General features: G+C 42.7%; 1 protein-coding gene across 1 annotated transcript; it reads right to left on the bottom strand.

The window, feature by feature from the left end:
- Positions 1 to 7,968: 7,968 nt before the first annotated feature.
- Positions 7,969 to 51,814, bottom strand: LOC112250856 (fibroblast growth factor 10). Its single transcript, XM_024421343.2, has 3 exons — positions 50,743 to 51,814; positions 12,209 to 12,312; positions 7,969 to 9,825 (listed from the first exon to the last, which is right to left on the bottom strand). The coding sequence occupies exons 1-3, from the start codon at positions 51,098 to 51,100 to the stop codon at positions 9,631 to 9,633; spliced, it is 657 nt and encodes a 218-aa protein (XP_024277111.1). The 5' UTR covers positions 51,101 to 51,814; the 3' UTR covers positions 7,969 to 9,630.
- Between the last annotated feature and the right edge of the window lie 9,134 nt (positions 51,815 to 60,948).

Raw genomic sequence — 60,948 nt, 5'->3', positions numbered from 1 at the left:
TAAGTTAGTTTGCACAGGATATTCCCTTAATGTCAGAATTAAATAAGTTCGTTTTTATGAAGTTCATAGCATATTTGTTTTAGGTTGAACATAATATTCCATTGATCTTCATGCAAAATACCTTGTCTTGGACATCCTCAGAACATTTCAAGGACATCTTATATTTAAGTTTTTCCTAATATTGCCACAACATTTAAATACATCCCCTTTATCTTTCTCTCCGGATTTAATGGCAAATCTCATTTGAGGACTGTATTGTAGGTGATGTAGGGACACATAGAATTTTAATTTCAACAGCATTTGATCTTACAAACACACGTTGAGTATCTGAACATTCTTTATTTCGTAGGACATTTGAACTACATTAACTCATACAAACACAACCATATTTTTTACACTTCATATATTGACAATCGGCACAGGCGGAGTTTGAACCTGCAATGTTTGGTACCTTGAGACAGGTATTTTATCGTCTGTGCCACCAGGGAAACTCTCATACATCCTATTTCTTTCAATATATAGCCATGGAAGTATGGTCAATCAGGAATTCCACGCTTCTTTTTTAGTCTTCTTAGCCATAACTAACCCAGGGACATACTGGTAACTGGGTTATTCACCATCACTTAACCCATCCCCTTTATATGCTGCATAGAGAGAATGGGTGCCGAAGGGGATGGCTGCCGTTTTACGGGCTCCTGCTATTTTGTGTGGTTTTTCACGTTGTTTATAACTTATTTTGTACATACTGTTTCTGCCACCGTGTTTTATGACCGAAATAGCTTCTGGGTATCAGAACAGTGATTACTCACCTCGAACTGGACAAAGATTTTTTCTTTAACAAGTTGGAGGCGAAGGATAAGGCCCAAATCCCTGTCATACGCATTAAGAGGAGACGCCGATACAGGGGACGCAGATCCGGGTGCCTTGTGAGATTTAGTTGGCGAATTGGTAACCCACTTACACCATCTGTCCTATTGGCCAACGTGCAATCATTGGAGAATAAACTGGATGAGCTCCGTTCGAGACTATCCTACCAATGGGACATTAAAAACTGTAATATCATATGTTTCACAGAGTCGTGGCTGAACGACAACATGGATAATATACAGTTGATTGGGTTTTCCGTGCATCGGCAAGACAGAACAGCTACCTCTGATAAGACGAGGGGTGTTGGTATGTGTCTAGGTAGTGTACCGCATGATTAGCTGTAGACCACATTATTTACCAAGAGTGTTTTCATCTATATTTTTCGTAGCTGTCTATTTACCACCACAAATCGATGATGGCAATAAGACCACAACGAATGAGCTGTATAAGGTAATAAGCAAACAAGAAAATGCTCATCCAGAAGTGGTGCTCCTAGTGGCCGGGGACTAACCTTTACAGGATCGGTGTTTCCCCCTGCGGGATGGTTGAGCTAACGTGCGCTGAAGTGATTAGCATGACGTTGTAAGTAACGAGAACATTTCCCAGGACATAGACATGTCTTTAATGCAGGAAAACGTTTTACCTCATTTCTACCAGCATGTCAGATGTGCAACCAGAGGAAAAAAACCTCTATATCACCTTTACTCCACACTCTACAAAGCTCTCTCTCACCCTCTATTTGGCAGATCTGACCATCATTTTATCCTCCTGATTCCTGCTTACAAGCAAAAACTAAAGTAGAAAGTACCAGTGATTTGCTCAATAAGGAAGTTGTCATATGACACAGATGATAAGCTACAGGACTGTTTTTCTAGCACAGACTGGAATATGTTCCGGGATTCATCCGATGGCATTGAGGAGTATACCACATCAGTCACCGGCTTCATCAATAAGTGCGTTGATGATGTTGTCCCCACAGTGACTGTACGTACATACCCCAACCAGAATCCATGGATTACAGGCAACATCCGCACTGAGCTAAAGGGTAGAGCAGCCGCTTTCAAGGAGCAAGACACTAACCCGGACACTTATAAGAAATCTCATTATGCCTTCTGACTAACCATCAAACAGGCAAAGCATCAATATAGGACTAAGATTGAATCCTACTACAACGGCTCTGACGCTCGTCGGATGTGGCAGGGCTTGCAAACTTATTACGGACTAAAAAGGGAAGCACAGCCGCGAGCTGCCCAGTGACACGAGCCTACCAGATGAGCTAAATGACTTCTATGTGTGCTTCGAGGCAAGCAAAACTGAAGCATGAGCCCCAGCTGTTCTGGACGAGTGTGTGATCACACTCTCCATAGCTGATGTGAGTAAGACCTTTAAACAGGTTAACATTCACAAGGCCGCAGGGACAGACGGATTACCAGGACGTGTACAGCGAGCATGTGCTGACCAACTGGCAAGTGTTTTCACTGACATTTTCAACCTGTCCCTGACCGAGTCTGTAATACCTACATGTTTCAAGCAGACCACCATAGTTCCTGTGCCCAAGAATGCCAAGGTAACCTACCTAAATGACTACCGACCTGTACACTCATATCTGTAGCCATGAAGTGCTTTGAAAGGCTAGTCATGGCTCACATCAACACCATCATCCCAGAAACCCTAGACCCACTCCAATTCACATACCGCACCAACAGATCGACAGATGATGCAATCTCTGTTGCACTCCACACTGTTCTCTTTGCTACCGCACGGCATACAGTACCAGAGCGCCAAGTCTAGGTCCAAAAGGCTCATTAACAGCTTCTACCCCCAAGCCATAAGACGCTGCCATAATCAAATGGCTACCCGGGGGGCTCGCGGGTGGCGCAGTGGTCCAAGGCACTGCATCGCAGTGCTAGCTGTGTCACCAGCCAGCCAGCCGTGACCGGGAGGCTAATGGGGCGACGCACAATTGGCCTATCGTCATCCGGGCTAGGGAGGGCTTGGCCGGTACGGATATCCTTGTCTCATTGCGCACTAGCGACTCCTGTGGCGGGCCGGGCACAGTGCACGCTGACCAGGACGCTAGGTGCACGGTGCTTCCTCCGACACATTGGTACAGCTGGCTTCCGGGTTGGATGCGCGCTGTGTTAAGAAGCAGTGCAGCTTGGTTGGGTTGTGTTTCGGAGGACGCATGACTCTCAACCTTCGTCTCTCCTGAGCCTGTACGGGAGTTGTAGTGATGAGACAAGGCAGTAACTACTAACATTTGGATACTACGAAATTGGGGAGAAAAAAGGTGTGTAAAAATAATTTTTAATTTACAAAATGGCTACGCAGACTATTTGCTTTGATGCTGCTGCTACTTGCTGTTTATTATCTATACATAGTCACTTTACCCCTACATGACATGTACTTATTACCGCAATTACTTCAACTAACCACACATTGACTTGGTACCGGTACCCCCTGTCTATAGCCTCGTTATTGTTATTTTATTGTGTTACTTTAAAAAAAACTTTAGTTTATTTAGTAAATATTTTCTTAACTTTTCTTTTTCTTAAAACTGCATTGTTGGTTAACGGCTTGAAAGTAAGCATTTCACGGTAAGGTTGTATTCATTATCTCAGCCAATCGTGGCTAGGTTCCTGTATTTTTCCATGGCTAAACCGACTAGGCTAGTAGTTTAACAATATTATTCATATTTACAGATGACACACACGTTTGCTATTAAGGTACATCAAAGTTCACATGTTCCAGAAGGAATTTCTGCTCAAAAACTAATTTTAATAATTTAAAAAAATGCCTCTTCTGTGAAGTTGTGACCTAACTTCTTGAAATGAGTCACATATTTACAAGGTATCCAAGAGTACGAGTGCTGATCTAGGATCCCTTTTGCCTTTCAGATCATGAAAAATAAGCCATATCAAGAGTCTCAAGTTAGGAATTACATCGGGTGCATTTTTTTTTTTAAACGGTCAATTCTCACACAATGTTTTATTTTTTACAGTCTAAATTCTGCATTTGACTGGATTTAGTAGAGTATATCTAAGCCTCAATGTCATAGTTTTTCCCTCCCTAAATAAATATGGTTAAAGAATATGTAGGGTTGAACCTGCAATTTTCAGATCTGCATTCAGATCACTAAGCCTCTGCACAACCAGGGGATAGCTGTGGCCTTGTGGTTATTTAAAAAAATGTTTTTATATGTCAATAAGGACACAGAACGAATTATTTTTAAAAATCCCAACCTCTTCATGCACTGTATTTTTAGAATTTCCTTTCTTTATCATGTGTTGAACATCTTATGAAATGTGATTTTGAAATTGAGAAAAGGTACAATTGTTTTCCTATTTTGTTTTAAGGTTCTGAGTCTGTTCTGACTCAGTATGAAAATGCATGCACTCACTACTGTAAGTCGTTCTGGATGAGAGTGTCTGCTAAATGACTAATGTAAATGTAAAATGTACTTAAGAAGCATATGAATACACAAGAGTACAAGTTATTTCAAGGAAGCTCTATCCAACTAAAATCACATTTCACAAGACATTCAACACGTGATAAAGAAAGAAAATAATCAAATACAATGTTGCAAGTATGCAGCATATTAAAGGATTCAATTAAATGTATACCATTTATTTTTATCGTCAATTCTTCACAAGGTCCAACCAAAACTTGACTTCCACTTTTAACCCAATCGCTCTGAATCAGAAAAGTGTTGGGGGCTGACACACTGGGCACCGTTGTTTAATGTGGGTTAACTGCCTTGTGCAAGAGAAGATGGACAGATTTTTCATCTTGTCGACTCAGGGTTTCAAATGAGCAACATTTCAGTTACTGGCCCAATGCTTTAATGACTAGGCCACCTGCCTCTATGAAAAGGATGGGAACATTTTAATAACTCAGAAATGGTTCTTTGTCCTTATTGACCATATTTGACTGGGGGGATAACACAAGGCTGCAGCTGTCCCCTGCTGTTGCAGAGGTTTAATGAGCTGTCTGCAGAGCTGACGATTGCATGTTTTTGTTGGGGAGGGGTTACAGGTAGAATATCCATTTCAATTATATATTCAGTTTGTATCAAATGTACAGTGCCATGCGTAAGTATTCGCCCCCCTTGAACTTTGCGAACTTTTGCCACATTTCAGGCTTCAAACATAAAGATATAAAACTGTATTTTTTTGTGAAGAATCAACAACAAGTGGGACACAATCATGAAGTGGAAAGACATTTATTGGATATTTCAAACTTTTTTAACAAATCAAAAACTGAAAAATTGGGCGTGCAAAATTATTCAGCCCCCTTAAGTTAATACTTTGTAGCGCCACCTTTTGCTGCGATTACAGCTGTAAGTCGCTTGGGGTATGTCTCTATCAGTTTTGCACATCGAGAGACTGAAAATTTTTCCCATTCCTCCTTGCAAAACAGCTCGAGCTCAGTGAGGTTGGATGGAGAGCATTTGTGAACAGCAGTTTTCAGTTCTTTCCACAGATTCTCGATTGGATTCAGGTCTGGACTTTGACTTGGCCATTCTAACACCTGGATATGTTTATTTTTGAACCATTCCATTGTAGATTTTGCTTTATGTTTTGGATCATTGTCTTGTTGGAAGACAAATCTCCGTCCCAGTTTCAGGTCTTTTGCAGACTCCATCAGGTTTTCTTCCAGAATGGTCCTGTATCTGGTTCCATCCATCTTCCCATCAATTTTAACCATCTTCCCTGTCCCTGCTGAAGAAAAGCAGGCCCAAACCATGATGCTGCCACCACCATGTTTGACATTGGGGATGGTGTGTTCAGGGTGATGAGCTGTGTTGCTTTTACGCCAAACATAACATTTTGCATTGTTGCCAAAAAATTTCAATTTTGGTTTCATCTGACCAGAGCACCTTCTTCCACATGTTTGGTGTGTCTCCCAGGTGGCTTGTGGCAAACTTTAAACAACACTTTTTATGGATTTCTTTAAGAAATGGCTTTCTTCTTGCCACTCTTCCATAAAGGCCAGATTTGTGCAATATACGACTTATTGTTGTCCTATGGATAGAGTCTCCCACCTCAGCTGTAGATCTCTGCAGTTCATCCAGAGTGATCATGGGCCTCTTGGCTGCATCCCTGATCAGTCTTCTCCTTGTATGAGCTGAAAGTTTAGAGGGACGGCCAGGTCTTGGTAGATTTGCAGTGGTCTGATACTCCTTCCATTTCAATATTATCGCTTGCACAGTGCTCCTTGGGATGTTTAAAGCTTGGGAAATCTTTTTGTATCCAAATCCGGCTTTAAACTTCTTCACAACAGTATCTCGGACCTGCCTGGTGTGTTCCTTGTTCTTCATGATGCTCTCTGCGCTTTTAACGGACCTCTGAGACTATCACAGTGCAGGTGCATTTATACGGAGACTTGATTACACACAGGTGGATTGTATTTATCATCATTAGTCATTTAGGTCAACATTGGATCATTCAGAGATCCTCACTGAACTTCTGGAGAGAGTTTGCTGCACTGAAAGTAAAGGGGCTGAATAATTTTGCACGCCCAATTTTTCAGTTTTTGATTTGTTAAAAAAGTTTGAAATATCCAATAAATGTCGTTCCACTTCATGATTGTGTCCCACTTGTTGTTGATTCTTCACAAAAAAATACGGTTTTATATCTTTATGTTTGAAGCCTGAAATATGGCAAAAGGTCGCAAAGTTCAAGGGGGCCGAATACTTTCGCAAGGCACTACCTGTGGGCTGCTACTCAAAAGAAAAGTAAGAAATACATAGAGTTTAAGTAATAATAAATTCAGTATAAACAGGAAAAGAAAACAAAAAAGAAAGTGGGCCTCCACCCCTGACCTCCCATCCCATCCCATTCCCCCACCCCCCACTTCCATAAACCATGTTTCCCATCCCTTCCATCCCACTAGCAACTAACGTTGCTTGTCAGTCACCCCCCAGACCCTCCTGCCCCGCCTCCCGCCGACCAGAGAAAACCCTCCCCATACCATTTTTGAAAAACAACGGTGGAATTGAGGCTCAGGTATACTCTACTAAAAGAGAGGATATCTTTATTTCTTCAAGATTCATAAAGAACTCAGAAAGGTTGTTCCTTCAACATTCCTGCAACATCAAAGGAATGTGTTGTGCAGCCTAATACACATATTGTCTGAATGTTAGCACAACTAGACCGTTTTTGTGTTTCGGGAACATATCTACAGTATTACCACAACCTAATAAAACATTCTGGGATCAGTTAAAGAACAGGCGAAATGTGTTCTGAGGACATTGTTGTAACATCAGTGGAATGTTATTGGAACCCTAAAATAAACATTGTAGAATCTTCCACACAACTAGACAGATTTTGTGTTTCGGGAACATATCTTTTGTGACGTTCACACAATTTTCTCACTAGACTGTTCCCACAACCTGATGGAACATTCTGGACATTTTTACAGAACAGACATAATTTGTTCTGGGAATGTTCTTGTAACATCAGGCAAATGTTTTATACAAACATTTCATAATCTTCACCTCGACTGGACAGTTTACGTGTTATGAGAATATAACAGAACCAATTTTGGTTTGCTGGGAAGACCCTACAGATTTGGCATGTGGCACTTTAAAGAATCAATATGTGTCACCGCCGAAACGTCCCCCACTAAGACACAGGAAACCTTTAGCCAAGTCTTCAACTCAAAAGATGTAAAACTGTAAGGGTATTGGAAACAAAAGAGCTCACACACTCAAAGTCTCCTTAGACCCTCACACCAACATCTAATTGTTTGGCAGGCCTTTAGATCGAACGGCAGAGCAACATAAAGCTATGTGACTAGACATGTTTCCCTTCAAAGAAATGTCACATTGACAGTCTGAAAGGTTAGCCTCCCCCCCCCCCCAATAGAGGCCATTCATCCCCATCTTTCCAATCTGCAGGGTGAAAAGATTCAATGGCCTCCCATGCTACCAGGCCTTCATTGTGATTAAAGACCCATGATAGCCCATTGAAGAGCTCATCGGCAGAAGTATTTTACAAGTCAGGGGAGGTCCACTACAGCATTGAATGTTCATGTTGTTATGATGATAATGCAGATTATGTAACTCTGATGGAGATAAGTGACTCTTTGAAAATGGTGTAACTTATGTGCATTTTATTGAAGTTCACCAGGCTGAACATGAATCAAGGCACTCGCTTATGTTGTTATGATGACAGTGTTCAATTGACAGACCAGTATTGTCTGCTTAATAGCTGACTGATAGTTGAAACGGTGTTCTGGTAGAAACTGTCATTGCTGACCGCTCAGTAGATGATGATAGTGATGTTAGGAGGTGCCATATTACAGTAACACGTAGTATAGACTCAAATATGGAATGGAATACAGTTAGGATTTTCAGACTAGACACAAAATGGAGGCAATAACATCAACTTCAAATGTTATACGGTACAAAAAGGCTTAAATATATTAAAAGTTCTATTTGCAACAGGTTTTTGAAAATGGTAACAAGACCTGACAAGACGATGCAATAACCAGTTACCATACGTTAGAAATGAATGGGTAGTCTTAGCACTGTGAAGAAGTGTACATACAGCCTCAAATGCTCAACGTGTTTCAAACGGAGTACCGTATGCATTTAACTACTGGACTCTGGAACTGACCTATCAGAGATAATGTCATGAGTCTCACTTTCAAAGATTGACCCCTGAGCTAGTGGTGTAGGATTATTGAATGAGAGAAGGAGGCTGAAGCACACCCCACTGGGCACAGATGTCATTTCAGCATCTAGTTTGGATTTATATTTGGTTGAGTCACCATGTCATTGAATTTCGGTAAACATTTAGGTGGAAAATGGCAAAATTCCCTCATGTTGATGACTTTTTGCAAATCCAATCAGTTTTCACGTTGATTCAACGTCATCACACTGAATTATTTTGTTGAAATGATGTGGTAACAATGTTGTTTCAACTAGTTTTTGCCCAGTGGGACTTCTGCAGAGCTCACACACTCATTTCAGAAACCCAAAAGAACCGATAGCCAGATGTCGTCAGTTTATGTTTTTTTCTTATAGCAGACATCCATGGGTATGAACGTTCAGTCCAAATGTTTTCGTCAACAAGGAATTCTGTCCCCTCTGAAGTCCAGTCAAGTGCAAGAGCCCTTTTATTGTAAAGGACATTCAGTATCTTAAGAGAGTCCTCTCTCAAATGCTTTAGTTACTTGCTCAGATGAACATATTTGACAACCTAAATCAATGTTCAAATCTGTTCACTGTTTGTCAGGCTTCTTTCACCAGTTGTTTGCTTTAATAGCATATTGTAAGGTCACTCAAGGAAAAGCATTGTCTCCTGTAGAGTCACAAATGAAGGGATGGGAGGGAGGCAATATATAGACAATTCTCGTACCCTTTAAAGGGGGGGCATGTTTCAATTACACACTTTTGCAGACGACGGTGGTGTCAAAATTACTCCTGAACACAGAAGAGCGTCATCAATGTCATCCCTCAGCTTGATAACCAATCATAATAATAATAGACATGCTGTATTTACACAATATTAGCAGCTTTACTTCTGGACCTTGCACTAAAAAAGGAATAACTTAAACGCACTGTATTATGCCCCCACTGCGATCTCGACAAACAAAATTGTGTATAAAACCCCAACAAATGTACATATATGGGAGAGGGGATGTATAGAATAATAATAACATCATCAATAGTTATCTTGATAACAACAATACTAGTAGGATGGACTGGGACTGTGGTGGGCTGGTTGCAAAGCAGAGCAGAGCCTTGTTGTCCAGCTATGAGGGCAGCATGGGGAGGAAGTGGGTGGAGGGGTGTCTCCTCCGAGCTTTGTGGCCTCGCCGGGGCTTCCCCCTACCGTTCAGAGACACAAACATCTGCCTGCCGCCGTGTTTCCAGCGCAGGGAGGCGTACGTGTTGTAGCCATTCTCCTCGATGCGCTCCTTGAACTTACAATTAGGGTTGTACTTCATCTGCAAGTGAGAGAGAGAGAGAAACAGAGAGAGAAACAGAGAGAGAAACAGAGAGATAGAGAAACAGAGAAACAGAGAAACAGAGAGAGAGAGAAACGGAGAGAGAGAGAAACAGAGAGAGAGAGAAACGGAGAGAGAGAGAAACAGAGAGAGAGAGAGAGAAACAGAGAGAGAAACAGAGAGAGAAACAGAGAGATAGAGAAACAGAGAGAGAGAGAAACAGAGAGAGAAACAGAGAGAGAAACAGAGAGAGAAACAGAGAGATAGAGAAACAGAGAGAGAGAGAAACAGAGAGAGAAACAGAGAGAGAAACAGAGAGATAGAGAAACAGAGAGAGAGAAAACAGAGAGAGAAACAGAGAGAGAGAAAACAGAGAGAGAAACAGAGAGAGAAACAGAGAGAGAAACAGAGAGATAGAGAAACAGAGAGAGAGAGAAACAGAGAGAGAAACAGAGAGAGAAACAGAGAGATAGAGAAACAGAGAGAGAGAAAACAGAGAGATAGAGAAACAGAGAGAGAGAAAACAGAGAGAGAAACAGAGAGAGAAGAGAGAGAAACAGAGAGAGAAACAGAGAGAGAGAAAACAGAGAGAGAGAGAACAGAGAGAGAGACAGAGAGACAGAGAGAGAAACAGAGAGAGAAAACAGAGAGAGAGAAACAGAGAGAGAGAGAAACAGAGAGAAAACAGAGAGAGAAACAGAGAAACAGAGAAACAGAGAGAGAGAGAAACAGAGAGAGAAAACAGAGAGAGAGAAACAGAGAGAGAGAAACAGAGAGAACAGAGAGAGAAACAGAGAGAAACAGAGAGAGAGAGAAAGAGAGAGAGAGAGAGAAACAGAGAGAGAGAGAAACAGAGAGAGAGAGAGAAACAGAGAGAGAGAAACAGAGAGAGAGAGAAACAGAGAGAGAAACAGAGAGAGAGAGAAACAGAGAGAGAGAGAAACGGAGAGAGAGAGAAACAGAGAGAGAAACAGAGAGAGAGAGAGAAACAGAGAGAGGGGAGAGGCAGGTGTTTATTATGACTAGAGGGACTAACTAACAGCAGCAGTATGGACATACCTCTGAGCTAGGGACAAAGCTCTATGTCTGTTATTGCACTCAAATGTTCAATATGCTGCTGTGTTGTTATGGAGCCTTTTGTTGTGTGTTCAGAGTGAATGGCCAATCACAGTGAATGGCAAAAATATATATAAGTAGGTGACTGTTATGGTTGGACCATGGTCAAGAAGATAGTTTGTTACTGAAATACCAACATGAAAAAGCATAACAAACCATCAGATTCATGCTTTTTCATGTTGGTTGTTTCTTCCTTTATCTACTTCTGAGGCTAAAAACAGAAGCAGTGATTTGTGTCAATATACATGCACAGCCTAGGCAACAAAGCCCTCTCCACTTTGCCATGGGTGGTTGAGCTTCTTATCTGTAAGTGAGTATGACCTAAAAGATGTGACCGTGACAACCGATTCTAGAGAAATCCCCTCTACAGGCCTCTATCAGTCCGAGATCACAGGGCCCTTATGGAGATAGCATCAGCCTAGCGTGATTCTTCTGCTTAATGATCATTTAGGGAGGATTCAGTGGGAAGTGAATGGAGAGGCTTTGGTAGGCTGATTGAGTTAATCTATGTCCTATTTACACTGGTGGCAGGGTGAAATAACTGTCTGCAAACTTGTCTCATCACAGCTTCACAGTACTGACGGATTGCCAGCTCCAGATTTCTCTCTCTCTCTCTCTGAGCTGTAAAACACTTAGTGCTCTATTCAGTCTGTATCACTGAAACATTACCGATTGCACGATAGAAATGTAAAGGTCATTTCTGGTTGAGACGACATATTCAGCGTTTACCGGGAATGCAGTCTCGGGTGACGCGGAAACATTGCCTTTAAATTTCAATCACACTGTAACACTGAACTTCTGCGATACAGATTGAATAAGCGCCCTTAGACACCACGGCATAGGCAGCCTCATTACATGACAGAGAGAGAGAGAGAAAGAGAGAGAGAGAAAGAGAGGGAGGGAAAGAAAGAAAGAGAGAGCTGGCTGTGTGTGAGCACAACTGCGGGCAGACGGCACTCTAGACCTTCACAAATTCCTATTTTGTCATCTCAGTTCAGCTTCCTTTTCTTGGCCATCTATTTTGACAGTGGATCAAGCCTCACTTCAAGTCATGCATGTGAGCATCACCTGTAGCTATCATCAGGCTTGGCCCGGGTGTATAGCCATGATTGATACTGCAACTCTGGCCTGCTGTGGATTTTCCTAGTGGATACCTCGAAGACTCACTTGAATGGAATGATCCGTGTTTGTAGGAACCATCAGGGTCCCCTAGCTAGAACCTGGCCCCCAGGGTGTCTTGTGAAACAATGTTGCAAGGTGTACCTACCGATCCAAAGAGTGTGCCTTTTTTGGACATTGCTAAGTACAGCCCGGTGCTGACAGATTTGATGGCGACGACTCCCACACTGACAGATCGGATTTCCATTAGACCTGAAAAAGAAGGATCAGGAATCTGTTAGAACAGGGGAGTTTCCCCATCAAAGCCATTCATTACCGATTAGGAAACCAGACGGCCATATGCCGAGTTTATTCCCAAGACGAGAGAAAAATATGCACAATGGTCCATTTAAACAATTTCCTTTGTGAAGAGACATCATCTACGATGCAGTTCCTCAACAATTGGCTCCCTGAGAATGACTAGACTGCAGAGAAATAAATACATTTGAAAATAAGCTGTGTATGTCATACAGAAATATAGTGATATGATTCAAATCCACCATTTCAAACACATATCAAAAACAATATTCAATAGGAAAAAATCTATTTACTCTTAAGACATTGTTTTAAAGTTTTAAAAAAATGATTTGCCATTCAAAAACCTTTTCCCGAGCTCACTGGTGTGCATCCGACCATGGCCTGATGTATCTACACTGAGTATACAAAACATTAAGAACAACTTCCTAATATTGAGTTGCACCCCCTTTTGCCTTCAGAAGATTTGTCGGGGCATGGACTCTACAAGGTGTCGAAAGAGTTCCACAGGGATGCTTGCCCATGTTGACTTCGATGCTTCCCATAGTTGTGTCAAGTTGGCTGATACAGAAACTGTTGAGCATGAAAAACCCAGCAGCATTGCAGTTCTTGACACACTCAAACCGGTATGCCTACTACCATACCTCGTTCAAAGGCACCTAATCTTTTGTCTTGCCCATTCACCCTCTGAATGGCACACATACACAATCAATGTCTCAATTGTCTCAAGGCTTAAAAATCCTTATTTGACCTGTCTCCTCCCTTTCATCTGCACTGATTGAAGTGGATTTAAAAAGTGACATCAATAAGGGATCATAGCTTTCACCTGGATTCCCCTGGTCAGGCTATGCCATGGAAAGAGCAGGTGTTCCTAATGTTTTGTACACTCAGTATACACCATCTCAGTAGACTGACTGCAGCATACATCACAAAGGGCATTATGGGCTGGGTCCCAGCCTGCACAGGGAAGGAGTGCCATCCTCCCAGACCTGACACTGACACTCCACCCGGATGATACCCGGTGTTGTTTACCAGGGAGACACAAAGCAGCGTCTGATGGCCACTTACACCAACCTCTTACCCACTTTTACCATGAAAGATCTGGCAGTGCTGCAGGCTAATTGTTTCCTCTGGGCACAGATTGCAAACAAGTCCCATGTAGCTTGGTCTTAATCTGGTTTTAGTCTACACAAAAGGCCCTTAGCCATTGTCATGACGATAGACACAAATATTTTGGAAATGACCTAAGGGCCTTACCGTGGGGGCCTGAATAGAACCTAATTGCTGGATATGCATTTCCCTTGGATAACTCCTGCTGGCTTTATTTGGACAGTCTCACCTTCAAAGGTACCCTGATGTGGCCTGCTATCTGATCTGAACACACATCCCTCCCAACAGACACCACCAGCCATGGAAACCCAGTTTAGAGGAGAAAAACATGTTGAGAAACATGATGTTTTTTTTTCTCCTCCTATGGGCACCTCTGGATGTTGCTGAAAAAGGAAACAAGGCCAATAAATGGCCTGTTGCCTTTGGACAGGGCCTGTAAACACTGTAACACATCAAGGTGCTGAAGGAGATGTGGACCCCATGCCAGTAGGAAATGAAGCAGGAGCCGTAAACTCGCAAAGCGCCCAGACCAGAGGTGCAGCATTGCTCATGCAGAACAACATGTGCTGAAGGGGGCAGCGAGTGAGTTTCCGAGCAGGGTTCCTGGTTAAAACCCATCCAGCGATGAAAAATAAACGCCCTCCCCAGGGTCCTGAGCAGGTGCTACTCTCCAGCCACTGCAATCTTTCCCCCGTTTATTTATGTAAATCCAGACTTTGTTTGGATAGAAATTAGGAAAAATGTGTACTTGGCAGCAACAGTTGACTTAATATGTTTGGGGATTAAATAATCAGTCTCAGATCAGAATTCAAACTGCTATACTGGATTTTCTAGTTCCCACCTGCCTGTATCTGGATAGATCATACAATGGTATTGTATGATAATAGTAGAAAGGAGTAATGGTCTTAGGGACAGGGGAAATTCTTATTCAGGGGAAATCCTTATCATCCCACTTATTGGGATAGTTAAACCACATTACAAAAGTACACATTGGTTTCCTTACCCTGTAAGCAGTCTATGGACAAGGTATGATAGCAATTTATTCTTTGGTTTAGTTTCCCTGTCACTGTTTTCACATGTTTATGTTAAGCATTTAAGCATTTGTACCAATATTAGCATTTGTCGCGCTGTTTTTATTACGGTGCGCGAAATGTGCCAATACATCAGTACAATCTACAGTACTTTTTCAGTTTTTCAAAATGCCAGCGTGTTGAATCAAATGTTGGGGTCATGTATACCCTGCTAATGACCATACAAAAAAAGAGTAACGAAGAACAATGTACAGCGGTAAGCGCATGAGGGCCGCCATCTTTACGCACCTCCAGGCATCTATTTTCGGTTGGCGTTAAGACCGCTCTTGCGTCAAACGCACGTTAGTTTTCAGTTTGCAACTAAAAGCTGATTTAGCGGTAACGCAGTAGGTTATGGCATGAATTTTGACAGTGGAAACGCACACTGCCCACACGCACACGTGACGCACACTGCCCATATGCGCATGGAACAAGAGTAGCCTAATGTGCTTTTGGTGCCTGTATACTTCGTATTTAGAAACGAATGCTTTTTTCCCATTTCGTTTTATTTGATTAAAAACCAAGCATAGCCTCAATGAAGGCTTCGATAAAGGGTTTGGCTCCTGAGACCGCTTGGAAATAAATCATCATCATTAAAATATCCAGTTTGAGAGGAGTAAAAAAGAAAGCTGTCAAAGAACACACATCAGCACAGTTTCACATTGCACATCACTCTCTCGTTGAATGACATGTGCCACTCATCCTGACAACCCATTCAACCGTCAAGCAGCACACTGTCCTTAACCATAACAACTTACAGTACCATACATAACACTGACATTTATTTTTTATCTAAGCATTGTAGGCAGGCCCACATTATTTTAGCCATGCAGGTCCCATTTTTGAACGTGCGTTAAACCCCCTCCATGATGTAGGCATTCCCATCATGTAAACAGAGATGAGAACCTCTGTGAATACCGTTGAAACTCGTATTTAGAGATATCTGTAACCTATAAAAATGTCTTGTTTTCCATGTAATTGTATTACATCCGAACGTATTAGAATGATTCACCTTCCTGATTTTTTTTGGTGACAACATTGCGCTTGCAATGCAACCTCTGGAGATGTGTGAATGCGATCGGATCTGTAAAATGGTTCCGATTATTTTCAGAAAACATAGGCCTGGTTGGGAACAGTACAACGGTATAATGGATATTCTCCGTTTCTTTTTATATTAACTGGATCTTTATCCAGTTAATGTGCAAAGTTAGGATGTGCGTAAAACCCTCCATAGTCTGCGTTGGTTTAATATTATACAGTGCCTTCGTAAATTATTCAGACCCCTTGACCTTTTCCACATTTTGTTAAGTTACAGCTTTATTTAAAAAGTTGCTTCAATTGTTTTTTTTCTATCAACAATCTACACACAATACCTCATAATGACAAAGCAAAAACAGGTTTTTAGAAATGTTTGCTAATTTATTCTAAATAAAAAACTGAAATATTACATTTACATAAGTATTCAGACCCATTACTCAGTACTTTGTTGAAGCACCTTTGGCAGCGGAGTCTTCTTGCGTATGACGCAACAAACTTAGCACACCTGTATTTGGGGAGTTTCTCCCATTCTTCTCTGCAGATCCTCTCAAGCTTTGTCAGGTTCCATGGGGAGCATTACTGCACAGCTATTTTTAGGTCTCTCCAGAGATGTTCGATCGGGTTCAAGTCCGGGATCTGGCTAGGCCACTCAAAGACATTCAGAGACTTGTCCCAAAGGATCTGTCTGTACTTTGCTCCATTCATCTTTGCCTCAATCCTGACTAGTCTTCCAGTCCCTGCCGCTAAAAAACATCCCCACAGCATGATGCTGCCACCACCATGCTTCACCGTAGGGATGGTGTCAGGTTTACTCCAGACGTGACGCTTGGCATTCAGGCCAAAGAGTTCAATCTTCATTTCATCAGAACAGAGGGTCTTGTTTCTCATGGTCTGAGAGTGTTTATGTGCCTTTTGGCAAACTCCAAGCAGGCTGTCATGTGCCTTTTACTGAGGAGTGGCTTCCATCTGGCCTCCGTCTGGCCACACTACCATAAATGCCTGATTGGTGGAGTGCTGCAGAGATGGTTGTCCTTCTGAAAGGTTCTCCCATCTCCACAGAGGAACTCTAGAGCTTTGTCAGAGTGACCATCAGGTTCTTGGTTACCTCCATGACCAAGGCCCTTCTCCCCCGATTGCTCAGTTTGGGCAGGTGGCCAGCTCTAGGAAGAGTCTTGGTGGTTCCAAACTTCTTCCTTTTAAGAATGATGGAGGCCACTGTGTTCTTGGGGACATTCAATGCTGCAAACATTTTTTGTTACCCTTCCCCAGATCTGTGCATCAACACAATCCTGTCTCTGAGCTCTAAGTACAATTCCTTCGACCTCATGGCTTGGTTTTTGCTCTGACGTGCACGGTTTCGAATTTGATTAGAATTATTCATTCTCTTTTTAGGCCTTATCAATAGTGATTTTAATCTGGCTTATTGGCAATGTTTGGCATTTCCATGCTCAGCCATAATGCAATTTATTGTTGGCCTAGCCCCTGTGAATGCTATTGAAGACATGCAATTAATTAGAACAATGTGGATGTCACGTCCTGACCTTAGTTCCTTTTTTATGTCTCTATTTTAGTTTGGTCAGGGCGTGAGTCGGGGTGGGCATTCTATGTTTTGTTCTATGTTTTGTATTTCTGGTTTTCGCCTGGTATGGTTCCCAATCAGAGGCAGCTGTCAATCGTTGTCTCTGATTGAGAACCATACTTAGGCAGCCTGTTTTCCCTCTATGGTTTGTGGGTAGTTGTTTTCTGTGTCTGTGTTTTACCATACAGAACTGTTTCGGTTTTCATTTATTTCTCTTGTTCTTTTGTATTCAGTGTTCGGTTATATTTCATTAAAATATGGACACTTACCACGCTGTGCATTGGTCCGATCTTTCCTACTCCTCCTCAGAAGAGGAGGAAAACCGTTACAGTGGACTGTAAAGGGATTCAATTTAACATATTTTGCAAAGATAAGTCTATATTTTCTTATTTCATTTCTGTAAGCCATTTAATAAACTATAGCGGACTAACATTGAAATTGGAGTTGATTCCAAGGCAATACATAAAAGACCATAAATACACAACTTGATAAAACCACATATTTCGCCATGGAGCACGTTCTGATTGGCCAGTGACGGGCCAAGCCTCAACACATCCACAACTTGTTCATTCATCAAAATACAGCCCTTTTGCGCCAAAGCCAGCAAGTGCCCGATAAGTGTGATAATGAAAATAGCAAAAATATTTCCAACACACCCCTGAACCTATAGTGCCACCACCTGCGCTGAGATTTACCATTGTGAGGTTTGTTAAAATAGAGCCCCCGCTATTGATTTTGAAGCTCAACAAAGTTATTTACGGTGCCTTCAAAAAGTATTCATAGCCCTTGACTTATTCCTCATTTGGTTGTGTTACAGCCTGAATTCACCCATATACACACAATACCCCATAATGACAAAGTGATCTTTTTTTGGGTCATTTTTACAAGTATTGAAAATGAAATACAGATGAGAAATACTCATTTACATAAGTACTGACAATTTAGAATCACATTTGGCAATGATTACAGCTATGAGTCTTTCTGGTTAAGTCTCTAAGAGCTTTGCACGCCTGGATTGTATAATAGTTGCCTGTTATTCTTTAAAAATATATTAAAGCTCTGTCAAATTGGTTGTTGATCATTGCTAAACAAGCATTTTCAAGTTTTGCCATAGATTTCCAAGTAGATTTATGTCAAAACTGTAACTTAGCCACTCAGGAACATTCACTGTCTTCTTGGTAAGCAACTCCACTGTAGATTTGGCCTTGGTTTTAGGTTATTGTCCTGCTGAAAGGTGAACCCAACCTGCTCTCCAGTGTCTGGTGGAAATCAGGTTGAACAAGATTTTCCTCTCGGATTTTACCTGTGCTTAGCTCCATTACGTTTCTTATTTATCCTGTAAGACTCCCCAGTTCTTACTGGTTAGAAACATACCCATAACATGATGCAGCCAGCAATATGCTTGAAAATATGGACAGTGGTACTCAGTAATGTGTTGTATCGGATTTTCGCCAAACATAACACTTTGTATTCAGGACAAAAAGTGAATTACTTTGTTACATTTTTTGCAGTATTACTTTAGTGCCTTGTTGTAAACAGGATGCATGTTTTGGATTTTTTTAAATTTTGTGCAGGCTTCCTTCTTTTCACTCTGTCATTTATGTTAGTGTTGTGGAGTAACTACAATGTTGTTGATCCATCCTCAGTTATCTCCTATCACAGCCATTAAACTCTGTAACAGTTTTATAGTTAGAATTGGTTTCATGGTGAAATCCCTGAGCGGTTTCCTTCCTCTCTGGCAACTGGATTAGGAAGGATGCCTGTATCCTTGTAGTAACTGGGTGTATTGATACATCATCCACAGTTTAATTAATAACTTCACCATGGTCAAAGGGATATTCAATGTCTGCTTTTCCCCCCCAACTTCCAATAGTTGCCATTCTTTGAAAGACAAATTCCACATTGACATTATGGGGTATTGTGTGTAGGTCAGTGACAAAAAAAAAAAAAGTTATACATTTTACATTCAGTCTTTAACACAACAAATTGTGGAAAAAGTCAAGAGGTGTGAATAGTTTCTGAAGGCAGTGTATAGATGATTTGAACATGATGCGCTAAAAATGCTAATATCGGTCCCATGACTTGAATGGGATTTGTACCACAAATGCTAAAATCGTAACATGAGGAAACAGTGCTAGGGAAACTAAACCAAAGCATGGATTGCTGTCATACCTTGTCAATAGACTGCTTCAAGGGTAGGGAAACCAATATGTCATTTGGGTGAACTATCCCTTTAAGTGACATTGTGAAACCAACCCCTCATTAAATAAGATAGCCAAAGACAGTGTCAGCATCCCCTTTCTTCCTGTCTATCCTGCCAGCATGGAGCGATACACAGACTCCCAGCTGCTAACACCATTATCCATGCTTACCAGGTTAAGTCATTCACATCATACACACACAGAGAGAGACAGAGAGGGTAAATAAATAGAGGGCCTGTTGAGTCTTTCTTCTCTGACATGTGTGTGGACATAGAGACCCATGTTTCACACAGCTGCAGTGGTGAGGCCAGCCCAGAGCCTTTAAGGGCACGTTAGCACTTTGATGGCAACGTCCCCTTTACGAGCTGTGTTTACAAACACTGGGCGTTTTGGTGGCAGGGAGCGTGCAAGCGACTCATAAACTAATAGGCCCAAGCCGGCTGGTGATTGGAGCTCACCGTGGGTTTATGGGGACTTGTCCAGTCCAATGAAAACCGCTGGTGCCTGAAAGTACTGCTGCCTCTAATTGCCATCATTTGCTGCTCTGAGCTCCAGGCACAGTAGGTGCTACCATATTCCTCACTCAGATATGTAGACTACAGTATGTACTGAAGGCACGGAGTGGTTAAAATGACTTTTCCCCTGAAGTATCAAATGCAGGCGTGTGAGAATTGTTTTGCGCTTGTTTCGATATCAGAGAGAAAAAGACTTCCATCGACACCCATGCTCAAATCGTTTTCACCATTCCTTTTCTCCTGTTATTTCATCCTTACATGGCAGTGTAGCTGCCAGCAGAACCAGCATCTAAGGACATGAGATGGGGATTTGATATTGCTTAGAGAAAGTGCTTGGTCTCTGGACACTTGACCAGGCATCCATAAAGGTCACTTAGATCCATACTGTAACTCTTAGTCACCTTTGAAAAGTCAGGTCATTGTGTTCAAAGCTGGCGGCAGAGCTAGTTTTAACCACCTTTTCTAAACTTACATGTTACATTCCCAAGGTCACTAATACTGGGCTAGCTGCAACAACTACAGCTAAGACTTCTGACTTACTCCAATGTGTGGCTTTATTGACCTAATTTGTACTTGTGAAGCTAATGACCATGAGTACTCACATTACAGTTAGCCTGCATGTAATGTGTGAGAATATGTGTGTCATATTATACAATGAGTGTTTCTGCGTTTTTCAATGCAATATTAACCAATTGTTGCCTGTGGACTTGCAATAAAATAAGAAATGATTCAAGAAAAGGAAGCTATTTGTAATCATGCTGTTAATATTGATTAGGAAGGTCGTTTTTGCTTACTTCTTGCCCTTGGCAGAATCTGCTAACCTTTGACATGTTTTGGCCAGAGCTGTCAATAATCCGAAGCTGCTATTACTAGCAAGTCCTACGCTATACAGGACTAGTCAAGTGTGGACTGACCATTTTTTTAAAGCATAGAAGAAGCCTTTTTCCCAGTGTTCTTTTACTCTTTCTCTTTCCATTCATTCCAGCTTTTGTGGAAGTGAGCCCCTCGTCAGATCATTCAGCCTTTTCTCACGTAAAAAAAACAAAAACGCATTAAGGGAAGCGAGAGACACTCTCACGGGGTTCCTTTTGTCAGACTCATGCTATGGGAGGAGGAGGGAGTGGGTACAGGTTGTAGGTACTGGTAATAAGAAGGGGGGGGGGGTCATAAAACTATGTCGACTCCAATTCGCCCCTCCGTCCCCCAATAAGTCTTTGTTACTTACAGTACCTGAGAGGTGGAGGGGAGACAAGATCTTATTAATGACTAAGCTTTTTGTTGGACTTGGAGGGGGGTGGGGGTCGGGACTTTCCCTCCCACCACAATTAAAAAGCAGGGGATAAGGAAGGAGCAGAGTCGAGTGAAAGACCTTCTTTTTGGGTCTTTAATTTCTTGGGTTGCCCCCTTCAGCAGCCCTCCATGGCCCGGTGCTCGACCAGGAGAGAGCCTGGGAATCTGGGCGCTCCCGCTGGGCGCCTGCTCTTGATTGACATACCTTTTCAATTATTTCACAGTTAGCTTGCCTTTTAAATGGAGAGGGCCCTGTTTTTTTCCCTCTGCCCTCCTTTTCAAAACACAAGCTTTTCATGTTGGGTCTTCGCTGCTGGGCCTAATGGCTGTGACCAGCACCTTTGATCTGAGCTGACCCCCTCAGAGGGCTGGGGACTGGGTCCTAGCAAAGGCCTGTGTGTGTGTGTGTCTTTGTGTGTGTGTGTGTGTGTGTGTGTGTGTGTGTGTGTGTGTGTGTGTGTGTGTGTGTGTGTGTGTGTGTGTGTGTGTGTGTGTGTGTGTGTGTGTGTGTGTGTGTGTGTGTGTGTGTGTGTGTGTGTGTGCGTGCGTGCGTGTGTGTGCCTCTGTCCAAGTGATCCCCGGCAGACAACTCTTTATGTAGAATTACTCTGGTATTAAGCAAACAGTTTTTACTTTTATCTCAACTTAGGTCACACGTTTTAAATGAATTCGCAGAATATGATCATCTGTAGATCTCTGCTACAGATATTAGGGTTTTACAGTAGGAAACACATGGAGGATAAGGAAAATCATTCATATTTGCTTCAACTATTATTGTCTGTGACTTATCTGTGTCTGATGAGGGGAGAGACACCTATCAGTCTGTCCTGCTCTGCCTCTCATAACTACTTTCACCTGTACGTTTTATGGACACTCTCTTCTAGAACTACAATAATTGCAGACACTCTGTTTACACACAACTTTCTCCTTGACCTGTAGATAAGATACTGTAAGGCAGAGCAAACGCAGTACTAGTTTCATGACCAACATTTGAAAGGAACGTCTCTTACCAAAATGCATAGGCTTTTATACTCGTGGGTCTCAATAAGATAAAGTCAAAGAATGAGTGAAGAAAATAACACCCTCACAACCCTAACACAGGCAGCTGACCTATCCATCAGTTAGTAGGCCATTCAATAACAAACATCCTCCTCTAACTGGTTTCAGTCCCTGTCCAAGCTGACAGCCTGGTAGCATAACGCCGACCCACATCGCCATGCGGTGAAGAGCAGCCTGACGTTGTGGTGACAGATCAAGGCCAGAAGCATGTCATTGGCAGGTTCATCGCTCTCTCTCAACACAGCTCTGAAGGCATGGAGTTACCGGAGGCAACAAGAGTTCACCTAACAGTGGGTCTCCAAGGTATGTCGACAGGGATCTGTAATGTGAGATCCTCAAAATATTCACACAAAAAAGAGTGGATCATAACTGTTTTTTAAATATTGTACATGGTTGAATTTATTGCCTGGTCGAAATAACACATAATAGACCCCCAATAATGTCAAGGCATTCCAACTGAACGAGTAGCTTTACTTTTATAATATGATTGATAAACATTCCCTATAGCATTGCATTGGTACATAACAGAAGTACATAACATAATGGGAATTTTATAAATTACATGTACAGTATAGTATGGAGAATGGCTATTGGATGGCTGTGGCATTAGTCTTGACAGTGTTACCTCTAGATTGAGCGGCCCATTAGTTTCTAGCGATAGCTGGCTAATAGATGGTGAACGACGTGTCAGGGACCCAGTGCTTTCGGCTAAATTACCAGAATTTACCTGGAAGCTTGATAATTCTATCATGTGCAAATGCTTCATTGATACCGTACATGTTTTTTAATGAATGAAACCTGATCTTCTGTTAACTACCAGTGACAGTGTTGGGACAGAAAGGGATCCCTGCAGGAGACACAGTCTGCTGGGAGGCTAGAAGGGACTGGCTTACCTTCACATAGGAGCTTGTAATTGAGTCAGGGTACATGAACTCACAGTCCACTAAAGGAAAAGACAGCAGAGATATAATATTAAACAGCTTTAAATCTTACACTGTATATTAATACACGACACTTGGTACTTTTCGTGAAGCCCGGTCGCACTTGTCTCAGTGATATACAGTATGTCCACAGTGTAATGGTATGCTGTGACTCTGACATCCTAATTTAAACATTAGCCGCTCAGCTTTCAGCTTTCAAACAGCTTTGATCTCTGGGAAAACAGAGAGAGGTAGATTTAGGTAGACTTTATGTTGTGCCTGTGCCTGATTGGCCCTGTTACATCATGACATGAAAGCAAAGATAGGCATTTTATGTCAGAGCAGGGAGGGAGCAGGCAGCAGGGCTTGTTTGGGTCAGGGTGCTGCATGGTGCTTGTGGCCACATGTCTTTCCCATTAACCTGTGTCTAAGGGGGAGGTCAGGGAAAGACAGGAAGCAGCATTGATCAGGCTCAATCTCAGCGTCTGCTCGCTGAAACCAGAGGACAAAGGCCAGGCAGGGGAGAGGTACAGGGAAGGGCAGGGAGAGGGCAGGGAAATCCCCTTAGAGCCCCATACCATGACCGACGGGGTGGGTGATTGAGAATTACAGCTGGAAGAGAGAGCACCCCCGCTGAAATATCGCCCTCTGAAACAAATTTAGAGGCATGAGAGACCTTGATTAGCCAATTGGGGGAGAATTCTCAAAGCACTATTTCCAATCCTGGAGGGCTCAAACGGTTTGTTCATCAGAGAGCAGAGAGAGAGAGGATAGAATTGGATATCTAGCCCTGAAGATGTTCATGCCAAATCAATGCACCATAACTAATTCCAATACTAGGAGAAACTAAGAAACATACCAACAAAAAAACGTAATATTTCAACCTTCAGAGGTGAAACATGCTTTTGAGTATCGTCACATCACATTCACCTTTCATTTGACTGGTGAATAATCATGTAATTATCTTCAGGGATATTGGTTTAATTTAAAACTCTATTCACACCGGCTTCACGTAGAAAACGAGCAACATTGTATGATGGGGAATTTGTGACCTTTGGTTTTTACACCAGTGTTTTGTTTTTATAACTGCACGTTCCATAACTAATATGGCTGTCAAAAGGTAATGTCAGTTTTATGCTCAAATACATATGGTGTGATGCCCTCACCTGTTTACAGGACTGACTGGTGCTGGACATTTACAGTCTCTTTAACGGCCCTGTGAGTGCCACCCCAGAGCAGTGCTCCAGAGCTGCGGCTCCGTATTGCAGCTGTGGAGCTCACGGCTCAGCGTCAGGGCAGTGGCCTGTGTCTCCGGACATGCCTCATACCTATTAAATCTCACAAGACAAATATGATTTATTCATCCCACCCAAACAGCTATGAGACACATCTCCTTGGAGCAGAGCCGAGTGGCTCCGTCAAGCAGACACACACACACACACACACACACACACACACACACACACACACACACACAGTGTGTATTAAACAGTATACACATACAATAATGTTTTGCCTCTAATCGCTGACTGCTTTTCTTAGTAAATAGATACAAAAAAATTTATTCCTTTATAACCGTTCATTTCCAGACCCAGACAAACTTCGGACCCAGACTTAGATGAGATGAAAGCTGAATATCAGAAAAAAGCCCACACCAACTTGATGAAATCTCAGTCTCTGCAATAACATTACCTGAATATCTCTCAGGTCTACAACATGTTGGAGACATTCAATGCAGCAAAAGTAGCCAAAGTGAAAAGTTTCCAGCCTTTTGGCCTGTGCCTTTTGGTTCTACTCTGTCTTCAAATGAGGTAAGACTGTCTGGGACTCTTGGCTTCCAGCTATTCTAACAAGTAATAAAGATACTCATGGCTAATTTAACTCTGTCATTTCTGGCCGGTTTTGATCATTCCTCAAAGTAATAGATGTTGTTTTTATAAAATGGTTGGATATTTTTTTATAATTATAACCACAGCTAATTCTGCAGGATAAAACAATACAGTCTGGTACATATGCTATGACACACAGCTCCACTACCACACACATGCTAAAACCCCCTGTCTCTCTGAGGACTTACAAGTGTCCTGCATGGTGTTTTTATACAATGTGAGTATCTATACAATACCCTATCTCCTGATGACATGCATGTGTGCAGTACAGTGGACAATAATGTTTATAGCCTATCTATACAACACCCTGCCTGATGACTACAGTAACGTGATTGATAATGTGGTCAGGGTAAGTAACAACACATCAGCCACGCCGATCTTCAACACGGGGGCCCCTCAGGGGTGCGTGCTCAGTCCCCTCCTGTTCAACAATGAAATGACATAACTCTACCCACAGCACCATATTTCGGTTACTGTCCCAACGCTCTAACCCATGCAGTTCACTCATGACTGCATGGCCAGGCACGACTCCAACACCATCATCAAGTTTGCCGAAAACACAACAGTGGCCTGATCACCGACAACGACGAGACAGCCTATAGGGAGGAGGTCAGAGACCTGGCTGAGTGGTGCCAGGACAACAACCTCTCCCTCAACGTGATCAAGACAAAGGAGATGATTGTGGACTACAGGAAAAGGAGGACCGAGCACGCCCCCATTCTCATCGATGGGGCTGCAGTTGAGCAGGTTGAGAGCTTCAAGTTCCTTCGTGTCCACATCACCAACAAACTAACAAGCACACCAAGACAGTCGTGAAGAGGGCACAACAAAACCTATTCCCCTTCAAGGGTCTGAAAAGATTTGGGTGGGTCCTCAGATCCTCAAAAGGTTCTACAGCTGCACAATAGAGAGCATCCTGACTGGTTGCTTCACTGCCTGGTATGGCAACTGCTTGGCCTCCGACCGCATGGCACTACAGAGGGTAGTGTGTACGGCCCAGTACATCACTGGGGCCAAGCTTCCTGCCATCCAGGACCTCTATACCAGGAGGTGTCAGAGGTAGGCCCTAAAAATTGTCAAAGATTTCAGCCACCCTAGTCATAGACTGTTCTCTCTGCTACAGCATGGCAAGCGGTACCGGAGTCTAGGTCCAATAGGCTTCTTAACAGCTTCTACCCCCAAGCCATAAGACTGCTGACATCTAATCAAATGGCTACCCAGACTATTTGCATTGATTTGATTTGACTAGAGCATTATAGAAATATTTGCAGTGAGCTCCAAAAGTATTGGGACAGTGACCATTTTTGTTGTTGTTTTGGCTCTGTACTACAGCACTTTGGATTTGAAATGATACAATAACTATGATGTTAAATTGCATACTGTCATCTCTAATTTGAGGGTATTTTCATCCATATCAGGTGAAGTATTTTGAAATTACAGCTCTTTTTGTACATAGTCCCCCATTTTATATAGAGCCAAAACAACAAAAAATGTCACTGTCCCAATACTTTTGGAGCTCACTGTATATGATGTACAATATCCTGTGTAATGAAGGAAATGGAAATATGGTGAGAGGAATTCTGGATGTACCTGCGTCTGTGTTCCCTTCGCATGCGGACCAGCCCGCCAAACAACAACGGGCGATTGACAGAAAGGAGAACAAGAAGAAAAGAGTTGGCAGAGCTTGCTCCTTCCCTGCCCAGATCTCGCCTGTTGTTCCCACATTCCTAGGGACCTCTTGGGGGATGAGAGCGCCGATGGGCCTGATAACATTATTTGCCTGCTGTCTTTTAATCTATCAGTCCACACTCACTCACTGCCGAGCTATCTGTGTGTGTTGGGATAGACTCACACAGACATGTCCCATACACACTGGACAGCTCCACATAGACCTGTAGTTTAGGGAAGTTCTAGGGAATGTGCAGTGATATTTTATTATGTAACCTTTATTTAACAAGGCAAGTCAGTTAAGAACAAATTCTTATTTACAATGACGGCTTAGGAACAGTGGGTTAACTGCCTTGTTCAGGGACAGAACAGCAGTTTTCTTTTTTTTACCTTGTCTGCTTGGGTATTCGATCTACCAACCTTGTGGTTACTGTCCCAACACTCTAACCACGGTTAGAGCGTTGGGCCAGTAACCGAAATATGGGGCTGTGGGTAGAGTTATGTCATTTCATTGTTGAAATGATCTTTGACTTCAGCATTAGTCCCCTCTATAGAAGAGGGAGACACCTGCTTTACATTTTGCTCTATTGTTGTCCTACGTTTTCAAGAATTGGGCAGCGGAACGTGGCTTTAAATGGCACAGATATTGCACAACGGCATGTGCAAATCCTAGAAAATTCCAGATGACAGTATCCTGATGGGATATCTGTTTATTGTGATTGAGTCTAGCCTATGGCATGCTACATCATAATAAAGTCACGCAAGGTTACTTCAAGTTCCCGTACAGGCACTTGGATCAAGATGACGAAGTAAAGAAGTTAACGTCATATTCATTGTCGATACCTTTCCTTTAATTAGACACTAAGAGTGTCAGTTAAGTGGAAACATAACAACAGTATCGAGAGAAACACACTATGCAACCTTTACTCAACATAGATTTGACACAAAATTCCCAGATGATAATGAAAATTCCAACTGTGATTCTCTTTTCAGAATGCATCTAACCTATGACCCTGGCTCTTTTTATATAGTGTTTTACAGTTATAGGCTATGGTTAAGTTGTTTTATGTGTCATCTTCTAGAGAAACACCCTTTTGACACTGTCATACCCAGTATAGTTTAACAAGCACATGTCACAGGTCATGCAGTATAATGCTAACAGTTGATAAATGATCATTCAATATCAAATTCAATGACATACTACTAGTATGGAAACATAAATTCATCCTTATTCTGGCTATATTTTACTCTAACCCTCTGTGCCAGTGAGTTAGGTGTGCAGAACAGAAAGATGTGCCTGTGTGTGTGAACTGGCTGAGCTCAGGTGAAAGCTGACTCTCACACTCCCTCGGCCCCGGCTGTGAGGGGTGACATTCTCTCACACACAATCCCTCTCTGGTACAGTTTCAGGGCCAGCACAGCACTCTGCCCTGTTTCCCCCTTTATACTGCTTCTGCTGGGAGAAGTGCTCAGGGGATTAGCCACGTCCTTCAAAGGCCATTCAAGTAAATGACAGGTATCCTGTTTCGGCGGTGCTGGGACAGGCCAGATGAGGAGCGCAGAGGCCAAGCAGGAGAGCAGGGGTCAGCTTGGGACAAAAAGACAGGGCCAGCGTGGGCCTCACTCTATCTGGCTCACTCCCTGGCTCCCCAAACTGGGGGCCCTGTGTTTATGAATGGTCCGCTTGATGGGACCGCCGAGACATTGTCTCGCACTGGTAACTTTAGTCCAGCGCATTGTTTTCAGATTGTGGTGTCTTTGTTTTCTTTTGGGCATGGCTTCCCCTGATGGAGAATTTATTCAAATAAAAATGAACACTTCTCTCATCAGACTAGTCAATTAAACAATGTTGCAACTTAGTAACTATGATCATTCACATTGCCATTTGCATTTCAACATAAAAGACTAAGCCGTATGAAATGAAAGGTTTTGTTAAAACTAACTAGGATTTTGGAGGAAAAATGTTTTAGGTAACGAATGGATTCAGGTTATGTCATGTTAATGTTTCCCTCTAATGTGGGGATGTCAGATTCTATCATACTAGTTCGTACCTGGCAGCTGTACTATATCAACTTGGACAGAATCCTTGCCAGACAGTCCTTTCCCTCTGCTAAACATTTTGATAAAATTGCATTTAGATTTTGCAATTCCATCAAAGGCCTACATTTGAATACTTGGGACGGCCACACACCATTGAAGTTTATCAGTCCATCGTTTTATCAGTCTACATCAATCTATTGGACAGTGTGTAAGACATTATGAGACAGATACAGCTGATAACGCTGCATAGATGGCCATAGGGAGTTCCGTATCCTGCCATTTTCTCTGGACAGCACACACACACACTCTGCCCCTCGGCCACCACCGCACACACAAACACACACACACTCTCTCGCTCGCTCTCTCTTTCTCTCTCTCTCTCCATCCTCGCCCCACCCGGTGAACTGCAATCTAGCAGAGCTGCGGAAGTGTTTCATTTACCAATTACCGCTTGCAGATAAAGCACACGTTCCCACAGTCTAGAAGGCCAGGGTCAAATGTGACCAATTAGCCCATCCCCTCCAAGCAGAGATTACCAGATTTATCCACAGTATAACAGGGCAAATCCTTCAGAATCATGACCCACAACTAGTATGGACCAACCCAAAGACACATAGTACAACTCTATAACAGTAAAACAACATTGCAGAAAACAGGCAAACAGTGCACGTAACGTGGGTTGCCTTTCAGGTACTAGGCCTAACTATGCAGATACTGAACAAGAATGTGAACAGATTGTTGATGTTCAGTATCTTTAAAAAAAAGTGTTTTATTTGTTTTTAGGGGGTATATCAGCTGGAATATTGCAGATAGATTGTGGCTTCCATCACTGTAACTGTCTACATCACTTCCAGTCCCCCATATATGTTTTTGCAAATATATATATATATATATACATACATATACATGCATACATGCACATACATACATACACATATAAATAAATAAATACATACATACATACATACATACATACATACATACATACATACATACATACATACATACATACATACATACATACACATACATACACATACATACATACATACATACATACACATACATACACATATAAATACATACATACATACATACATACATACATACATACATACATACATACATACATACATACATACATACATACATACATACATACATACATACATACATACATACATACATACATACATACATACATACATACATACATACACATATACACACATATAAATACATACGTACATACATACATACATACAGTGGGGCAAAAAAGTATTTAGTCAGCCACCAATTGTGCATGTTCTCCCACTTAAAAAGATGAGAGAGGCCTGTAATTTTCATCATAGGTACACTTCAACTATGACAGACAAAATGAGAGAAAAAATTTCATAAAATCACATTGTAGGATTTTTAATGAATTTATTTGCAAATTATAGTGGAAAATAAGTATATGGTCAATAATAAAAGTTTATCTCAATACTTTGTTATATACCCTTTGTTGGCAATGACAGAGGTCAAACGTTTTCTGTCAGTCTTCACAAGGTTTTCACACACTGTTGCTGGTATTCTGGCCCATTCCTCCATGCAGATCTCCTCTAGAGCAGTGGTGTTTTGGGGCTGTTGCTGGGCAACACGGACTTTCAACTCCCTCCAAAGATTTTCTATGGGCTTGAGATCTGGAGACTGGTTAGGCCACTCCAGGACCTTGAAATGCTTCTAATGAAGCCACTCCTTCGTTGCCCGGGCGGTGTGTTTGGGATCATTCTCATGCTGAAAGACCCAGCCACGTTTGATCTTCAATGCCCTTGCTGATGGTAGGCTTTGTTACTTTGGTCCCAGCTCTCTGCAGGTCATTCACTAGGTCCCACCGTGTGGTTCTGGGATTTTTGCTCACCGTTCTTGTGATCATTTTGACCCCACGGGGTGAGATCTTGCGTGGAGCCCCAGATCGAGGGAGATTATCAGTTGTCTTGTATGTCTTCCATTTCCTAATAATTGCTCCCACAGTTGATTTCTTCAAACCAAGCTGCTTACCTATTGCAGATTCAGTCTTCCCAGCCTGGTGCAGGTCTACAATTTGTTTCTGGTGTCCTTTGACAGCTCTTTGGTCTTGGCCACAGTGGAGTTACATACATACATACATACATACATACATACATACATACATACATACATACATACATACATACATACATACATACATACATACATACATACACAAAAAACATACATACATACATACATACATACATACATACATACATACATACATACATACATACATACATACATACATACATACATACATACATACATACATACATACATACATACATACATACATAAAAACATACATACATACATACATACATACATACATACATACATACATACATACATACATACATACATACATACATACATACATACATACATACATACATACATACATACATACATACATATCCACATACATACATACATATCTTTAAAAAATATACATATTTATTTTATTACTGTCTAACCCTACCACTCCTCCTCCAATTGGAGTAAACCAGTGAACAACAACCCTTAGGCCTGTATTTCCAGCTTATACATACTACATACATTTTATGGACACAGTCTATTTTACAATCATTTTATTTGGTTTGTTTTTAACTCTTATCCTTCCTCTACCTTCCACCTCTCCCATATATTTATGATGTCCATCCGGTTTGATTTCTATTTGCCATATCTTTCGAACTGTGCTCTTTTCAAAAATGTTCTTAACCTATATACGTTTTACAGGCACAGTATATTTTACATGAGTTATCTTGTTGTTATTAGTTAACTTCAGCTCCATTCAACCCCTCCCATCTATCTCTTAACATAATCCATATTGGATTTATATTTGCCATATATTTCTCAACTGATGTGATGTTTCACAAAAGTTCTGAACCTTTCTATTCTCATTGTTTCTACAGATTGTAAATTGAAAATATACATGTTCAGTATCTTAATTTGATCACCCTGTTGTTGCAGGACATTTCCTATTGTAGTGTATTCAAAGTTTAGAAAGGCTTCTAAAGTTTGTAATTTTACACTTTCAAATGTCAGACTTGATTTGCCCTAACAAAAAATGGATCACCCTCTACAAAAATGTCCATTGATTATAATACACACAATAATTCAAATGTCCTGTTGCTGCAGGATTATTTTGCTGCTGTGAGAAACTGGTCAAATTAAGATCCTGCATATGTATAACAGCTTGTTGACAAATTATTACAAACATGAGTAATTCAAGATAGGGTATGCAGTAAAATAGGTTAGTATGGGAGACCTCCCACTCTGCCACACAGATAGCTAATACTTTCATCTGTAAACACAACCACAACCTGCTCATAATTGGAATGCAAACATGCATTGATTGACTCTCCATGCTAGCTGTATTATTAACACTGAGTTCCTCAGGCCTGCAAAGTCTAATCTGTGAGTGTGTAATGGAACAGCAATCCCCCCGTCAACTCCCTCCAGCATGAACGATCAGACAACAATTCCTCAATACTGATGAGACCTTAGAGGCATCTTGGCGGTGCACGAGAGGGTGGGGGGGGGGGTGGGGGGCAACTGATGAATTGGAGAGGTGAACGGGGTTAACGAAGCAACGGTCTGGTCGTCTGTCTGTGCCTGTGTGGTACAGAGGGTGCCGCAATCTGACCCGAAACATTGGCTTTTCTTTAATCAGGGAGAGAGAAGGAGGGCAATTCCTCCAAATCATAATCTGTAACGAGTGAGAGGCTATCAAAGGCAGATAGTTACGGGCAGATTTGCCTTGCGCTTTGTGACTCACGGCTTCTGCAGTTTCCTGCACTTTGCTATCAAAAGGGGTTCGGCCGGGATTCGAATCTGAGGTCATTCCCCCAGTGCCACTAAATTGCAGTTGGAGTTGCATCTGCAGCTGGTTTGCTGTCCAGACGCAGGCACCGGCAGTCCTCTCTGACTGGAAACAGAACCAGAGGAAAACAAGGTCTTGTTTATCATTTCCTACCTTCATCTGTGGCGGCCACTTGGAAAAAAAGTGTAACACTAATTCAGGACCAGCCACATCTGAATTTAACCAGAGAATGTCAGATAAAACACTGGAGTTCCAACACTGAGGTACAGTGAGAACGTGGCGCTCATGTTTACACACCTGATTATCATGCTATCAGACTACATGCTATTTCATTAACTCATTTGAAATTCACTTAGCTCCCTTTAGCCTTAATTAACCCTATCGAGCCCAGTGATGACATCTGGCTTCTCTGGGTTTCTTTTGAACCGAGGTGTGTGTGTCTGCGTGTGGTGGGGGATGAGGTTGAGTGAGACGAGGTGTGTGTGTGTCTGCGTGTGGTGGGGGATGAGATTGAATGGCTCGTCAGGTTCAGCTCAGAGAAGTTCCACTGGATGAATATGACACAGAGCAGTCTCCCTGGCCTCAGTTTGCCCCGTATTTACATTATTAAAATGAGACGGGCAGACAGGGAGGTGACAGGCGGCACAAGAGGGAAATCAGGGCCCTGTCAGAACTGTCACTTGCTCCACTGGCCAAAGGGCCCTGACCCCAATCCTATCCACTGCAGGGGAGGAGAGAGAGAGGAGGGGGGAGGGGGCTGGCATCTAGACCCTGTCTGTCTGCTCATCTCAGTCACCACACACACACACACACACACACACACACACACACAATTGTTTTACTATCCTTGTGGGGACCAAACAATTTGATTCCCATTCAAAATCCTTTTTTCCCTAACCCCAACCCTAACTCCTAACCCTAAACCTCTAACCCTAATTCTATTAAAACCAAAAACACACCCACACTCACACACGTCAACCAGCTCATGTTGCAGCCGCTCCAACTGTCACTGGCAAAGATGTGTTGAAAGCCTGCAATTTTAAACACATCGAAATATTCTGTCTTGGAACGCCTGGCTACGGATGGCTGCAGGCTTCATGGGGGGACTTTCATCGCCTGCTCCACACTGTTAGCTGACTCGCATTCTTCATGAGTCATAGTCATTCCAAAATAGATGCTAAATTATCTGATATCTGAAGGCCCCGTCCCATATGAAAGTGATTTTTCACTATACTCCCTCTCTCTCTTTCCCTCTCTCGCTCTCATTCATAATATTTCTGGAAAATAAGCCCTCAGCTGGAACCAGGATGAAGTTGATCATTACTGTAACTGCTCAATGAGAGGGACTGGCTTGTTTTAGATGAAATCCTACTGATCTACTTCCTTACTGCAGCTGTCCGTGGAGAAAGACCACTGACACTACAATACTTTGTGACCACCCTCTGTGCTTTAATGAAGAGCATGACCTCCTGCACACGCACACACACACACACACACACACACGCACACACGCACGCACGCACGCACACACGCACACACACACACACACACACACACACAGAGATCTTAATCTACTACAAGGTGAGGTCTGGATCTGATTACGCATTAGGGGAAGGAAAGGCACATCTTTTTCAGTTTAGAGTCCACTTCATGCTCCTACAATGGCACAAGTATAAACACTGAACATGCATTCTAAAACACACACGTACAAGTTCACAAAGAACTTTGACACGCTACTCAGATCCTGCTCATGTTCAATTAGCTAAATGCTCCCCCTGATACAAAGCAGGTACAGAGAGCGTGTATGTAATGTCCTTTTAGAGGAAGGTGGAGTGCATGGTCTAAACCTGATGGTATGCAGGGACCTGGGGAGTTGACTTTCACATTTGCATTCATTATCCACTTCCAGAAATGGCTAAGGTTACAGTACATCAGATAGAGTCTGTAGACCTGCTCTTTGCTTGACTTTGGACGGGCATACAAAACTACAGTAGGTCAGACTATTCCGCCTATCTGGAATATTGTACTGCACTTGTTTTGTAGATGTGTATGTGTCTGTCTGTCTGTCTGTCTGGCTGGGTGTGGTCTAGTACTATAAAGGGGTCAGGGTTCACTTCTCAGGATGACCCACTAACCACTCACTCCTGTAATCTGTGAAATCACACCCTGTCCTAGAAACGTGCCAGAGAACGTCTCACACAGGAGGACCTTGGATTAGTGCCAACGATTCATACCAACAAACCCAGCACCATTGTATAATAATGAGTCATAGAGATATGGAGTAACGATAAGGCCTAGTAGTAAAACCAAACCAATTTTCCCAATAAATGTCATTCAAATAACCTGTATAGCTGTTATTTCCAGTATATTTCACTGTGACACAATGTGACTTCCCTGTGGAGACGTAATTAGCCAGATATACAATCTATTACACACATAGTAGCAGTCAATGAAGTCTCTCAGTTGCCTGACAGCAGGTCATTATTTACTGCAGCCATGCAGGCATGTTGCTGATGTGAGGGACTTGGGTCCAGAGAGCTTTCCACACAACACTTCTCCTCCCTCCACAGACAGATGAGGCAAGGCAGGTGGGTCTTTCTGGCCGGGCCCCAGACTGAAGTACGCAGGAAATGGAGGGGAGGCGGAGGCCCAGATTTACCTGAGTGTTGAGGCGCGTGGCGTCTTAACCTAGCCCTGTTTTATGGTTGCATATTGCATCCTTTATGACCCAATCTATGGTAATCTGTCTTAACTCCAATGGGTGGGCAAGCTAGCCAACAACCGGCAGGTGTGCCGACTACGCATTCTTAACTGTTATTCCTTTCTGTCTGTTACCGTTTTTTACTCACATCGAGGTTCCCTGTGATTCAAGGGCTCCTCTTTCAGCTTCCTTTTTTTCCCTGGGCCTTTCCAATACAATGATGTCTGGCTCCATCGAACTGGGAGGCGAGACTCTTCATTTGAAAAGGTCAAAACAAAACCATTAAAACTCCGGCAGTTGGCCTGAGGGAGGGACTGCCCTTGTCCTCCACCTTGCAGTGCCTCGCAGTCCCGGGGTTGAGCCTATGTCTCCCTCTCCATCTTATGGAGCGGCCTGATTTAAGCCGAGAACTGAGTGCTGCTGACAATATTTTCTTTGGCAGATGATGATTCCAAACATATGGTGCTGCAGCCTGAGGAAGACTGGCTGACTGGCGGTTCCCAGCTGATCTAATGAATACTTACTTTACACCTTTCACAAAAACCTCTCTAATAACAGTGGTCATTGAGGAAAACACTGAGCTCTATTCCCCTCTAAAAAGTTACTGCTTGGCTCACAGTCTGTGTATAACACTGCAATGCCTACTGTAATGTATTGTAGGTCATTACAATGGTGTATGAGGAGGGTAAATCATTTTGGGGAGCATGGCTTGGACTCTATTAGCAACAGTATATTAGTCTGGGTAGCAGACAGAGCTGAATAACATCACTGGGAAAGGGTTGTTTCTGGCATCAAGAACACTTGGTCCCTTGTCTCACCGTATCTTTAATCTAGATTCAGATTCAGATTGTTTAATTGTCACATGTACAGGGTTGCAGGTGGGATTGCAGTGTACAGTGAAAATCTTGCAGGACTAGTGAAATAAAAAGTGAAAATACAATAGAAACAATACAAATAGAATTACTGTGACAGTGATGAATTTAAAAAATGTCCATTGGGCTGGAGGCAGAGTAAAGACTGTTGAGGGGGTGGTGTGGAATGACTATAGGGGGAGCAGCAGCATGATCATTGAGTGAAATAAAAACAAAAAGTAATAATATACATTTTAACAACATAATATACATATTACCATCTAGGCTATCAAACTCTGTAATTGTTTCAGTTCTCCACAATTAGCTCTCTCCAAAGTATATAGATAATGTGTGAAGCTCTAATTCCCCATGTCATTAAAACAGTCATGCAAATGGATACTCTCCTAACATAATTAGCTCAAGTCTTTGAAAGAGGGTTCCTTATTGGCAATGGTATTGTCTCCTTTTTCTACTCTTTCAAATCCACAGGATGTACAAAGTGGTAAGATGTAAAAAGGAGTGGATTCTTGGAGCCAAAGTCAGACTCAATAAACCCATTGATGAACCCAGTTAAGAACAGAAAGGATCAGACTGTGGTTGTTAGCTGGTATTTGTATTTTTTAAAAGTTGGCCATTCATGATATCAAACTCCGGTGTTAGAAGCCATTGAGGTTAGACTAATTAGAGTACCACACTGCCACACATTTTCCGCAACATTCCCAGGGTGTCTGAGTGTGTGTGTGTGTGTGTGTGTGTGTGTGTGTGTGTGTGTGTGTGTGTGTGTGTGTGTGTGTGTGTGTGTGTGTGTGTGTGCGTGTGTGTGTGTGCGTGTGTGCGTGTGTGTTGTGTTTTATTTAGCTTTTTGCCTCTCAATGCCAGGAACAGCTGGCAAGAGATCGATTTTCATCGTTTCCGACTCAGGCCAGGGCCACAGTCCTTATTCGGAAGGATTAAAGTGGCAGGATTCGTGGAATTTTCCCCTCCTGTTCGCACCATGATTCTCTCTGAAGCCCCTCGGACTCTTTAGAGGAAACATCGCATAAGGTCTAATGAGCAATGGGAAAGCCTCTAGCTCACCTATTAAATGTCCACCACAATACTAAGCAGAGCACAACCCAGCCCTCTCACACCCTCATGAACATGTGTGCCCTCTCCCTATTCAAAACAGCCTGTCCTTACTTTAGCCAGGTGCTTCCCTTCTTAGCTTTTACTCCATGCTGTCGAGGCAGTCACTCTGACTTAGCATTGATGGTGAGTCATGAGGAGGAGTTAGACATAATATTTAAGACATAATATAACTTTCTCAGTTAATGGTTGAGCTTCTTGTCCTTGTTCCAGTATCAGGAACATCATCAATAAGGAAAAATAAGTGACAGACTGAATCACATTTAAATACTCAGGTGTCCACACTACCTGCAAGTGTACACCAACGATAGGTCAGGTTTACTGCAACTTCATTTTAAGGTGTCCTTATTAAAGTATAAATATATATGTAATTACACTGTAACAAGTATTGTAATTAATTGTAATAATGAATAGTTACACTATACTAACAACATGAATGAATTAATGAATGAATGACATTTTTTGAATGAATGAAGGAAATTTTATTTTTGTGTCAAATTGCCAGCTGGCAACCCATCCCTTATGGGATTAATTGAGACATAAACAAACATAACAATAATTCACTATGGTAATTCAATTATAATTCTTCTTCCGGTGTTCTCTGCATTGAGAAATGTTTTTCTCAATTTTTCATGTTTTTAATCAATATGTCCCACTCATACATTTTCATCATGTTGGGCTAAATTATAGAACTCTGGGATGCGACTCGACTCCGGGATGCGACTCGACTCCGGATGCGACTCCGGGATGCGACTCGACTCCGGGATGCGATGCGACTCCGGGATGCGACTCCGGATGCGACTCCGGGATGCGACTCCGGGATGCGACTCCGGGATGCGACTCCGGGATGCGGGGATGCGACTCCGGGATGCGACTCTGGGATGCGACTCCGGGATGCGACTCCGGGATGCGACTCCGGGATGCGATTCCGGGATGCGACTCTGGGATGCTGGCCTTCCAGGCAGAGTTTCTCTGTCCAGTGTCTGTGTTCTTTTGCCCATTTGATTTTTAGATTTTTATTGGCTAGTCTGAGATATGGCTTATTCTATGCAACTCTGCCTACAAGGCCAGCATCCCGGAGACACCTCTACACTGTTGACGTTGAGACTGGTGTTTTGTGGGTACTATTTAATAAAGCTGCTAGTTGAGGACTTGTGAGGTGTTTGTTTCTCAAACTAGACACTCTAATGTAGTTGTCCATTTGCTCAGTTGTGGACTGGGGCCTCCCACTCCTCTTTCTATTCTTGTTGGAACCAGTTTGTGCTGTTCTGTGAAGGAAGTAGTACCCAGCGTTGTACCAGATCTTCAGTTTCTTGGCAATTTCTCGCATGGAATAGCCTTCATTTCTCAGAACATGAATAGACTGCTGATTTTCAGAAGAAAGGACTTTGTTTCTGGCCATTTTGAGCCTGTAATCGAACCCACAAATGCTGATGCTCCAGATAGTCAGCTAGTCTAAAGAAGGCCAGTTTTATTGCTTCTTTAATCAGGACAACAGTTTTCAGCTGTGCTAACATAATTGCAAAAGGGTTTTCTAATGATCAATTAGCCTTTTGAAATGATAAACTTGGATTAGCTAACACAATGTGCCATTGGAACACAGGAGTGATGGTTGCTGATAATAGGCCTCTGTACGCCTATGTAGATATTCCATTAAAAATCAGCCGTTTCCAGCTACAATAGTCATTTACAACATTATCAATGTCTACACTGTATTTCTGATCAATTTGATGTTATTTTTAATGGACAAAAAATGTGCTTTTCTTTCAAAAGCAAGGACATTTAGCAAGGACATTTAGTTAGCTAACCAACAACTGTAACAATGTATTTGAGAGATAACAAGTAGTTATTGTACCAATGTATTTATGTTTTCAATAAACATTGGAAATGACATATAGCTTCCATGTTGTCAACAATCTAAGTCAACCTATCTGTTATGCCCCATGGTTGTGCGCTTGTCATTTCTGTTGGTAAATAATCAACCCGTCTATAGAAATGATAGTGATCATAGATTGGAGAACGGTAGGGCTAGTAGGCTAATTGTAGTGTCTTTGCTAAATTGTCATACAGTCTTCTTCTTTACCACAGATTGCCACAAGGTCTCGAAAGACTCCAGGATGGGAAAATGCTTACAAAAAGAAACAGATGAAGACACAGATGTTGTCAATTTCCATTGTTACTTGTAATGTTAAAGGATAGGTAGCATGAGTTTTTACTCACAACGTAGTGTGGTCAAAGACTTAGTAACTTAGTTGTAGTCACGGTGTGGTCGTTTATTGTCTTAAATCACTGAACACAACAGGTGTTTATTTAATAGAGGCGTATGCATTATAGCTGTATTTCTTTGTTTTCGCCCTGGGAAAGTTCAATCAGTGACGTCATTGGTTGATTGAACCTGCTGTTTGCTGTCTGATCAAAAAATAATGTTTTGTAGCAATTATTCTGGCCTTTGTGTTTCGATGATTGCGTGATCATGCTAGCAGCGAGTAGATATAGTTGTCCTTGTTCAAAAGAGCCATTGGACATGTCTCAACGAGGTTCCTATATGCCAGGACATTGTCGGATATCTAGGTTGTCTCATTTTCCCTGGCTTTGTAAAGACTACAGCCTGACAGGAACCATTAGTACCACTACAAGCCAAGCTCGCTATGTTTAGCTAGCTAGCTAGCTGTGTTTGCTATACCTAAAATGTACTGTAGTCTAATGTTATAGCTACAGTAGATAACTAGTCTAGGTAGCCACAATGCCTCTCAGTAGGATCTGGAGACATGTTTTAAGGATGATAAAGGAGAGAAAATGAATGACTGGCTTGATGACTCATATTAGTCTTGGAATAACTATTCCTATGTGTTGTAGCTAGCTAGCTAGCTAACGTGTGTCTGTGAGATGTATCACATTTAACTTGTTTAGCGTAGGCCGTTTCCAACTTCACTCACTATTTGTAGCTGTATAGTCTTTTTGTTTGTGTTGTAGGTCTTCGCTAGCTTAATGTTCCGTTTGGTAGCTAGCTAGCACTCACTCACATGGCTGGTAGCACAGTCATGGAAAGGGACATGAGGGAAGCTCTTTAATATTAGGTTTTTCTAAGTAGTGAGAACGCTCAGGAGCAGGCAATGTTTATAACTAATCTTTAGACATGTACTTTTCTTAAATGTAGTTTTGTAATTGACTAAAACAAGCAGACAACAATAAACATTTTTTTGAAAAATGTCAAGTTTTAGGTGTGAGTCAATGGGGCAACCTAGGCTGTTTACCCCACAGGCAGGGCCGTGACTTTCTATCTAATACAGGCTGGGACAATAACTATAAAAATAGTTTTTAATTTTTAATTAAAAAAAAAAATTATTTAACTTATTTTCAGATATCTTCAGAACTACCCACAATTCACTGTTGTCAACGTCAGCTGGCTAGCGTTAGCTACTAGCCATGCTAGCATGTAATTACATTCAAAAACGAAGAAGAAAGCATATAAATTCATGTGAAAAACTGCATTTCCTCTTCTCCTGTGCATTTGGTAGTGGTAGTCAAGCTAGCGAGTGAGTTGTAGTAGTTTTCCGTTGTCCACAGCTAATGTTAGTTTTCAATTCAGACCCAATAGCTTTTAAAAAAGTGAAATATACCAAGGAGGTGTGTTATTGCTGGGTGCAGTAATACCCACAAGGAAAGGGGTTTCGACTAATTTGTGTCCCAAAAATGAGAAGCTAGCATTAAAATGGGACCAGTTTGTCTGGTTGAAGCGAGCGGATTGGAGTAAGGGAACAGTGGGCACGTCTACTGTATAAATGCGGTGCTCATTTAATCCCGAAGGACTTTGATGGCTATAACCAGTGGAAGGCAAGATTTGGAATGAGGCACCGACTGAAACCAGGTGCTGTGCCGACATGAATGTGAAGCCTGCAACCTCTGTTTCCTACCGACCTACCGGTACATTGTGAGTGTCAGCAGTGATAGAGATGAACCGCTTAAATTCAATTTGGATTTACCTTACTATATTGCTATTCAATTAACTGACTCTCCCTCGGCCGGTAAAAATGCCTCTCCCTCTTTGGTAGCTAACTCATCTGTCTATCAGTAAGTTCTGTGGGTTCTTACCTGTGCTAGACTAGTTAGTGTTGTTCTCTGGCTTACTACTTAGATATGTCAACCGTGGGGTTGGCTAGCTAGGCTAGTTAGCTGGCTAAGCTAGCTAGCAGGCTAAAATAACTAACTTTAGCTGGCTGGCTTGCTGGTTAAGATAACTGTATATACCAGTAGTTAACATTTTTTGATAACTGATTAGATGGGGTTATGTATTTCCAAAATGTTGGTTTACTTTAATTTAGCTGTAATCTAGGTGCTGATAGCGCCTGTGTCACGTTCTGACCCTAATTCTTGCATTATTTGTTTGTTTTAGTTGGTCAGGACGTGAGTTGGGTGGGCATTCTATGTTCTGTGTTTCTAGGTTGGTTTTCTGTGTTCGGCCTAGTATGGTTCTCAATCAGAGGCGGGTGTCGATAGTTGTCTCTGATTGAGAATCATACTTAGGTAGCCTGGGTTTCACTGTTGTTTTGTGGGTGATTGTTTCCGTGTCTGTGTTTGTTCACCACACGGTACTGTTTCGGTTTTGTTCACATTTATTGTTTTGTGTTCATTAAGTGTTCAGTTTATGTTTTATTAAACGATATGGACACTTACCACGCTGCACATTGGTCCTCCGATCCTTCTCGCTACTCCTCCTCAGAAGAGGAGCAGAAAAACCTGTACAGCCTGGCTGACTCATATAGTGCTAACATAACATAAGCAGGCTATTAGGGCAAACATTGACTGGCTAGCTAGCTAGCAACCTTGCAAGCTGATTTGTAACAATAAATTCAAAAACTATTTGCTTGTAAGTTGGCAAAAAATGTAATTAAAACCAGTAGTTATGAATGCAAATGATTTGGTTTCATTTGAAGTTAAACATTTGACGTTATTTTTGTTGGAGTTTACATGATAGGGAAGAGGCTGGCTTGCCGGGTCCTCCATATAACATCACACCCCACATAACATTTTTCAGCATTACTTCGGCATTATTCAGAATTCTGATGGGTTTTATGTAATAACTCCAAAAATAGAAAAGTGAGGTGTAGCTTTGCTTTGGGACTTTTGATGCATATACTAATGCAAATCCATATGTTACATGTGGTTTAGTTAATCCTATACCTACCATTTGAAAAGGGGGAAAAGACCATCCTGTTATTTCTGAATTAGCTAGCTAGGCTACACACCATACTATAGGCTGTAGATTTGAGTCACCACTATTAAAATCGTTATTGTATGTTATTGAGTTGGCTTATATCTTTGTTTATTCTAATTAATCAAATGATTAATTCAACAATATAAATCCTCATTATTTTGTAAGCAATGTAAGGTATTTTTAAATGTTGCAATTAAGTTGACTAAATTAGATGCTCATATTTAGTTTGTTTTCACTGGGTAATGAGTAGTAAATAAGTATATGGTAATTGTTCATGGGTAACTATGTACATAGGTGACGTACTATGTAGGTTCACAATAATTACAATTACAATAAGTAGCCCTAAAGATACACCTCATTTTAACTAGCTAAATCTTGTTTAATTACATTGTAATTATTCAGATAGTACATGTACTCTGTGGTGTACTAGTGGGTTTATCCTCCCACTTGGACGGCAAGGAGGTTCAGGTTGTCATAATGGGCAACAACACATTAATTATAAGTCATTTTTGAAATTACAATCTGGGATGACATTTGTATGGTAGACCCCAGTCAGTGAGGTTGACCTATATCTGATCTGTTTTTGTCAACTCAACCAAATTCACCCAGATTATACACTTTTGGGGTGCAGCTGCTAGTGACAACATTGAGTGGAGAATTTGTTGAACAGTGCGTATTCATGGGTAGGTAATTAGAGCCTATTGAGCCACCAACCTTTCCAACCTTGGACACCTAGCGCTTCTGTCCACGAGAGATTCAAATTTTGTGACAGTTGGTACTGAATCAGATGCAGCTGAGCAGAAACGAAACAAATGGTGGACACGTGCCCATTTGTATCAAGCATGGTAACGAGCATTTGTTGTTACACCTGTAATTAGACTGCAATTACCACCAGTTACATGTTGTTATTACAGAGTCATTACATTTAACTACAATACTTGTTACAGTGTAATCACACATGTAATAGGAAATAATAGGTAATAGGAACCCTTAAAACAAACTGTTAGCAAGTTCTACCTACAATAAACAGAAATAAACTCGTATTTTAGGGACTAAACAATAAATATCATAACGTGGACATTGCTGAGGCCAATTTGTAAGGTCTTTACAAGCAGCTAGTTGCCTGTAAAATAATTTATCCTACCCAATTCAAGTTCAACCTAGTCCTTCTCTGGCCAGTGAGTGACAGTTTCCCCTCTCTCAAATGGGTTTAAATCTTTTCCACAACATATTCTAGAGGGGTGGAAGATTTTCTTCCTATGGGCCCAGTCCAAGTCAAATACTCATGAACTCATTGCAAAGGAAAGTCGCACATCAAACAGCAAGATGTTGCAAAGCTAAGCTGAAGGGAAATGTGGTAAACAGGACACACCTCCTCCCAGTGTAAACTGCACAGATGAAGAACGTTAAAACAGCAAACTGACACATAGCGAAGCAGACATATTTTAATGTGACTTCTCTGATTATACTTGTCACATTACCTTATTTCCTCAGGTTAAACGCGGTGTCATAGCCTGGAGGCTGCTCAACTGTTTGATGCCCTTAGCCACACACACCCTTCATTTCAACAGTGTGTCCTTTTCAAGTGAGATGTGAACATGGCTCATACATTGGCATGCCTGCCAACTATATTTCATGCTGACCTGACATGAGAAAAAAGGGAAAAGTATGAAAACGAGGTTGGCCAAGCATAATTATCCAATATGTATTTTGAACTGGACTAAGGCTGGCTGAGGAACATCAAACATTGTGTTGTGATTTTATTGGTCTCCCTACTCAGTGATTGGCTGTTGGGGTTTATCGTGTGGAGGTCGGTCTGACCTCGACAGCTGTTGTGCTCTGCTTAATTCGTAAGTTATGACCCATGACCTTGGACAGGATATGATTCGTGCCGACTTTCAGAGCTTTTGTAAATACATTGATTTGTTTTTCTTTTCGATCATTGTACCTCCACCATTGGCTAAAAAGAAAAACATGTTGAACCCCAATCAGTCAAAAAGAAAACTCTCTCCTCTCATTATTATTTCAACAAGCTATTTTTAGCCCCTTGGTGACACACAAATGAAGGCCTACTTTAGCCCGTGTGGTTTTTGCAAGCTATCTTCCATTGGTTTGCCAGGCACTTTATCATGGCTGATGGATATTTAGGTGAGTTGATGAACAAATACTTTAAAGAGCTGTAGGGATTTGGTCTGACTGCAACAATGACGCGTTTCAGGTATTGATATCTGACCTGTGTGTTCAAAAATCAGCAGGACAGAACAGGATGCTTTTTCAGACAGAACTGCACCTTGGAGTGGATTAGCAAAATTATGCAATTGATATCTGGCCACAAATCGTGTCCAGACCAATACAAGAAGTGTTACATTTCAATATACCACAGATCATTTAGTCATTCAGTATAATATTCCACTGAACTCTAAGAACATCACTGTAGAGTGGTGGTATCATATTGTATCTAAACACAAATATGAGAACACGAATCAGCATCTATCTGGGTCTCATACAGATTTTGGACTATCACTCCTTTGCTCACCTTTTGGTCTCAGACTGTGCTACCTGCTCTCTTCAACCCCACCTTCCCTCTCTCTGTCTCAGTTCCTTCCCTCTCTCTGTCTCAGTCCCTTCCATCTCTGTCTCAGTCCCTTCCGTCTCTCTGTCTCAGTCCCTTCCATCTCTGTTTCAGTTCCTTCCATCTCTGTCTCAGTCCCTTCCATCTCTCTGTCTCAGTCCCTTCCGTCTCTCTGTCTCAGTCCCTTCCGTCTCTCTGTCTCAGTCCCTTCCATCTCTGTCTCAGTTCCTTCCATCTCTCTGTCTCAGTCCCTTCCATCTCTCTGTCTCAGTCCCTTCCGTCTCTCTGTCTCAGTCCCTTCCGTCTCTCTGTCTCAGTCCCTTCCATCTCTCTGTCTCAGTTCCTTCCATCTCTCTGTCTCAGTCCCTTCCATCTCTCTGTCTCAGTCCCTTCCATCTCTCTGTCTCAGTCCCTTCCATCTCTCTGTCTCAGTCCCATTCCTCAGTCCTCTGTCTCAGTCCCTCCCTTCCGTCCTTCCATCTGTCTCAGTCCCTTCTATCTCTGTTTCAGTTCCTTCCATCTCTGTCTCAGTCCCTTCCATCTCTGTCTCAGTTCCTTCCATCTCTGTCTTCCTTCCAGTCCCAGTTCCGTCTCTCTGTCTCAGTCTCAGTTCCTTCCATCTCTCTGTCTCTCTCTGTCTCAGTCCCTTCCGTCTCTCTGTCTCAGTCCCTTCCTCTCTCTGTCTCAGTCCCTTCCGTCTCTCTGTCTCAGTCCCTTCCGTCTCTCTGTCTCAGTCCCTTCCGTCTCTGTCTCAGTCCCTTCCGTCTCTCTGTCTCAGTCCCTTCCGTCTCTCACCGTCTCTCTGTCTCAGTCCCTTCCGTCTCTCTGTCTCAGTCCCTTCCGTCCTTCAGTCCCTCCCTTCCATCTCTCTGTCTCTCCCTCCCTTCCATCTCTCTGTCTCAGTCCCTCCCTTCCATCTCTCATCCCTCTGTCTCAGTCCCTTCCGTCTCTCTGTCTCAGTCCCTTCCATCTCTCTGTCTCAGTCCCTTCCGTCTCTCTGTCTGTCTCAGTCCCTTCCGTCTCTCTGTCTCAGTCCCTTCAGTCTCAGTCCCTTTCCATCTCTGTCTCAGTCCCTTCCATCTCTCTGTCTCAGTCCCTTCCGTCTCTCTGTCTCAGTCTCTCTTCTCAGTCCCTTCCATCTCTCTGTCTCAGTCCTTCCATCTCTGTCTCAGTCCCTTCCATCTCTCTGTCTCAGTCCCTTCCATCTCTGTCTCAGTCCCTTCCATCTCCTCAGTTCCTTCCATCTCTCTGTCTCTCTGTCTCAGTCCCTTCCATCTCTCTGTCTCAGTCCCTTCCATCTCTCTGTCTCAGTCCCTTCCATCCCTTCCGTCTGTCTCAGTCCCTTCTGTCTCAGTCCTTCCATCTCTCTGTCTCAGTCCCATCTCTGTCTCAGTCCCCTTCCATCTCTCTGTCTCAGTCCCTTCCGTCTCTCTGTCTCAGTCCCTTCCGTCTCTCTGTCTCAGTCCCTTCCATCTCTCTGTCTCAGTCCCTTCCTGTCTCAGTCTGTCTCAGTCCCTTCCAGTCCCTCCCTTCCATCTCTCTGTCTCTCCCTCCCTTCCATCTCTCTGTCTCAGTCCCTCCTTCCATCTCTCTGTCTCAGTCCCTCCCTTCCGTCTCTCTGTCTCAGTCCCTTCCGTCTCTCTGTCTCAGTCCCTTCCGTCTCTCTGTCTCAGTCCCTTCCGTCTCTCTGTCTCAGTCCCTCCCTTCCGTCTCTCTGTCTCAGTCCCTCCCTTCCGTCTCTCTGTCTCAGTCCCTTCCTTCTCTCTGTCTCACTCCCTCCTTCCGTCTCTCTGTCTCAGTCTCTTCCGTCTCTCTGTCTCAGTCTCTTCCGTCTCTCTGTCTCAGTCCCTCCCTTCCATCTCTCTGTCTCAGTCCCTTCCGTCTCTCTGTCTCAGTCCCTTCCATCTCTCTGTCTCAGTCCCTTCCATCTCTCTGTCTCAGTCCCTTCCATCTCCCTCTCTCAGTCCCTTCCATCTCTCTCTCTCAGTCCCTTCCATCTCTCTTAGTCCCAGCTTCTTCCCTCAGCTGTTCCATACTCTGGTCCACTGGGATTGATACAATATTTTCCGACCTCAATTAGCAGAGTGCCTGTTGACTAATTCCGACTGTTTCTGCACCTGAGAGGTTGGAAGCATGGTCTGGAAAAACTGAGTGGGGCGAGGGCGTAGCAGGGCTGTCGGGGCAAATGTAGCCGTGTTGACAGACCGTAAGGGCAACACAGAGGACAAGGAGGGGCCTCGCACTGGACAGTATTCAGAGCTCTGCTGAGCTGTGCTTCCCCACTCACACCAGCAACATTAAATCGTGTGGGAAGGAGCAAGGAGTCTGCTGTGGGTGAGTGGTGTGAATGTGTACGTTTCTGTGTGTGTGCTTGCGTGCGTGCATATGCATTTGCGCGTGCATGTGCTCATGTTTGATGTGCTCACAGAAAGTGAGATTTATGTTTGGATAATAAAGTAATTGCTGTTGTCTTCATCTTGTATTAGACACTTGAGAAAATCAACTGAACACAAAAATCTACTCTGCCAGCCAAGCCACTTAAAGATAACTCTCTTTTCACCGGGACAGTTTTACTGCGGCTGCACTCTTGTATCTGTGTCAATGGAAGCTCATTACAAATGCAGAGCTTCCTCCCAGTCGTCCCTCTCCAATCTATAGCACAGTGACCGTATCAGTATCAAGGAATTCCCTAGGTAAAGAGGGTTTAAGTTGAATTGAAAAAGCCTTTACGCAATGGCCTGTGGTGACACAGAACCCAAACTAGACCTCAGAATAGACCGAACCAGATTGTCTCATTGTGAGGTATGACCACATCACGACCACACGGTCCCTTGAACTAATTTCAAGGCAAAGCCTGAATGACCACTGGTTTGGCAGGGTGCTGCTGTATGTGTACAGGCAGGTACACACCCTCACTGTGCTGTAGTGTTCATAGAGAATCTTTCTTTCCAGGGCAGGAAATGAGAGGATTGTGGTTAAAGACACCATTGCATTTGGGGGCAGCACATTTTCATGGGGAACCACTCTGTACAACCGACTAACCACTTCTGACAAGATCATGGAAAGCCACAAATCTTCCAATCCAGATGCATCACTTTTCCTGCTTTCTAAGGGAGCATGAAAAAGTTTCAGCTAGCTACAGTCCTCTTATTAAGTTCCCTTGCCATGCCAATTCAACATTTCTATTGCTGCAGCCAATGAATTTAAAGGCCCAATGCAGACATTCTTATCTCAGTATCAAATCATTTCTGGGTAACAATTAAGTACCTTACTGTGATTGTTTTCAATTAAATTGGTCAAAAAGAAATACAAATGGCTTCTTTGCAAAGGCCAATTGCTCAAGCAAGAATTTTGCTAGGACTTTCCGGGAGTGGTCTGAGTGGGGAGGGGAAAACTGAAAATGAGCTCTTATTGTAAGCATTTCACTGTTAGTCCACACCTATTGTTGACGAAGCATGTGATGAATACAATTTGATTTGATTGATTGGCAGAGAGGTTTGGAACTCTTATTGGCCTATTAACTAATTTACTACATGTTGATGTCACCATGAAAGGCCAAAACTCAATCCCACCAAACAGGCTGGCATTTCTGGCAGTCTTTTCAAACAGCTAATACACTGAAAGGGCATTATCATAATTTTCACAGTATTGTATCAACCTCATAGTTTGGAAATATATATAAAACACAGGAAAATCACATGCTTGACTCAGCAAAACTGAGTTTTGTAGTCATGGCTGCATCACATCGTAAATTAAGGTTGGGTTGGTTTCAACCCTGCCCACATGCCCACAACTGGCAGCACACATGTAATCATCAATTTGGCGTGCAGATGCACGTGACCTGATCATAATGCCTATGGTAAATTTGGGTTAACTTTAGATATCCCTATGGGGCTAGTTAGGGAGAATCGGTAAATTACAAAATATACATTGGACAATATGTTAAAATTCCACTTGCTCCAAATTTCAATAACTTAAAAAGTTCAAACAACATTTAAATGGTAGAAATTTGCATACAAATATTGAAAGAATTTAATGAGAGAACTGAAAGGTGTGCAAAATTAAAATATTGTCTTATTTACATTGTGTAATTTATTGACGGTCCCTAACTAGCCCGAAGATAGGCTATCTAAAGTCAAACCAACTTTGCCACCTTCGCACACCAGCCAGCTGAAGCTAATTGGCAGAAGATTTGGCTAACTCTTTCCACCTGTGAACACACACGTGACACCCACATCAAACCACACGCCGAAACCAACTCACATTTGAATTGAGTCAGGGCCGTTAACGTTTCTTAATGACCCAAACGAGGCCAAATCAGGAAGTTCCGCCTCCCTTTAAAGTGTCAAACATAGATAGTTACATTTAATGATTATATCTGACATCTAAACCACCAATATGAAAATTTGAATCCCCATGTGAGGGAAACGAACACCGACACAATTTTGAATTGTGATAATTCAAGTCAATGTGAATTTATGTTGGCGTGTGTGTGAGGTATAAAACTGTCTGCCAGATGAGTAGTCTAGTTAACAAATGTCACCAGACGGTTATAAGGCTGTACACAGTGGCAGACTGACTGGGCAGTCCCTGCTGTTACCTCGGTAGCATGGAAAAAACCTGACTCACCCACTGGCGTAAAAAGGCATTAACGACTAAATGGATAAATATAACCGTCAAAGGTGTAAACGTCTCAAGGCTGTCCAGTGGCCACTGGGAAGTCAGTTCATGACCAGCGACAACTTGTCTGACCTGGTCAAAGGTCTGAAAGACACCATTGATTGAGATCGTGGAGTGAGTGACACCAGTGCACGTCCCTCCTCTCAAGTGTCCTTATTACTAACATCAGATACAGTGCTGTCCAATCTGGAAAAACTAGGACAACTGAACATACTGAGATGAGATGGTAGCAGGTGATGAGGTCTGATCTGTTTAAGGCATTTTTGGAAGATCCTTGATGATACTGTAGGCATGTGTTAGGAGATTTATCACGTTGCATGAAATCCTCTGACTTAAATAAAACAGTGTTGGCGAGCCCAGTACACCTGCTGTACACAGATGTGAAGCCAGCTCTCTGGTCTGATCTGAAGTTTTCACACACATGGGATCTGTGTTAGATTGATTCTGGGTCTGTACTTAACAGTTTAAATCACAAAGGCTCCAAATTATCCCGACTATCCCCTTAAAGAGCGCTAAAACAAACTTGGTGAGAAAACTGTGAAAAATTGAAAATTGCTGTGCCCATGTAAACTGTGACAGAAATGGTTTGTGGGTACATCTGCCCCTTGCAACTAGAGGACTTTCAACACAGTTTTGACATGTTAAGCCCCTGTGAAATTGAAGCTTTTTTCCAAGCCCAGTTTGCACGACCAACTGATGCACAATGTCTTTCCTCAAGTCTGCCTTGCTGTAAACACAGTGCCGGGGTTCCCATGAGGAGGCTTAAACCACACTGTGGAATTCCCAGCTTACCTAGCAACGTCTACCGCTCCAAACACGGCACAAATAGGCGCAAAAGGCTAATACAAGCCAGTGAAACTTCTATGAACCGCTATAAAAGTAGCAAGATCAGAGAGTCTACACCACCATAAAAGACAATAGGCACCCCATCTCTTCTCGGTCACATAGGAGAGATAGAAAGGGGAGATAGTGTCAGCTTACTCACTTTCAGCGTAGTTTTTCCGTCTGGTGCCGTCCACCTTGCCTGTTTTGTCGATACAGAGAAAGAACTTGTTGGCGGAGTAGAGCCGCCGTAGTCGGACGTCACCCTCTAGGTGATTGTAACTGCGTGTGTGCCGCTCCAGTGTCCATGAGCAGTTGATGCCTCTCGCCAGTACTTGGAGGGGTTCATGCCCTACCCCGAGCGGGCAGCCCCCCAGAGCTGTGCCAGCCACCAGGAGCAGGGTGAGGAACGCCAAGCGAAGGGATGCAGCACTGGGCAAGGGCGGAAGCCCAGCGTGGGCAGTGCCAATGGCAGCGAGGTCAGGACGGAGACTAGCGACGGGTGGCATCCATCTGCACATGGTGAGTCAGACTCCCAAGGTGCACATTGCACAGGCAGTATGCATGCTGGCTGGCTGGAGACCCGGGCTGTGTGGTCCAGGTGAGTGGTCGCTCTCTGAGGCTGGGAAGGGGTGATGATCGAGGGAGCAGCAGACCCTGTCACTGAGGATCAGAGCAGAGAGGAGCCTGGGCTTCCAAATAGCAGAGCAGAGAGGAGCCTGGGCTTCCAAACAGCAGAGCAGAGAGGAACCTGGGCTTCCAAACAGCAGAGCAGAGAGGAACCTGGGCTTCCAAACAGCAGAGCAGAGAGGAACCTGGGCTTCCAACCAGTCCTCTTTCCCAGATGAGTTTGTTTCTTAATTTGTGTGTCTGATGATGATCTACTCTTCTTTGTATTTCAGCTTTTATTCACCGGAAAACAATTCACTTTGTAAATCCATTGCCAAAAGCAATCTGTTCTTTTTTGTTGTTTCCTTGTTCTCTGAAAGCTTGTTCTGTTCCTTGGCTTGCGTCCTTCTTTTACGGCTGCAGAGTCAGTCAGTGTCCTGTCTTGCGATGTGTGCACCTTGCGATGCTCCTCTCTCCAGCTGGACTGGAATAAGGTGCTTGTCTGTGCTGCTGATCCGTGGCTGAGAATGAGTTGAATGAGGAGAGAGAGTGAATGTGTAAGTGTGTAAGTGTGTGTGAGAGTGTGATAGGGAGAGAGAGTCACAGAAAGAGTGAGTGTGTGTGTGTGTGTGTGTGTGTGTGTGTGTGTGTGTGTGTGTGTGCGCGAGAGCGAGAGAGAGAGAGAGAGAGAAAGAGGAGAGAGTGAAATAACGAGGGAGACAGAGTTAGTGTGTGTCTGTGTATATGTGAGTGAGGAGAGGCAGAGTGAGAGGGAGGGAGAGGGTTGAGAGACAGTGTGTGTATGAGGGAGAGAGAGAGACAGAGGCAGCAGCTCGTGAGTGAGCGAGCGAGAGAGGCAGTCAGTGAGTGTGAGTCAGGTCTGTCTGCCTGTATAACGCAACGAAGCAGTAAATGAATGTCCTCACTCTCCCTGTGCAGCCAGTCCTTTCTCCTGTGTAGAATGGGAGGCTTGGGCTTGTCCTGCATTTTATCCTGGGCAGGGCTTGCATCTGGGGGGTTGAAAGGAGAGGGGTGGGGCCACAATCATTGATAACTATTTAAAATAAACGAGAGAGGCTTTGCACCATCTCCCTTCTATAATTTCTTAACGTAGAATTGTTCTCCTAATCATGGTTCCTAGACAGCCATTAGTGTCATTAAGCCTGCGAACTGTAGGTTTTATTGCTTCATGTAAAGTGTCAACTGGAAAGTGTCAAGTCAAACACCTTTGTTGTCCCAGCTCTTGAAGATGGTGAGGAGTTCTCCCAGGTCAAATCATCAGTAAGAAAATAACTCCAGTAAAGTGACATGGGAGGTGGACTTTTGTGACACCTGAGACTGGACAGTTTGTAGACACATGGGACAGATTAAAAAGGGCTTTAGTTTTTGCCCCTGTTTTGCATCAATATGTCGGAAACAACGGCAGAGGGGAGTGTTGGTAGAGCTGTTCCAGTGAAGTCTTTCTGGTCACCTGTGTTAATGTTTCTATGAGGCTGTGTCTGATGTTCACCTTTGATTCATAAGACCAGGGTGTTAATGGTGAACACGTGTTTTACTACTTCACCATTCTGTCTTTCTGTCTGTGAATCAGGACTGAGTCATTGGCTTCAGAGAAATGAAAGACACCCTAATGCATTACATTAAATATTTGTCAAAACTGTCCATATACTGTCCTGTCCTCACTCCTTAAGTTTGTTCCTGATGGTATTTGAAGAGTGGCTCAAGTTCACTGGTATATGCAATCATTAATAACGAAATGATGATGAGACTGTAACTGCACTGCAGGCTATGTGTTGCCCTTCTTTTTTGTTGTTGTTTTTTTTACACCAAAGTGAAACAAAATGAAATATTTAAATATCATCTGTTTCCGCCAGCCGAGGGTGCTAGGAACATTCACTATGAGACTAGCCGCAGCACTCCACAGCACATGTTTTAAAGTGTGTCTATCCAGTTAGTGCGGCACTTACTTCCCGGTTTCAATGATGTGTACCGCCCCGGGGCGACCACGGTGTCCAGGGGTGGAAGTGTGTTTGAGGGGTGCGTGCACAGAGAGGGCGACAGTCACTTCACACTCTTTAGCTTGTTAACTGCTACCAGGAGTTGGCTGTCCTTATATCTCCCCCCTCTCCCATCATAAAAGACCAGTGAGACAGAAACCAGCCGCCCTCTCTCTCTCTCCCCCCAGCCCCCGGCAGCCGTTCCTGTCTACCTGCTTGTTCTGGCCATTAGATACAGTGGACCTCCTCATCAAAGCCTCTCTCTCTATTTATCTTCATAGGCTCTAGTAAAAAAATCACAATTTTCCCCCACCAATTAAACCACACTGCAGTGTCTCTTGACTTCCAGTAGGTTTCTTCCTTTTTTTCCTACAGACTGTCCTTTCTTCCCCGTCTTCCGCCCAGCGGAATAACTGTCTGTTTGTCGCTGCCTGCCTGTGCTGTTGCCAGGCTGGAGGAGCCTGGGCTGGGAGAGCACAGCACACATAGGGGATGTGTTTTATGTTAGCATTGTATAAAACTGTTTCCCAATCTTCAAAAAAATGTAAATAGTTCTCAGGACAGCTGAGTGTTCGCAGGCTTGCCTGTGTAATTGTTATAGGGTGCTCCAGCTCTCTCTATCAGCGGTGTAATGGAAAACAATATTCTTCAATGCCCTCTGAAGTACTTGAAGACCTTCTATCACAGCTGGCTTTACTTATGCCTGCTCAACAATGTGTGAAGTTAAATACAAAATATGCAAATCTAATTGTAATCAATAAAGAGTATACATCTACATTCACGTGTGGCTGGTAGACTTTACATCATGCTGTGGGCGTGTAGGTCTACATACCATTATAAAAAGATAGCTCAAATAACTGGGTCAAGGGGGTTTTCTTTGGGGTGTTTCTTTGGGATTCTATTTGAGTTGAATGACTCTTTAAGCTGATTTCTATGATACCTCTTCTATTTCCACTTCATTCATATGCCAGCTGCTTGGTCATACCGATTTTCACTTCATGGAGAGGGAACTCTTTCATGTGGCCTGCACCAATCTGGTGCCCCTCTGGCCTTCACATACCCCCCCAGGAAGCTCCATTTGCCCATCCTCTCTGAAAATTGGCCATAATTAAAATCATACAATCATGCTATGTACTGTATAACTTCTTATTTAAAAGTCAGTCTTCCCCGGAGGTCAAAGAACAAAGGTTCTGCCCTCATCCGAATGTCAGATGTGGCAGTAGATTGCTTTGTGGTGTCCTGGATCCAAACGTCAGTGCAAAGCTAGACACAAGCTCATGCATTGCTGTCTGTGGCTTGACTATAGACCCATACAGTATCCTTAGTTATTGAAGTTAGACATATTATTGTAGAGGTTGAATATGAATGACCCAAAATGAGTTGTGTGGATATGGTGCTTCAAATAATGTCGCGTTGTTCAATTATTTTGAATATTTAAACACATTCAAGTATATTTATCTTGGTGTGCACCATATTCTCAATAACCAGTACACAACATACTATATTATTTATTTTGATTTATTTCACCTTTTTTTAACCAGGTAGGCCAGTTGAGAACAAGTTCTCATTTACAACTGCGACCTGGCCAAGATAAAGCAAAGCAGTGCGACAAAAACAACAACAGAGTTACACATGGGATAAACAAACATACAGTCAATAAAACAATAGAAAAATATATGTACAGTGTGTGCAAATGTGGTAAGATTAGGGAAGCAAGGCAATAAATAGGCCGCAGAGGCAAAATAATGACAATTTAGCATTAACACTGGAGGGATAGATGATGTGCAAGTAGAGATACTGGGGAGCAAAATAGCAACAACAAAAAAATAACAAAATGGGATGAGGCAGTTGGGTGTGCTATTTACTGATGGGCTGTTCACAGGTACAGTGATCGGTAAGCTGCTCTGACAGCTGATGCTTAAAGTTAGATAGACACTTATAGTATAACATTAAATACAGTAGGCCTATATGACAGCTTCCAAGTCCATTCAAGACTTTTAGTCAATGTGATGATCGTTAAGAAACAAGGCCCAAAGCCCATTGGTTCCCTATCCTAAAATACAAGGCATATGCTAAACTCAGAGATCAGTAGCCGGTGGGGGGCCCTCTGGTGTGACGCAGCTCTCTCTCCAAATGAGAAAGGGCTTGCTTGTTGGGAGTTTGAGCCCTCCCCTCTCTCCTGCAGAAGGCTTTCAGTCGGCTCCCACGTCGCGTCTCCCAGCCAGGGTGCGCCCTGAGCTGAGAAAACTCTGCAGCCCGGGCACCAGAGGAGGATGTTCACAAGCGAAGGAACCTAATCTTTCCCAGCAGGGATCCAAGCGGCTCTGTAAGTGTATGAATGGAGATAATATCTCTGTAATGAGGCCTGTTTTGTACCATCAAAGTCTTCAAAAAGGCTTGAAACTCGACCTCCCTCTTAGCACTGACGATCCCTCAGTAATAGCTCCTATTATTAATTGTTTTCTCTCTTTTGCTAACTCCACTGACTCACTCCCTGTTTCTGGACTTAATCTCTCTCTCTCTTTCTCTCTCACTCTCTCTCTCCCTTCCTCTCCCTCACTCTAACTCTCTCTCCCTCTCGCTCCCTCTGAGGCTCAATCGCTCTTCCCCTTCCTCTCTTTATCTCACTCACTCTCTGTCCCCGTCTTTCCCTCTATACTTCTCTTGCTGATCAAGTTTTATTACAGTAGTTGTATGTATGGGATACACATGTTATACACCATCCAACTAAATGCTTACCTACAGGTTCCTTCTCGATGATGCAACAACAATAATAAATAATAAAAGATAAGACTATGAACATAATGTAAATGGTGTGTGTGTGTGTGTGTGTGTGTGTGTGGGTGGATGTCTGTGTGGGTGGGTGGGTGTGTGTGCATGAGTGAGGTGCAGAGAATCAGAGCAGGTGGTCAGTCCAGTTCAAGTGTTCAGCAGTCTGATGGCTTGTAGATTCTTTCAGTTGCTGACCCCTGACCTCTCACTTTTTAAGCTTATGATAGAATAATTCTGCTCTTTTATCTCTTATCCAAATATTAAAAGGCAGATTTCTATTGTGAGTATACAAATGTCTTCACATTTACTGTAACAATGTGTTAGCTAACATCTATTTGTAACAGCTGTGGGAAAGTTAGTAAATTCGCAAGGGACATAATGTGTAAATACAGTGCATTGGTAGTATTCAGAACCCTTCACTTTTCCACATTCTGTTACGTTACAGCCACATTCTAAAATGGATTACATAGTCCCCCCCCCCATCAATCTACACACAATACCCCATAATAACAAAGCAAAAACATGTTTTTAGAAATGTTTGCAAATTTATCAAATAAAAAAAACTGAAATATCATATTTATGTAAGCATTCCGACCCTTTACGCAATACTTTGTTGAAGCACCTTTGGCAGCTTTTACAGCCTTGAGTCTTCTTGGGTATAATGCTACAAACTTGGCACACCTGTATTTGAGGAGTTTCTCCCATTTTTCTCTGCAGATCCTCTCATGCTCTATCAGGTTCGATGGAGAGCATTGCTGCACAGCTATTTTCAGGTCTCTCCAGAGATGTTTGATCAAGTTCGGGCTCTATCTGGACCACTCAAAGACATTCAGAGACTTGTCCCGAAGCTACTCCTGCGTTGTATTAGCTGTGCGCTTAGGGTCGTTGTCCTGTTGGAAGGTGAACCTTCGCCCCCAGTCTGAGGTCCTGAGCGCTCTGGAGCAGGTTTTCATCAAGGATTTGTCTGTACTTTGCTCCATTCATCTTTCCCTCAATTCTGACTAGTCTCCCAGTCCCTGCCGCTGAAAAACATCAATACAGCATGATGCTGCCACCACCATGCTTCACCGTAGGGATGGCATAGGCCAGGGGATGAGCGATGCCTGGTTCCCTCCAGACGTGATGCTTGGAATTCAGACCAAAGAGTTCAATCTTGATTTCATCAGACCAGACAATCTTGTTTCTCCTGGTCTGAGAGTCCTTTAGGAAGCCTTTTGGTAAACTCCAAGTGGGCTGTCATGTGCAACTGAGGAGTTGCTTCCTTCTGGCCACTCTACCTTAAAAACCTGATTGGTGGAGTGCTGCAGAGATGGTTGACCTCCTTGAAGGTTCTCCCACCTCCACAGAGAAAGTCTGGAGCTCTGACAGAGGGACCATCGGGTTCTTGGTCACTTCCCTGACCAAGGCCCTTCTCCCCCGATTGCTCAGTTTGGCCAGGCGGACAGCTCTAGGAAGGGTCTTGGTGGTTCCAAACTTCTTCCATTTAAGAATGATGGAGGCGACTGTGTTCTTAGGGACCTTCAATGCTGCAAAAAAGTTTTTGGTAGCCTTCCCCAGATCTGTGCCTTGACACAATCCTGTCTGGGAGCTCTATGGATAATTCCTTCAACCACATAGCTTGGTTTTTGCTCAGACATGCACTGTCAACTATGGGACCTTATGTAGACAGGTGTGTGCCTTTCCAAATCATATCCAATCAGTTTAATTTACCACAGCTGGACTCCAGTTGTTGAACCATCTCAAGGATGATCAATGGAAACAGGAAGCACCTGAGCTCAATTTCGAGTCTCATAGCAAAAAAGGTATATCTGTTTTTATTTTTAATGCATTTGGGATTCGATCTAGCAACCTTTCGGTTACTGGATCTAACCACTACGCTACCTGCCGCCCCATTTCCCAGCATGGGCATAGGGTATTGTGTGTAGATTTTAAAATAAGGCTGCAATGTAAGAAAATGTGGGAAAAGTGAAGGGGTATGAATACTCTCCGAATGCACTGTGTAACATACTGCCAATCAATTATTATAACAAAATAACCTCTGTGAATATGCAAATTCATCTGTCTTCACTTGTCGACTTCCTGCCAGTTTGGACCAATGAACGTGTTATTGATATCTCTGTGCCACACACTGTGGGTGACTGAGTAAACATCCAGGCCTCATTCAGGAACTGACCAAACCACCACCATCACTGTGCCCTGGCCTAGTCAGAGCATGGCTCATTTGCATATCCTGCTTCGTGACTATTGTCTATTTTTGTTGGCCTGGTAATAAACGGGGCACCTATCTGATGGACTGAACTGTTCTGAGAGACCCAGAAGCTATCCTCATCCTCCTACGATGGCTGGAGTAGATCTCAGGGCGATAGCACAAACTGTGGCTTTTTGAAGAAAAAAAGAGACATGACAGGTGTGATTAAGTAGCTGTGATTTTGCACATCAGTGATACCAAAGCAGATAATCAGAACACTGATAAGGTGAGACACAGAGATAGCGGTATGTAGACGTAATTACTGTAATGACCTCTGCTGGCTCAGCATTTTAAAACCCCTCAGAGGTTTTGGACAAGAACCAAAAGGGTACTTTGAGTCTAGCATTAAGTACAGTGATGGGAATAACTAAGCATCACAAAGGCAAAATGTTACATGCACCTCTGTAGTCTCAGCCATTATTCCACTAAGTAGCACTTGTAAATACCAGCATAAAAAATCTTTACAATATTTTCCGAGATGACTCACTAATTCAAACCATCTTAATGTGCCTTGCCTCTTTGTGTGGGAAACCCTGTGAGAGTGTTGTGAGTCAGAATGGTCAAGATGTTAGTATTAATCCACTGTTGACACTCGTACTTCAAATATTTGCTCAATCTGTTTGGTAAACGAACAAAAGAAAGTGTTGGAATTAAAAATGTTATTTATGGCAATATTTGGAAGAGAAGATGAATAATGAATACTTACGTAATGTGACCAACAAAACACATTTCCTATAAATGGCTATGCATATACTGTACTCACTGGCGTACCACACACCCCTGCACTCCCTGCAAGGCGGATGTGGGTTTGGGTTGGGTGAACCCTGGAGGTCTGCCCTCTCCCCAGATAGCATATGAACACGTCATAAACCATGATAGAACATTTAGAATTACAGGAAATTGGTGGTAAAACTGCAAAATTATATCACAGCCTTATGGCAAAATGTGTAGAATAGCAGGAAAAAAGCTTTCATATCTAAATTCTCTCAGCCTCATTGCAAATTGTTTAGAATAGCATGAAATTAGCTATAAAACTGTTTTTTTTTCTCTTTGCCCCATGGTAAAATGTGTAGAATTGTCTGAAGTTAGCTGTTTCCCACCCAAAAAATCCACCAAAACAAAAAATATATATATACTTTTGGGTGGGGGAGCTTGCTCAGAAACTGCAGTACGCCACTGAGTGTATTATACATATACTGTCCAGTACACACACAATAATTTCCAAAAAATGTTTTCTTGACCATTTCAACATTATGACTAATATTTGACATGTCCAAGAACGACTCCTCTAGGAAGTCAGTTGGACAGCCTAAAGCAGCCATCTCTAAAAACTTTTTTCCACAGGAATGTCATTTGTTCCATCTGAGAGGAACACACACACACACACATGCCAAAAACATTTACCAACACAAGCATTTCACAAAGCATCTCCATCAAGTTTCCCTGGCCAGGAGAACTTTCAAAACAGCGTCCATCTGTAAAACAAATAGCGAGCGCCTACAGAGGTGTGCAAAGAATCCAGATGATCAAAGTGTGTGAGAATGGCAGCCTTGTCCTGGCCTGGCTATTATCAGGGCCGTGAATGGCTGTCTTCTCGCCTTTTGTTGGCCCAAGCATTGACAGTCACTCACCCGGCAATGACTGTCACACCAGCGTAAAGAGCCAGTCGCCGACAGAGGCCAACCACATCAAACGAGCCTGTCGAGGGGCCCTACTCGTGAACCGTAACAAGAAACACCTCCTGATCCTCACCTACATCTCAGTAGCAGACACCAACCGCTGTGACTGTGATCCCAACCACCACCTCCATTGAGAAAGATGTACTGCCTGGACCTCATTTCCCAGCCTGGCCTCTCAAGTAGTACTTATGTTAACTTCCAGCGCCTCACACAAAAGGCTGCACAAGTCTTTAGGAATGCTTTACGGGTGACAAGAGGAATCTGACACTTGTTAGGTCAAACGGCATGCAGGCTAGTAGAATGATGTAGAATTTATTTTCTGCATTACTTCAACTAAGGATACAATGAAAAGGGCCAATGAAAGAATATTCCATTTTGATGCAGCGTGTAAGTGAATCTCATTGTATTGTATTGCAGAAGCACTGTGCATTTGTTTCAAAGGGTATGCTGAGTATGATATTGTAGTGAACAGAGGGGCTGTATGCATCGCACCAGTAGGGTTAACCGAACCAATTTACAAGCGGAACTAATATGATTATTTTTAAACATGGTGTTATATTGTAATTACACATTGACAACGTGGATTGGCAGTTCAAATGTGTTTCAAAAGTTCATCAGTGGTATTTGGAAGCCTTCCAAAAGGTTGTGATGTGGCAATTTTTCATTCCAACCAACACATATTTGTACTGCAAGACCACTTATGTGTTACACCTAGTTTGACCTTAGTTCTACTTATTTTATGGTGAGGCTGCCACCTATAGGTGATATAGGTCATACACAGGTTTGAAACTCATTGTCCTTTATTTTTTTCAGCAGAGGTCATCATTTCTATAATTTTATTTATTTTATTTAACCTTTATTTAACCAGGTAGGCTAGTTGAGAACAAGTTCTCATTTGCAACTGCGACCTGGCCATGATAAAGCGTAACAATTCGACACATACAACAACACAGAGTTACACATGGAATAAACAAAACATACAGTCAATAATACAGTAGAACAAAAGAAAACAAAAAGTCTATATACAGTGAGTGCAAATGAGGTAAGATAAGGAAATAAATAGG

The sequence above is a fragment of the Oncorhynchus tshawytscha genome, linkage group LG05 (genome assembly GCF_018296145.1).
Source record: "Oncorhynchus tshawytscha isolate Ot180627B linkage group LG05, Otsh_v2.0, whole genome shotgun sequence".
In the NCBI taxonomy this organism is placed as follows: Eukaryota; Metazoa; Chordata; class Actinopteri; order Salmoniformes; family Salmonidae; genus Oncorhynchus; species Oncorhynchus tshawytscha.
This window is presented reverse-complemented; position numbering and strand designations above follow the sequence as displayed.

What these genes read in the sequence shown, in the direction of transcription:
- LOC112250856 (XM_024421343.2), bottom strand. Translation starts at nt 51,100, where the DNA reads ATGTGCAGATGGATGCCACCCGTCGCTAGTCTCCGTCCTGACCTCGCT. An exon ending in ACGGAAAAACTACGCTGAAA is followed by an intron (nt 12,313 to 50,742) that starts GTGAGTAAGCTG and finishes CTTCTTTTTCAG; the next exon opens with GTCTAATGGAAATCCGATCT. An exon ending in AAGGCACACTCTTTGGATCG is followed by an intron (nt 9,826 to 12,208) that starts GTAGGTACACCT and finishes TCTCACTTGCAG; the next exon opens with ATGAAGTACAACCCTAATTG.